Source organism: Lissotriton helveticus, chromosome 2_2 (assembly GCF_964261635.1).
Source record: "Lissotriton helveticus chromosome 2_2, aLisHel1.1, whole genome shotgun sequence".
Classification (NCBI taxonomy): Eukaryota; Metazoa; Chordata; class Amphibia; order Caudata; family Salamandridae; genus Lissotriton; species Lissotriton helveticus.
In genome coordinates this window covers 497,894,165-497,966,253 of record NC_136060.1, presented here as the reverse complement: position 1 = coordinate 497,966,253, position 72,089 = coordinate 497,894,165, and the positions used below count along the sequence as shown (strand labels likewise).

Genomic DNA, 72,089 nt, shown 5'->3' with positions numbered 1-72,089 from the left:
ATTCAAACCTCAGGTTTACAGGTGAAGCCAGTAATAATAATAATAATAATATTAATACTGATGCGTGTAGAGCGCGACTGCTACCTCAAGCAGAGGTGTCCCGGCGCAAAACAGAAACAGACATTACGTGGAGAGCATGGGCGTTCGCAGGGGGGGGCAAGGGGGTGCGCTTACCCCCTCCCGGATCGCCGTCCGTCCGGCGCTTGCCCCCCCCTGGATCGCCGGTCCATCCGGTGCTGGCCCCGTGGCAATGTGGTATTATCACTCAGGCAGCGCACATGGAGGCCGTCAACATCCCTTTTAAGGACACCTTTGGTCCCCTTAATTTTCACAATTACAGCAGGCTGTGCTGTTCCCCTGCGAGAAGCCCCGGGAGTTTAAATGTGCTCTCACTTGGGGCCTCTCACACTTCTCTTTAAACTATAAAGGCTGCAGCAGCCCCTCCCCGACCTCGAGCAGACTGTGGACAGGCCCATTGTCATTCTGTCTGCTGCTGATCATCACATAAAAAATAACAATGGGCCGTCTGCCTTTAACGTGCCTTGCAGACATCCTACCTGTGTTTTTTTTTTTTTATTAAAGAGTGTCAGCAAACACCGCCGCAGCAGCCCGGCCAGAAACTCTGCTCTATGGGGGCCGGGTGATTCACAATAAAGCCTCATTAAAGTCATTTAAAGACCTGTGAAGTACTGGGGTGCAGCTGCGTGTGTGCCTGGGAAGCTGGGGTGAGGTGACAGAGGGTGACAGACAGAGGGTGACAGAGGGGAGACAGAGGGAGGGAGACAGAGGGAGGGAAACCGAGGGAAGGAGACAGGGAGAGAGACATGGAGGGAGACAGAGGGAGGGAGACCAAGGGAGGGAGATAACGACAGACAGAGGGAGACAGAGAGAGAGGGAGACCGATAGGGTTGGAGACAGAGGGAGACAGAGAGAGAGGGAGACAGAGGGAAAGAGAGAAAGGGAGGGAGACTGAGGGCCTCAGACAGAGGGAGGGAGACAGATAGAGGGAGACAGAGGGAGGGAGACAGACAGAGACAGACAGAGGGAGGGAGACAGAGAGAGAGAGAGAGAGGGAGGGAAACCGAGGGAGGGAGACAGGGAGAGAGAGAGAGGGAGACAGAGGGAGACAGAGAGAAAGGGAGATAGAGGGACGGAGACAGAGGTAGAGAGAGGGAGACAGACAGAGAGGGAGACGGACAGAGTGAGTGAGACAGAAGGCGACCGAGGGAGAGAGGGAGGGAGGGAGACAGAGACAGACAGAGATAGACACAGACAGATGGAGACAGAGATAGGGAGAGGGGCAGACAGGCAGAGACGGACAGAGAGACGGAGCGGGAGACAGAGGGAGGGAAACAGGGACAGATAGAGACAGGGACAGACAGACAGATAGAGGCAGAGACAGGGACAGACAGATAGAGGCAGAGACTAAACAGGCAGAGAGACCGAGAGGGAGACAGAGGGAGGGAAACAGGGACAGACAGGGACGGACAGATAGAGGCAGAGACTAAGACAGACAGACAGAGAGGGAGACAGAGAGGGAGACAAAGGGAGGGAGAGAGAGGGAGGGAGACAGAGGGTGACAGAGGGAAGGAGAAGGAGGGAGACACAGAGAGAGGGAGACAGAGAATGGGAGACAGATAGAGAGGGAGGCAGACAGAGGGCGTCAGACAGGGGGAAACGGAAAGAGGGAGACAGACAGAGGGAGAGAGAGAGAGAGAGAGGGAGGGAGGGAGACAGAGATAGAGAGCGGGAGGAAGACTGAGAGACAGACAGAGAGAGAGAAAGGGGCATGTGTTCAACTTCATGGTCATAGTTTTTTTTGTTACTATAGCCCCACCCCCTCCCCCACTGACCCCGCCCCCACCGCTGCGGCCCTCGGCCACAAACCATACTGTAAATTTGGCCCCCGAGAGAAAGTTTGTGAGTACCCATGCTCTAGAACCACATCAACCTGATTTAGAATTTTTTTGTTTTTTTCCGGCCATTTTTATTTTTTCCCATTGTTTTATTGTAGTTGCCAGGTCGTCTGCTGTGGCGCCTCACAAGATTTTTTCAATTCCCCCTATTGGTTTCTTTGTTTATTTAAGCTCTTCGTCTTATTAGATTTTTTTAATGTATTTAATACTTGTGCTCAATCATGTCAGGGGATGGTGATGAATTTAAAATGTTGCCCTGTCATGTAGATTGGCCTTGCCTTCACGCTGTGTTATGTTAGCATGAGCTTGTTAGAGGTTTCAACGCCATTTTCCTTTCCAGCAGCCTCTGCACACGGCACACTTTGTTATTAAAGCTTTTAGTCTAGTAGGATACTTTGCTTCACACGAGAATAATGTGTTTGCCTATAATATCAGCTTTGCTTGTTAAGCTATGTCTGAACAGTGAGTGCCGAGGCCTTCAAGGTTATTTCAACACAGCGCTTGTTGTTCAGTTTGATCAGTGCACGGTCTAGACATAATACATGTGCAGCTGTGGGCAACTCTGGGGCTAGGCGCGTTTAATAATGCACTGCGCAGAGCATGCAAACACACTTTGATGAATATTCGCATGCAGAGAGTTGGTGCAGAAGAGATGTGATCCATTTCTACTAAGACCAGAGGTATGGGCCCGCCCTTCTAAACCCAAAGAGACCATCTGTAGATATAATATAACATACTAGCAAGGGAGGGTAAACTGAGATGCTATTTAGATCTTTTCCCTTTAGCATTTAAACATGCTTTCACCCTTTGTATTTTATGGAATAGTAACTATGCTGATAACCTTGTTTCTTATAATATGTTTGCTTGTAACAGCTAAGATACTGCGCTTGAGAACACTGCATTAGAAATTAACATTTCAAACCTGCACGTGTCTTCATTCACTCCTCGTTTTGGACTGGTATGATAGTATAACGAAAGAGTGTTCATGTGTTCCACGTTACCTGAGGTGTTCTAAGTCCATGTTCTGGGTTGTATAAATCATTAAGAGTTTGTAAGAACCAATGAGACACTGATTGCTAGTTTGGTAGGGGATTGGTACGGGATTTTGGATACTAAGGTGAGTTTTGGCACACACTAATTCACTGAGTTTCCAAGTTTCTATGCACAGTTCTGTGTGAGAGCAGGATCCCTGCGACATGGCGCCCAACCGTTGGTGGTATTATTACATGACACTCAGGACACGAGTCGGGGTACCACGCGGGTGGACGGCATCCCCCCACTTATTTTCGAGGGTTTTCCAGGGTGGACGCCGTCCACCCTGCTCAATCAAAAAGCCGTCCACCATTTACAATCAAAACCGCGTCCACCCTTACAAAATAGGTGCGCGCAGGTGGATGACTGAAATCGGAAGTTTCTCGGACTGCTGCAGGACACCACGCCGGTCACCACGCCCCTTCACCTACCAGGTTCGCCGTTGCAACCAATGGATGGATGCCGTCCCCCCTGCGCAAAAGTGCTACAACACATACCTATTTTAACAGGTTTTTGCCTTTCGTGACGTCACTTCTGGTCGTGACGTCATTTCCTGTCTGTGAGCGTCCCCCCACTTCTAGGTTTTTGCCTTTCGTGACGTCACTTCCGGTCGTGACATCACTTCCTGTCTGTGAGCGTCCCCCCACTTCTTTATTTAGGACTTGTGCCCTCATGACGCTTGAGTAGTACTTCATTCAGTCCTTAACCCCTTCGCTATTGTTTCCGGTTAACTGTGGTGTCGGACAAACCTACCTATAGTTATATAGGTCTATTCAAGCTTGATTCTTTCTAAACGGTTTTCTTGAATTACTACCCAGTTGTGCTACATAGATTTTCTTGTACCACTTTCTTACTGTGTCACTATGGCTAATGCCGTTGATATTCCGCAGCATAGTCGGATTGCGGTTCACAATCATTTTCAGACTTATAATGTCCCCGGGGCCGGCATGGCTGTGATCATGATGGTGAGTGCGGAAGTAGCTTACCCATACGAAATTATTTACTCGTGGGTGACCTTCCCGGCTGTGAATGCAAATACTAATGTGTTCGACACGTACACTCCTACTGCCATGCCACAGAAATATGTTCCCTATAGGACACAGGAAGTTCCTATTAATGCTTGGCATCACCTAGTTTGGTTTAATGGCGCCCTACCCCACTCTTTGTTAACTCCGAGGTTAGGTCCTTTGTCCATTCCAGGCGCAACTTGGCCTGTTTTAGCTAGATTTACACCGCATCCTCAACAAGGGGCGTGTCCCCTTGCAGATTTAAGACCACTACATCTAGTCGCAATTAGCGTGATTAGGTTGTTAGTGCAGTGCATTACCCGCAATCTCCCGGGCGGGGCCCCAGGTGTTGCGGCACTTCCAGCCGGACAGGGCGGAATGAAGCTCAGTCCTGTGATGGTGAGCGCAGTAATGGGCAAGCGCCCCCAGAATAAGGATAATTTTCCTTTCTGGCTTGCCGAGAAGTTGGACCAGCTGGAAGCAGTATTTCCTAACATGACTCCTGGTGAAAAACACAGGATTCTGACAATTAGCATGCCAAAAGACTTGATCCCGGAAGCTAGTGACTGTGAGTCTTGGGGTAAGACCTTTGCGGCAGTGTATACGAGGTGCTTCGGCACACGGTCAATGACTCTCCTTCCAACGGTCATTAAGCATGTTCAAGATGAGCACGGACCTGAGGCAGCGGTTGAATTGGGTATGCGCCTATGCGGCACTTTTGACGTAGTTTTCGATCTCGTACTTGCGAATATCAAGGGAGATGCAGTGAGCTCTCAGGTGTCTAATGCTTTGCTGGCTGTACCCGATGCAGACAAACCCCGACAGTTACCAAGAATTATTGTGGCGGCTTATAAAACCGTAGGCCGTAATAGTTTGTGAGTCAAGCCTTTCTCAACAAAAGAGAAAACACAACCCCAAGGGCAGAAGTCAGAGACTGACGAACAGCCCAACGCTAAGAAGCAAAATTGGCCGAAAAAACAACAAAAACAGGGTAAGCAACAACAGCAGAAACAGGAGTCTCGTCCTGCATCTCCAGTGCCTGCACCTACAGAACGTATTTATGACTTGCGCGATCTCGCAACTTTAAAATCACCTGATAGTTGTCAGGTTTCTGAACAACTCTCTCCTCGCTCTTTTCAGGAATCATCGGCCTCATCGACCGGTGGTGGTGGAGGTGGCAGAGGTCGGGGTGGCCAACAGGGACGCGACCAGCCCCGCTCGAAAGACAGTAAAGGCAAGCAGGACGATTCAACACCGAAAAGACCCCAGTTTCAGAAAAAGAAAGTTGCCGCTTTAGCAGCGAGATATGCCACAGATAGTGAGAACGCAGCTTTGGAATCAGACATGGGCTCTGACCTTGCTGGACAGCGCGGCGGAGATTACCATATTACGAGAGGCCCTGCGTCCACTACTGAAGGTGAGAGCGACTGACTGATATGTTGTTGTGGAAACAGTTGACACTAGAGTAGCTCCCCCTGATAGACTTTATGAAATAGTCATTTTTATACAACGTACCATAAAAGGGGTATTTTGGGAGAATCTTACGACTACCTATGATATTTTGTTAGCGGAGGCTGACTGGCCCCCACCTTTTGTTCTCGCAGCTCTGAGAGGGGAGGAGGTGATCTTCCCTAGTTTCGTGCACACGGTCTCGAAGGAGCATGCGCTGAATTTTGCAGAAGAGTGGACCAAGGCCCTTGCGCCGGCTCTCTACCGTACACACTGTGGTTGGGATAAATTTTCCCCACACCACGAGATTCCCTTACGGTCTATGCCACAGCCTCAACCTCAATATCCCATCCGACATGAAGCTAAGGCTTCCGTTGCGGAAATCCTTGAACAATTGGAATATCAAGGTGTAATTGAAACTTATGTGTCACCGATGAATAACCCTCTTTTTACTGTGTCCAAGCCAGACGGCTCGTTCCGTTTGGTATTGGATTACCGGCATCTTAACTCCCATTGTCGTACCTGTGCAGTACAGAATACCCACGGCTCTGCTTTAGTGGATGGTGTTGTGCGTAAATGGTTTAAAACCACACTTGACATATCCAACAGTTTTTTTGCCCACAATTTGGATGTACTGAGTTCTCAGTGGACCAGTTTTACCTGTGGCGGCAAACAACGTCAATACAAATGTTTACCAATGGGCTATAAGAATAGTCCAAGCGTGTTTGCTGCCCGCATTGTCTCTCTCCTAGAGAGAGTGGACACGGATGCCTGTTCGTATGTGGATGACATATATCTCACAGACGACGAGCTATGGGCGCATCTGTTTCGCGTTGACCGCATCATTTGTAACTTTGTGGACTTCGGTTACAAATTCAACTTTGCAAAGTCTCACATTGCAGAGTACACAGTGTTGTTCCTGGGCTACGAGCTCAACAATGAAGGTCGAGGATTTGCCCCTCACTTCTTGGGGAGAGCGCACAACTGCGCGCTCCTACAACTCTGAAAAAACTTACAGTCCTTGCTGGGATTTTGAAATTTCGGGCGTACTTACATTCCCGAATATGCCCAGCGTATCAAGCCTTTGTATGCTTTCATACAACCAACTTTTTTCTAAATCGTGCTGGCTGCCAGAACATTCAGCCATTTTGCGATCTTTGCAGGCTGATCTTTTAGAATCTAAATTCTTGCTGACTTGTGATAACAACATCAACCTGGTGATAAGAATCATCCCTGGGGCGGTGGGTTTCACTTACCTTACTTTTAACAAAGGAGACACAGTACCTATTGCTTATAAGTCACACTTGTACACCTCGGCTGAAATGCGATTTTCCTCTGTGAAAAAGTTTTGACAGCAGTGCGATTCTTAAGGAACGTGCACTGTCGCAGGGAAAACACATGTTGGCTGTTACCCCGTATCCTGCACTAGAGGCAGTGACAAAAGTCAGTTTACCAAATTCTAAAGCTTTGCACACTCGGTGGATACAATGGGCAGCATCATTGACATCTCCGGATGTCACGTTTTTTTTTATGCCTCCTTAAAGTCGCAGGAGTTTTTGCAATATGAATTCCTTCATCCTGCACCTTTGGCTATGCGGCCTTTGGAGGATTTCCATTGCATCATATACACTGATGGTTCAGCGCAAGTTGCGCATGGGTCTAAACACGCATACGTTTCAGCTTGCGCCATTGTGGTAGGTGCCATGGTGAATGATGAGTTCGAGTCCAGAGTCGTGAACACGCAGACTCTAGGGGACTGCACCGCACAATTGGCAGAGCTTCGTGCTCTGATGCTTGCATTGGAGTACGCTGATCGAGTGTGACGACTCTTATTGTGAGTGATTCTTACTACTGTGTCCAGTCTTACAATGGGAACCTCTTCTTTTGGATTCAGAATGATTTTCGTGATTCCAAGGGTAGCACAATAAAACATAAAATGATCTGGGTCCGAGTGTCTGAGCTTAAAGAGCAGTTGCCACTCGTGTTTGTAATTCTTCTCTTTAGGTCATCAGCGCATAGGAGTCCACGCTGTTGGCAATTCGTTGGCAGATGAGGCCGCAAAATCAGCAGTATCGTCATATTTGGTCGCAGTAGTTATAAGTTCCAAAAATAAGATTGATGATGATATCTTGGCAGCTGCTGCTGCGACTGAGAAGGGAAGTAAATATCCAAAGGGTTTCCCTTCAAAGTATTCATACCACTTAAGTCCTGATAAAGTTCCTTATGTGAAAATACCTGACGTTGGTGACAGGTTGATTCCCAACGTGGCTCGCAGGCATACATTGCTCACAGTGGCCCATGAAGGAGTTGCGTCTGCGCATGCGGGCGTTTCGACTACTGTGGCTCAGTTACAACAGCGTTTCTGGTGGTGGGGACTGTACAAACTGACGTGTGATTATGTCCTTCAATGTGACATTTGACAGCAGATTAAGCCTTAAACTGCTGCGCGTCAGCCCCAGACACAGTTGTACATTTCTAATAAACCACTTGCTTGTGTTTATTTAGATCACTGCGGTCCTTTTTCTTCTGATACTGTGTATAAGTACATCTTAGTACCAGTTGATTCATGCACACGCTTTGTGTGGGTGTGGCCACACCGCAGCCCTGATTCACGGACTGTCACAAGAGATTTGCGTGTCTTTGTAGGGATTTTTGCCTGTGGTACTTTCCATTCGGATCAGGGTCCAGCTTTCGCCTCTAAGGCGTAAAAGGATGCCATGACTTCGTTGGGGGTCCAAGTCAAGTTTTCGTCTCCATACAGGCCTGAGGGTAATAGTGTTGTGGAATGGATGAACCGTGATTTAAAGCAGTCTTTGACAGCTCGAGTTATAGGCACTGGCAGGAACTGGCTGGCCCACCTCAATAGCGTGCAGAGTGCTCTTCATTATCTCCCTAGAAGGTCTCTGGGTGGGCGGACCCCATACGAGATGCTCTTTGGTATAAAGATGTTCGTACCGGACCTTGACGGTCTAGACTCGGCGGCTTTTGCTTCCTCCTTTGACGTAGATGAAAATTGCAATGTTTTACAGGATCTACAAAAGACAAAAGACAGTCTTGCAAAGAAACATTTGCCCTCCACCTCGGATGATGCGCTGCAGATCCCGGTAGTTGGCTGGCTACCCCAAGTTGGAGAAGTGGTTTGCGAGAAGATCGAGAACAAGAAAGAATTTGGTCCTTCCTATCGAGCTCCGGTTCCAGTCCTTGGAGTGAAGGGCACAAGAACAGTCATTTTACCACCACTTCCAGGTCGTAAGGAAAACAGGTTTATCTCTATTGACAATGTCAAGATACACAGAGTGGCCGATTCTTCTTAGTATGACACCGGCGGTCTCATGTCCTTCGATTTTGAGAAATTCTGTTTTGGCCCCGGCTTCTAATCCAGTGCCTGATGTTGCCCTCGAGATGCCTGCAATTTCTAGTCCTTTATTGAGTACACTGCCTGGTGCTCAACTTGATGAAACTGACTATACTTACCCAACTGACTTATCAATGTCTGATTTACAAACTCGCTTGGCAACAGAATCCAGATTTTCATTTGACACTGTTTCACACACATCAAGAAAGCCTTCAAGGATTACTGTTTATGTAAGACTGTTTAAAAAACATTTTTTAATTCCCCCTTGGACCTATATTTTGCTGGTGCTTTTTTCGATTTACCTTTTTATGTCAATTGGTTTTGTGTTTTATTTTTTACGTCTCGTCAATGGACACTATGTCGAGGAGAGAACATGCATTCAACATATCAATGGAACATTGGCACCCCATTCCTCATCACACAGATTGAAGAGATACTTGGCTTTTGTTAACATCACTGCTTGGCCTGTCTTAGATGGGATAGTGTGGGGTGCTGTTAAATTTCAAATCCATGGCCCCACTGAGGTTATAAATGTCCCTAATGTGCTTAGAGTTAACATGAGGGATGTAGCCCCCATGTATAACAAAACCGGCCCCAAGCGCCCCAAAACCAGCCCCCACCCTGTCAACCCACCGGGGAAACGCCTGGTGCCTAATAGAGCCAGTCTAGCCCTGACCCTTACCCTCTACTGGACCTCCAGTACCGTCCCTACTCTGCATTGTTTGTTCAGCACCCTCTGCATCCTACCCCAACCCTGCAGTCTTTCTCCAATACCCTCTGCACCCCATCCCTAGTCAATACCTGTACTCCAGTACCCATTGATACTATGTGTTGTTCAGCCAGTACCTTCTGCACCCCATCCCAAAACAAACAGGTTGGTTTCAGAGCATTGCGCGGAGACGGTATCAGCAACAGTGATGGGCGATATAAGACTCCTTTTCGACAAGGGTCCGAGTGCAGCACCGGTACTATTAGATCTCAGGGCTGCATTTGGCACTGTTTCCCACCCAATTCAGATCTTGAGATTAAAAACATTGAGAGTGCATGAAAAAGCAGTGGTTTGGCACACATTGTTTCTAATTAATCTCACCCAAACAGTCAGGATATTTTCCTTCTCCTAAAAAACATGAGTCCTGCCGTGTGGAGTACCTCAGTGTTCGATTTTTGAGCCCCACTCTATTCAACATGTATATCTCACTGTTGGCAAAACAAATACAGAGATTTGGGTTCTCTCACGTCTTCTGCAGATGACACCCAGATGGGACTGTCAGTGGCAGATGAGATGAAGAAGGCCGCTTTTTTCCATGACTGTGCCGGCCGAAACCCAATGGATGTTCACCAATGCACTAGAATAGGGACAAAATGGATTTTAATGCTTTGGCCACCTATCTATTACAAGTTCAATTTGTTGATGGGCCATATTTTTGGGAAATCCCTCTTTCCTGCTGCCAACCACAAAACACCTGGGCTTCACTATTGACATTAAGCTCAACATGAACAAACAAGTGAACCTGGTATCGACCTCCTGCTTTCTGTATCGAAGGCTGCTGAATAAAGGGCTCTCCATGCTTCCTAGGCCAACACATAGATCTATAGGCCAAGTTATGATTTCATCACACTTGGACTATTGCAATGCTTTTTATTTAGGACTCCTGGTCAAAACTATGAGAAGATGACAAAGAGTTCAGAATTGGGCGGCAAGATTACTAACTTGAAGAAAGAAGTATGACTCTGGGCCTGATGACGATCTTGGCGGACAGGGTTGCTCAATCACAAAGGAGATGGATATCACGTCACACAAATTACAATTCTATTATATCCTATAGAACTTGTAATATGTTGGACGGTATATCCGTCACATTTGTGATGGAGAATTCCATCCACCCAGATCGTAATCAGGCCCTCTGTCACTCCAGCACTGAAGGAGCTTCACTGGTTACCTTTAAGTCAAAGAGTGCCTTTTAAATCAGGATGCCTGGACCACAGGGCCATCTAGAAATGTGCACCAGACATTATCTCAGAATAACTAAGAGATACAAACCAAGCAGAGCTTCAGCAGAGCCGAAAACAATCTTTGGAGGTTTTGCAGGAGTTTGAGAACCTGGCTGTTTCAATAATATAAACGGTTCCCAGTTATTGAGTACCAGGACACCCTCATAGGGTGACAGACGTGCTTTATAAATACGTCTCAACATCATCACCTTGTACTGGTCCACCTGTACCATCCCATCCCTGCACTGTTCATCCAGCACCCTCATAATACACGTATAGGCTGATAGAAAGGTTGCTTGCAAAATGTCTAACCACCAGCAATCACTCGGGTAGCAGTCCAACCCTTCGTTTTTCACCCACTTTGCTACTCTAGATAAAGTCCCGCCTTATGCAAATCAGTAGTGTCCTTACTTATAATGGGAACAGTCCGGTATACAACCTTTACCACGCAACTTTTACAACGACCTACCATTACCACGCAACTTTTACAACGCAGGATCCATTACAACGCATACCATTACAACGCATGTATTTACAACGCAGGTACCTTTACAACGCATACCATTACAACGTAAGTATTGGTAAGTATATCATTTAATAAAAATATTATAAGTTTGGGTTTTTGGGTAAAGGGGTATTTTTAGGGTTCAGGGTCAGCTTTGGGTTTTTGGGTAAAGGGGTATTTTTAGGGTTCAGGGTCAGTTTTGGGTTTTTGGGTAAAGGGGTATTTTTAGGGTTCAGGGTCAGTTTTCAGTTTTTGGGTAAAGGGGTATTTTTAGGGTTCAGGGTCAGTTTTCAGTTTTTGGGTAAAGGGGTATTTTTAGGGTTCAGGGTCAGTTTTCAGTTTTTGGGTAAAGGGGTATTTTTAGGGTTCAGGGTCAGTTTTCAGTTTTTGGGTAAAGGGGTATTTTTAGGGTTCAGGGTCAGTTTTGGGTTTTTGGGGTACAGAGATATTTTTAGGGTTCAGGGTTAGTTTTGGGTTTTTGGGTAAAGGGGTATTTTTAGGGTTTAGGGTCAGTTTTGGGTTTTTGGGTAAAGGGGTACAGGGTAAAAATTAAATATAATTAAATTTAAATTACATTAAATTAAATTTATTAAATTAAATTAAATTAAATTACATTAATTAAATTAAATTAAATTAATTAAATTAAATTAAATTACATTATATTAATTTTAATTAAATTACATTAAAAAAAATATTATATACTTACCAATACTTACGTTGTAATGGTATGCGTTGTAAAGGTACCTGCGTTGTAAATACATGCGTTGTAATGGTATGCGTTGTAATGGATCCTGCGTTGTAAAAAATGCGTGGTAATGGTAGGCGTGGTAAAAGTATGCGTTGTAACGTCATATATCCAACAGTCCATATGGAACTGCCAGGGGGGGCACTGTCCAGATGAGGCCACAAACAACCCTAGACCGGTTTGGGCGTTCTTAGGCTTAATCTGCGAGGTATGGCGTCGATCCTACAGCATGCTGACCCAGAAGTGTGTTCCTACGGTATACTGACCCAGAAGTGTGTTCCTATGGTATACTGACCCAGAAGTGTGTACCTACGGTAAACTGACCAAGAAGTGTGTTCCTACGGTATACTGATCCAGAAGTGGGTTCCAACGGTATACTGACCCAGAAGTGTGTTCCTACGGTATACTGACCCAGAAGTATATTCCTACGGTATACTGACCCAGAAGTGTGTTCCTATGGTATACTGACCCAGAAGTGTGTACCTACGGTAAACTGACCCAGAAGTGTGTTCCTATGGTATACTGACCCAGAAGTATATTCCTACGGTATACTGACCCAGAAGTGTGTTCCTACGGTAAACTGACGCAGAAGTATATTCCTACGGTATACTGACCCAGAAGTGTGTTCCTACGGTATACTGACCCAGAAGTGTGTTCCTACGGTATACTGACCCAGAAGTGTGTTCCTACGGTATACTGACCCAGAAGTATATTCCTACGGTATACTGACCCAGAAGTATATTCCTACGGTATACTGACCCAGAAGTGTGTTCCTACGGTATACTGACCCAGAAGTGTGTTCCTACGGTATACTGACCCAGAAGTATATTCCTACGGTATACTGACCCAGAAGTGTGTTCCTACGGTATACTGACCCAGAAGTGTGTTCCTACGGTATACTGACCCAGAAGTGTGTTCCTACGGTATACTGACCCAGAAGTGTGTTGCTACGGTAAACTGACCCAGAAGTATATTCCTACGGTATACTGACCCAGAAGTGTGTTCCTACGGTATACTGACCCAGAAGTGTGTTCCTACGGTATACTGACCCAGAAGTGTGTTGCTACGGTAAACTGACCCAGAAGTATATTCCTACGGTATACTGACCCAGAAGTGTGTTCCTACGGTATACTGACCCAGAAGTGTGTTCCTATGGTATACTGACCCAGAAGTGTGTACCTACGATAAACTGACCCAGAAGTGTGTTCCTATGGTATACTGACCCAGAAGTATATTCCTACGGTATACTGACCCAGAAGTGTGTTCCTACGGTAAACTGACCCAGAAGTGTGTTCCTACGGTATACTGACCCAGAGGGGTGTTCCTATGGTATACTGACCCAGAAGTGTGTTCCTACGGTATACTGACCCAGAAGTGTGTTCCTACGGTATACTGACCCAGAAGTGTGTTCCTACGGTATACTGACCTAGAAGTATATTCCTACGGTATACTGACCCAGAAGTGTGTTCCTACGGTATACTGACCCAGAAGTGTGTTCCTACGGTATACTGACCCAGAAGTGTGTACCTACGGTAAACTGACCCAGAAGTGTGTACCTACGGTATACTGACCCAGAAGTATATTCCTACGGTATACTGACCCAGAAGTGTGTTCCTACGGTATACTGACCCAGAAGTATATTCCTACGGTATACTGACCCAGAAGTGTGTTCCTACGGTATACTGACCCAGAAGTGTGTTCCTACGGTATACTGACCCAGAAGTGTGTTGCTACGGTAAACTGACCCAGAAGTATATTCCTACGGTATACTGACCCAGAAGTGTGTTCCTACGGTATACTGACCCAGAAGTGTGTTCCTACGGTATACTGACCCAGAAGTGTGTTGCTACGGTAAACTGACCCAGAAGTATATTCCTACGGTATACTGACCCAGAAGTGTGTTCCTACGGTATACTGACCCAGAAGTGTGTTCCTATGGTATACTGACCCAGAAGTGTGTACCTACGGTAAACTGACCCAGAAGTGTGTTCCTACGGTATACTGACCCAGAAGTATATTCCTACGGTATACTGACCCAGAAGTGTGTTCCTACGGTAAACTGACCCAGAAGTATATTCCTACGGTATACTGACCCAGAAGTGTGTTCCTACGGTATACTGACCCAGAAGTGTGTTCCTACGGTATACTGACCCAGAAGTGTGTTCCTACGATATACTGACCCAGAAGTGTGTTCCTACGGTATACTGACCCAGAAGTGTGTTCCTACGGTATACTGACCCAGAAGTATATTCCTACGGTATACTGACCCAGAAGTGTGTTCCTACGGTATACTGACCCAGAAGTGTGTTCCTACGGTATACTGACCCAGAAGTGTGTACCTACGGTAAACTGACCCAGAAGTGTGTACCTACGGTATACTGACCCAGAAGTATATTCCTACGGTATACTGACCCAGAAGTGTGTTCCTACGGTATACTGACCCAGAAGTATATTCCTACGGTATACTGACCCAGAAGTGTGTTCCTATGGTATACTGACCCAGAAGTGTGTTCCTACGGTATACTGACCCAGAAGTGTGTTGCTACGGTAAACTGACCCAGAAGTGTGTTCCTATGGTATACTGACCCAGAAGTGTGTACCTACGGTAATCTGACCCAGAAGTGTGTCCCTATGGTATACTGACCCAGAAGTGTGTACCTATGGTAAACTGACCCAGAAGTGTGTTCCTAGGGTATACTGACCCAGAAGTGTGTTCCTACGGTATACTGACCCAGAAGTATATTCCTACGGAATACTGACCCAGAAGTGTGTTCCTACGGTATACTGACCCAGAAGTGTGTTCCTACGGTATACTGACCCAGAAGTGTGTTCCTACGGTATACTGACCCAGAAGTGTGTTGCTACGGTAAACTGACCCAGAAGTGTGTTGCTATGGTATACTGACCCAGAAGTGTGTACCTACGGTATACTGACCCAGAAGTATATTCCTACGGTATACTGACCCAGAAGTGTGTTCCTACGGTATACTGACCCAGAAGTATATTCCTACAGTATACTGACCCAGAAGTGTGTTCCTACGGTATACTGACCCAGAAGTGTGTTGCTACGGTAAACTGACCCAGAAGTGTGTTCCTATGGTATACTGACCCAGAAGTGTGTACCTACGGTAAACTGACCCAGAAGTGTGTTCCTATGGTATACTGACCCAGAAGTGTGTACCTACGGTAAACTGACCCAAAAGTGTGTTCCTACGGTATACTGACCCAGAAGTGTGTTCCTATGGTATACTGACCCAGAAGTGTGTTCCTACGGTATACTGACCCAGAAGTGTGTTGCTACGGTAAACTGACCCAGAAGTGTGTTCCTATGGTATACTGACCCAGAAGTGTGTACCTACGGTAAACTGACCCAGAAGTGAGTTCCTATGGTATACTGACCCAGAAGTGTGTACCTACGGTAAACTGACCCAGAAGTGTGTTCCTACGGTATACTGACCCAGAAGTGTGTTCCTACGGTATACTGACCCAGAAGTGTGTTCCTACGGTATACTGACCCAGAAGTATATTCCTACGGTATACTGACCCAGAAGTGTGTTCCTACGGTATACTGACCCAGAAGTGTGTTCCTACGGTATACTGACCCAGAAGTATATTCCTACGGTATACTGACCCAGAAGTGTGTTCCTACGGTATACTGACCCAGAAGTGTGTTCCTACGGTATACTGACCCAGAAGTGTGTTCCTACGGTATACTGACCCAGAAGTGTGTTGCTACGGTAAACTGACCCAGAAGTCTATTCCTACGGTATACTGACCCAGAAGTGTGTTCCTACGGTATACTGACCCAGAAGTGTGTTCCTACGGTATACTGACCCAGAAGTGTGTTGCTACGGTAAACTGACGCAGAAGTATATTCCTACGGTATACTGACATAGAAGTGTGTTCCTACGGTATACTGACCCAGAAGTGTGTACCTACGGTAAACTGACCCAGAAGTGTGTTCCTATGGTATACTGACCCAGAAGTATATTCCTACGGTATACTGACCCAGAAGTGTGTTCCTACGGTAAACTGACCCAGAAGTATATTCCTACGGGATATACTGACCCAGAAGTGTGTTCCTACGGTATACTGACCCAGAAGTGTGTTCCTACGGTATACTGACCCAGAAGTGTGTTCCTACGGTATACTGACCCAGAAGTGTGTTCCTAGGGTATACTGACCTAGAAGTATATTCCTACGGTATACTGACCCAGAAGTGTGTTCCTACGGTATACTGACCCAGAAGTATATTCCTACGGTATACTGACCCAGAAGTGTGTTCCTACGGTATACTGACCCAGAAGTGTGTTCCTACGGTATACTGACCCAGAAGTATATTCCTACGGTATACTGACCCAGAAGTGTGTTCCTACGGTATACTGACCCAGAAGTGTGTTCCTACGGTATACTGACCCAGAAGTGTGTTCCTACGGTATACTGACCCAGAAGTGTGTTGCTACGGTAAACTGACCCAGAAGTCTATTCCTACGGTATACTGACCCAGAAGTGTGTTCCTACGGTATACTGACCCAGAAGTGTGTTCCTATGGTATACTGACCCAGAAGTGTGTACCTACGGTAAACTGACCCAGAAGTGTGTTCCTACGGTATACTGACCCAGAAGTATATTCCTACAGTATACTGACCCAGAAGTGTGTTCCTACGGTATACTGACCCAGAAGTGTGTTGCTACGGTAAACTGACCCAGAAGTGTGTTCCTATGGTATACTGACCCAGAAGTGTGTACCTACGGTAAACTGACCCAGAAGTGTGTTCCTATGGTATACTGACCCAGAAGTGTGTACCTACGGTAAACTGACCCAAAAGTGTGTTCCTACGGTATACTGACCCAGAAGTGTGTTCCTATGGTATACTGACCCAGAAGTGTGTTCCTACGGTATACTGACCCAGAAGTGTGTTGCTACGGTAAACTGACCCAGAAGTGTGTTCCTATGGTATACTGACCCAGAAGTGTGTACCTACGGTAAACTGACCCAGAAGTGAGTTCCTATGGTATACTGACCCAGAAGTGTGTACCTACGGTAAACTGACCCAGAAGTGTGTTCCTACGGTATACTGACCCAGAAGTGTGTTCCTACGGTATACTGACCCAGAAGTGTGTTCCTACGGTATACTGACCCAGAAGTATATTCCTACGGTATACTGACCCAGAAGTGTGTTCCTACGGTATACTGACCCAGAAGTGTGTTCCTACGGTATACTGACCCAGAAGTATATTCCTACGGTATACTGACCCAGAAGTGTGTTCCTACGGTATACTGACCCAGAAGTGTGTTCCTACGGTATACTGACCCAGAAGTGTGTTCCTACGGTATACTGACCCAGAAGTGTGTTGCTACGGTAAACTGACCCAGAAGTCTATTCCTACGGTATACTGACCCAGAAGTGTGTTCCTACGGTATACTGACCCAGAAGTGTGTTCCTACGGTATACTGACCCAGAAGTGTGTTGCTACGGTAAACTGACGCAGAAGTATATTCCTACGGTATACTGACATAGAAGTGTGTTCCTACGGTATACTGACCCAGAAGTGTGTACCTACGGTAAACTGACCCAGAAGTGTGTTCCTATGGTATACTGACCCAGAAGTATATTCCTACGGTATACTGACCCAGAAGTGTGTTCCTACGGTAAACTGACCCAGAAGTATATTCCTACGGGATATACTGACCCAGAAGTGTGTTCCTACGGTATACTGACCCAGAAGTGTGTTCCTACGGTATACTGACCCAGAAGTGTGTTCCTACGGTATACTGACCCAGAAGTGTGTTCCTAGGGTATACTGACCTAGAAGTATATTCCTACGGTATACTGACCCAGAAGTGTGTTCCTACGGTATACTGACCCAGAAGTGTGTTCCTACGGTATACTGACCCAGAAGTGTGTACCTACGGTAAACTGACCCAGAAGTGTGTACCTACGGTATACTGACCCAGAAGTATATTCCTACGGTATACTGACCCAGAAGTGTGTTCCTACGGTATACTGACCCAGAAGTATATTCCTACGGTATACTGACCCAGAAGTGTGTTCCTACGGTATACTGACCCAGAAGTGTGTTCCTACGGTATACTGACCCAGAAGTGTGTTGCTACGGTAAACTGACCCAGAAGTATATTCCTACGGTATACTGACCCAGAAGTGTGTTCCTACGGTATACTGACCCAGAAGTGTGTTCCTACGGTATACTGACCCAGAAGTGTGTTGCTACGGTAAACTGACCCAGAAGTATATTCCTACGGTATACTGACCCAGAAGTGTGTTCCTACGGTATACTGACCCAGAAGTGTGTTCCTATGGTATACTGACCCAGAAGTGTGTACCTACGGTAAACTGACCCAGAAGTGTGTTCCTACGGTATACTGACCCAGAAGTATATTCCTACGGTATACTGACCCAGAAGTGTGTTCCTACGGTAAACTGACCCAGAAGTATATTCCTACGGTATACTGACCCAGAAGTGTGTTCCTACGGTATACTGACCCAGAAGTGTGTTCCTACGGTATACTGACCCAGAAGTGTGTTCCTACGATATACTGACCCAGAAGTGTGTTCCTACGGTATACTGACCCAGAAGTGTGTTCCTACGGTATACTGACCCAGAAGTATATTCCTACGGTATACTGACCCAGAAGTGTGTTCCTACGGTATACTGACCCAGAAGTGTGTTCCTACGGTATACTGACCCAGAAGTGTGTACCTACGGTAAACTGACCCAGAAGTGTGTACCTAAGGTATACTGACCCAGAAGTATATTCCTACGGTATACTGACCCAGAAGTGTGTTCCTACGGTATACTGACCCAGAAGTATATTCCTACGGTATACTGACCCAGAAGTGTGTTCCTATGGTATACTGACCCAGAAGTGTGTTCCTACAGTATACTGACCCAGAAGTGTGTTGCTACGGTAAACTGACCCAGAAGTGTGTTCCTATGGTATACTGACCCAGAAGTGTGTACCTACGGTAAACTGACCCAGAAGTGTGTTCCTATGGTATACTGACCCAGAAGTGTGTACCTATGGTAAACTGACCCAGAAGTGTGTTCCTAGGGTATACTGACCCAGAAGTGTGTTCCTACGGTATACTGACCCAGAAGTATATTCCTACGGAATACTGACCCAGAAGTGTGTTCCTACGGTATACTGACCCAGAAGTGTGTTCCTACGGTATACTGACCCAGAAGTGTGTTCCTACGGTATACTGACCCAGAAGTGTGTTGCTACGGTAAACTGACCCAGAAGTGTGTTGCTATGGTATACTGACCCAGAAGTGTGTACCTACGGTATACTGACCCAGAAGTATATTCCTATGGTATACTGACCCAGAAGTGTGTTCCTACGGTATACTGACCCAGAAGTGTGTTGCTACGGTAAACTGACCCAGAAGTGTGTTCCTATGGTATACTGACGCAGAAGTGTGTACCTACGGTAAACTGACCCAGAAGTGTGTTCCTATGGTATACTGACCCAGAAGTGTGTACCTACGGTAAACTGACCCAGAAGTGTGTTCCTACGGTATACTGACCCAGAAGTGTGTTCCTATGGTATACTGACCCAGAAGTGTGTTCCTACGGTATACTGACCCAGAAGTGTGTTGCTACGGTAAACTGACCCAGAAGTGTGTTCCTATGGTATACTGACCCAGAAGTGTGTACCTACGGTAAACTGACCCAGAAGTGAGTTCCTATGGTATACTGACCCAGAAGTGTGTACCTACGGTAAACTGACCCAGAAGTGTGTTCCTACGGTATACTGACCCAGAAGTGTGTTCCTACGGTATACTGCCACTGGAACCAAGCTACACCTGGCTGAGGAGGCTGAAGCGAGCTGAAACCAGCCCTGCGCTGCTTGTGTTCCTGTTGAGAGAATACCTGGCTTGGCAATTTGGACTGAACTGTTGCTATTGGAGCAAACACAAAAGGTGATGAGAGGAATACTTGCACTAATTCTAACCACTTGCAATCGCTCGAGGAGCATTTTACCCCATCCTTCAGTTGCCCGCTGTGCCACCTCAAGTTGTAAATCATTCTTGAGTCTGCTCCAATAGAAACAGTCCAGCCTGAACTGCCCGACCAGATCCTCTTGGAATCGGAACACAGGCAACCCAAGACCAGTTTCACCCTGATTGAGGGTTTTCTGTTGGGTGGAGCTTGGTCCAGTGGTGAAGTGAGCATGACACACGTCTGGGCATACGTTGGCCAGTTGGGAGGGTCCTGTGCTTGCTGTGCCACTGGAACCAAGCTACACCCGACTGACGAGCCCCAATCAGAGTGAAAACAGTCATGGGTTGCTTGTGTTCTGGTTTGGGGAGGCCCTATATGGCAGATCGGGCTCGAGCGATCCTATTGGAACAGGGTTGAGAGTGATTTGCCTGTGGCATCAGAACAATGGGTTGGACTCTAGTGTTTGTCAGTGGTTATAACCATAGCGCGGATTCCTTTTGTCACTGTTTGTGTTTGATATCCAGTACCCTCTGCACCCCATCCGCACCCTGCAGTGAAACTTCTGCACCCATCCCCACCCTGTACTGGTCCTCCAGGAACCCTCTCTATTCAACACTGTTCCTCCAGAACCTTCTGTATCCATCCCCACCGGGTACAGGTATTATAGGACTCCTCTCTATCTCTATCCAGCACTGTTCCTCCAGTACTTTCTGTACCCATTCCTACCCTGTAGTGGTCCTCTGGTACAAATCCCCACCCTGTACTGTTATTCTGGAGAAGCGTGGCTCAATGGTTAGAGCGGCAGACCTTGATGCAGAGGTCTGGCCTGGGACCAGGGTTCAATTCCTGCCTCGGCGGCTCTTGGACTCAATCTCCCCGGACCTGATAATTCTCGCCTCGGTGCCTAGTCTAATCATGGGTCCCACTCTGTAACTCTGGGCAATAGCTTGCTTAATCTCCACAATGGCCCCAACAGCGCTGGGATGCTTGGCTTCACCTTGGGGGTGCCCAGGAGTGGACATTTCACATGGAAAAGACAGGAAGGGTTCCACAGCGGTATGAGTGCAGCGCCGGGACGCCCCGTCACGTGGGCAGCCGCGCGCTTTACAAATACAACACATTTACATTTACATTCTCAGACCCCTCTCTAGCCAGTACTGCTCCTCCAGTACCCTCTGCACCCTATCCAACCCTGTATTTGGACCCACCCATAACGATCGCCCCCATACTGGTGCCCCAGTTCACCTCTTTATCTAGCACTCTTTCTCCAGTCCCTCCTGCACTCCATCCTGACATGACTCTCTACCTTCATTACCCTCTGCACCCCATCCAACCCTGTACTGGACCCACCCATACCCATTGCCCCCATACTGGCCCCCATGGTCCCCTCTCTATCCAGAACTGTTCCTCCAGTGCCTTCTGCACCCCATCCTGACCCTTCTCTCTTCCTTTCCCGACCCTCTGCGTCTCATCCCTTCCCTGTACCTGTCCTCTGGTACCTTCTGTACCTCATCCCGGCCGAGTACGGGTCTCCTCCCTATCGTGTACTTACCTCTAGGCCTGGGTGCAGTTCGCAGAGTCATGCTACATTAGGGTGACCAGGCGTCCCGGATTTGCCCGGACGGTCCCGGTTTTTCACCAGCTGTCCCGGCAGATTTCAGGAAATTTAGCTCCTGTCCCGGTTTTTAGACAGGGTTGACAGAAAATGCCGGGAGGTGCTTTTTTGTGTTTTACAAAGCAGGGGTTGTTAGCAGTTGTTTCTCAAGAAAGCAATTTAATTAACAGGCAAGCTTCTGGGTTAAAAATGTGCATTTTATGTATGTTCTAACTGCCTGTTCTGTAATTCTCTGCTGCAGAGTGATGTCAATCTGGGCGCTCGCTTGAAGTACAACTGTACTCCTTCTATTTTCATGAAATGTCCAGGTTTTGGCTTTACAATTCTGGTCACCCCTACACTACGTGGAACTCAGCAAAGTGCCAAAAAATCTCTGCCGCGCTCCGCAGAGTTACGCAAGCGGCAGAGTCCGATACATCACACTATTCATGCTGATTTGTAGCCCCAAGAGGTTCTCTGGCATTGTAAGATCAGCTCAAACTGCATCACACAGAGTACAAGAGGGCGTGGCTCTTTCTGTTGCTGAAACTGATTTTCTGCTTGAGCAGCAGTTTTCTCAACGCGAGCGGCAGTTTCTTCAACTCGAGCGGCAGCTTCCGCAACGCGAGCAGCAGCTTTCTCAAAGCAAGCAATGGAGACCTGCAGCCACAACCCGCTTTCAGAAATCTGGCCGAATGGTGTTGTAGCACGCGATTTCTCTCGCTCGTGAGCCGCACAAGACAAAAAAGTCCACTCCGTGTCACAGAGTTTTTTGCAACTCCACACTCCATAGGGAGTAAGCAAAACTCCACCAGTGGAGCGGAATTCTTCACTTACCCCTACTTACCTGCATGACCCTTTCTCCACAATGCAACATTCTGTAGTGTAGTTCCTATTATCCCAATAGGCTCTGCACATTGGAATAATACCTTCAATAGTATAGGCCTAGACCAGACGTTAACTAGGTCTTCTATTGTCGATATTAGACTTAAAGTTTTGGGTTTGCCAGCTAGCTCAGAGTTCACTAGAAACGTTCTCGAATAGGCAAGGAGGAGTTGAACCTCCCTGGATAGACAAGAAGGGATTTAGTTTCTGACAACCATAGAACATGACAACTTTGCTCTCCCCTACTCAAGAGTATATCTCTAGAGTCGTGTAAAAACAAAAGACAACTTATTTTACTCAGTCAGTACGTGCATTCTTAGTCTCACCAGATTGTAGAGAAAAGGAAGAGACAGGCGTGTTCAATAAAAAGATGGTATTTATTGATCAGTCTCTTTTCTCATACAAGAGAAATGAATCGATATTATCGCAATACTTATGGTTAAGTAAAGTGCATACAATAAAAGCAGAAGTATAAAATAATACTGTAAAAACATTTATATGGTTTCTAAGCCATAAGGTGGTTTAAAATGGATAAAATAGATACATACACATATACATTTGACTAATCGTACTCAACTGGTGTTTCTAACTACGCCTACCCCAGTGTACCTGACCTAAGCCTAATACATGGGCGGGAATAGAAAGTAGCAGTTTAAGTTAAGTTTGTTTTGCCAAGTGACTGACTCAAGAATTCTCTGCAAGGGGTTATTCAGTTCTGTACCTGGAATTTAGGATGAATGAGGGATGGTATCTCTCGTCTCTGGTCTCGATATTCCAAGCTGCCTGCGAGGGCTGCTCGGAAGCGCCGGAGCTGGATTTCTCGGCAGGAGAAAGCAGCGTCTCGTTCTCAGCGCGTCAGGAAGGCGGGGCTGCGCCAGCGGGGTCTGCTCTGCTCTGGGCTTCGGCAAGTCTGGCTGCTCCGATCTCGTCACCACCGCGTGTGTTTGCTTAAGGCAATACCGGTAATATTTATACCTGTAAGGTGCCGAGATTGACGTAAGGATGGACATAGATACGTCAATAAGGATGTCATACGAGCTGGTCGTTAGCACATTCTTTTGCTGAAGTTCTCGGTGAAATCAAAACAATGGCCGCAGGGTTTTTCCCAGGTTGTCATAGGTTTGATTTGTTTTGAGAACTCCGTATGCCTTATCAGGGGCTGGAGGAATATTGCTTGTCTAATTAGATGGCAAGCGTTATGACCTAATCAGATAACACGTTCCTGTGCCGTGGTGTGGCTTAATCAGATAACGGTTTCTGCATCATGGGATGGCTGCTAGTTAACTTGTTAACCAGAACAGGGTCAGGAATAGGGGGATCGATACAGAACCTATAGGAATACATCACAATTCCTTTAGTGTCCCCTCCCTATCCTGTTCTTCCAGTACCCTTTGCTCCCCATCCGCACTGTGAGAAGTTGGCCTGGTATATGCTGACCACTAGTTCTAGTGGGCACCTTGCACCAGTCCAAACAACTCTTATTGTTGATTAGGTTAAAGGCAACCTTTTATGAAAGCTATCCTAGTGGTAGCTGTGGAGAGCAGCCTTCAGTCTAAGTCTCGAAGGAATGCAAAGCAGCTTGTTTTACCAGTCTATAACCTCCTGAATGACCAAATGAAAGGAGAACCCCCCAGTGGTATTATAAAAATACGTATTTATTACTAAACACTCTCTACTAATCTCTTACGAGATTAGAGCACAAAGCACACAATATTAAATCACTAGAACAACAGTAAATAGCACAATACACAGTGAGCTCCAGGGGAGACCAAACCATATACTAAGAAAGTGGTGTAACAACCACGACTTGACTAGACAGAGTGCATAGAGCACGTAGAATCGCTGGAACCCCAAGGAACCACCCAAGGTAGTGACACAGGGGACCCACGGGAGACGCCTGCAGTGTGAGAACACAGCCGCGAGCTCCGTACAACTCTATGGGAAAGTCACAGTTGGAATTTAAGGACACTTAGGAGAGTACTTTGAGCGAGCCCTTTCAAACTTAGAAGTTTCTAAGGCCATGACCCATGTGAGCACCCGAGTACTCATGTTACCTAACCCAGGGAAGTCGAGTGGATAGGTGTTAAGTGGTGTTGGGAATCTTCGTTATTTTCAATGGCGTGATGCTGAAAAGTGCTGCTGCCATGAAGATGAAAAGTGTCTGGTGTGATCCAAGCCTGGATCTAAGCTGAGAAGAACCTGAAAGCAGAGGGGACAGAGTCTGGGTCCCTTGCCAGTGACCAGGGGCTCGGTAGACAAATGCCCACCAATGTCGGGTGCTTCAGGTGAGAAGAGGCGATGCTTGACTCTGCAGCCATGGGGACCAGGAGACATTGAGGACAACCAAAGTCCACAGGTGAGCTGTCCCACAAAGGATGTCAAGTGCTGGGGGGGCAGTGTCTGGATTGAACACCAACAAGCCTTGGCACGTGGTCAGCGAAAAGATGCTTCGGGGAGGATCAGCAAGGTCCTGGTGACTCCCCAAGTGATAGAGAGTCAGGGCATATATGGAGCAACCAGGAAAGCCCACGGAAAGTTAAAGTTGCCTTCACAGGGACCCGTCGGGCCTATGGACCAGGGATCGCGAAGGGACCTCAAGAGGAATCACAAAATACTACCCCACGTAACACTCGTGGAGTGTAGGCTGGTAATCTTCAGTGGAATCGCTGCCTGGGGTCTAGACTACAAGTAGCCCAAAGCACAGCATCAGGGGTTGCCGGAAAGCAGATGCTTCTGCAAATGGTCATGGTGCCCAGGGGTTCAGGTTGCCCAGTCCCCACGAGGGATATGGGTCTCAGGTTTGCTGAGCACTCTAGTCAACCTCAGGGGCACTTGCAAACCCACCTCCTGTGTTGTAAAAGTCTTCGGAGTTCTCAGGAGCTTCGGAGATGCAAACCGGTAAGATGCGTCTTTGGTGCCTGCTTAGCAGGGGAGTAACTCCTTCACTCCAAGGGAGATTCTTCAGTCATCTAGCGCAGTGTAGCTCATTGAAGTACTTGGTTTCTGTACCAGAGTTTTGTCCAGGTAAATCTAAAGTCCTGTAGCCAGGGGTTCCTACTTTATACCCAAGGAAGGGGTGGGACAAACTCTGGGGACCCACCTATGGGAGGGTCAGGACAGAGGGGTGGCTACACCCATGTCCTTTGTTCAGTTTGTGCCAGATCAGGAGAAAATGGCTCCTGCAACCGGTTTGAGCTGGACCATGCACAGGGACACCAAATGTGCCCCGACTGCAGACATCAAAGCACTCTCAGAGTGCACCCACCCAGCCCCAAGACACTAGAGCCTATCTGGGAGGTGGTCACACCTCCCTGTGACAGGAAGCCTATTGTCCAGCTTCCCCTGTGGAGTTGTGTCCAGCAGCAGGAGGGCAGACTCGTGTCTGTGGCTGGCAGCATCCATCTTGTGATGCCAGGGTCGAAAAAGCTGGTACCGGGTGTACCGGTGTTGTCATATTTCTCCCTCTAGGAGGGTGGAATCATATCTCTGCCGCCAGTTACTGGTGTGGAGGTATGATTCCAAGGTGTTTGACACCAAACACGACATGTTTCCATGCCGCTGTTTTAAAGTTAGCATTTACCGCGAGGTTATAATGTACGTAAGTATATATGGTATGGCTGCATCACAAACAACCCTGGAATACAGGTTCCGAAGGCTGCAGAGGGGCTCTGCTCATGCATGAGCACCTTCTCACATAAAAGCCAGCACCCTGCCTTTGGGATTGATAATGTCTGCAATAGGGGTGACTGATAGGTTTATATATGTAGTGATAAGGTAGATATAGTGAACCTATTTCTAAGTAAGGGGTGCATGCACCACCTTACACAGGCTGCTGTAAGACCTGTGGTGTCAGTTTGAGTGGTCTCACAGGGGTGGCACAATACACGCGGCAGCCCCTGAGAGGCCTCTGGGGTACCTATGCTCTGGGTACATAGTTTACGGAGTTTACGGAGTTATAAGGGTACCCCGGAATCCAATCTGTGGTGTACCTAAAGTACATGCAATCAATTTAGAGGAGAAAGCAGCCAGGCTGGGGTCCTGAATAGCAGGATCCCAGTCAAAGTAAGTCAAAAACAGTGAAACATCAGCAAAAAGTGGAGGTAACTATAAGAAGCAGATCCTACTCTCCTGCACTCACTCTCTACTGTGCCTCCAGTACCCAGTGCACCCCATCTTTACCCTGGAGTGTTCCTCCAGTATCCCATCCTCACCATGTACTATTCCACCGCTAGTACTGTTCCTTCAGTACCCTCTCCTAGTCCTGTACTCTTCCTCCAGTACTCAGTGCTCCCTGTCCTTACCCTGTGGTGTTCCTCCGGTATCCCATCCTCACCAGGTACTATTCCACCGCTAGTACTGCTCCAGTACCTTGTTCCTATCCTGTACTGCTCCTTCAGCAGCCTGTGCGCCCCATCCTTTCCCTGGGGCATTCCTTCAGTGCGTCATCCTCACCTCCTGTGCTTCAATTACCCCATCCTGGCTCCCCATCGAGGCGAGAGCTATCTACAAGACCGCTTGTATCACCCACAAAGCCTTGCACTCCTCCTCTCCGCGCTACCTGGCGAATAAACTGAAACTCTCGGGAGGCTCTAGACCTTCACGTAATGCGGAAAATCTTCTGCTTGAACCTCCCACTTTCAAGAAGGAAAGATCGATGGCCCAATCCTTTTCAGGCAACGCAGTGAGAATCTGGAACTCCCTTCTGCCTCAGCTCCGGACCACTGCCTCCTCCCAGGCCTTCAAAAGGGACCTCAAAGTTCTCCTCCTCCAAAGGCACTTCCAAAGTTAATTCATGCCCTCTCCATTATCTGAAGGAAGACCTTTTAGTATAGAAAATTTCTATTCTCCATGACTTTGGAAGTGCCTTCCCAGTGTGTTCTTGTGGTTTGAGAGTCTGACATTTATTGCAGTATTATCGTTGTATCTGTGTTTGGTTCTCTTTTGTAACATGCACACATCACTGTTCTCTTGTAACACACTGTTTGCTACCTCTCACATTTTGTTTGCTTTTGATACTTGCACAAGTGCCACCACTGCCTAGCAACTTCTGTTCTTGTGCCTCAGTGTCTAGCATATATTGCAGTATTATACCTCTAATTGTACTTTGTTTTCTCTTGTGACCTGCACACGTCACTTTTTCCTCCTGTAAGGCACTGTTTGCTCCTCTTGTATTTTGTTTGCTCACAATTGTCACTTTTTCCTCCTGTAAGGCACCGTTTGCTCCTCTTGTATTTTGTTTGCTCACAATTGTCACTTTTTCCTCCTGTAAGGCACCGTTTGCTCCTCTTGTATTTTGTTGGCACACGATTGTCATTTTTGCTTAATTTAAATGTAACGTTTGCCTTTTTATTTGGTTCACTTGTAATGATCTCATGTATCAGTTCTGTTCCTATTGTGAAGCTCTCTGACACCTCCGGGTAAAGTCCGCGCTATATAAAAACGCATAAAATAAAATAAATAAAAAAATAAAAAACACTGCCCGCCCTCTACTGCTCCGCCTGACAGCCTTTCCGTCCTGTGCTATGTTGCCAGTAGCCCTCTCCTCCCTGCATTGTTTCTCCAGACCCCCCTCCCGTCCTGTACTGTGTTCTCAGTACCCCCCCCCCTTCCTGCATTGTTCCTCCAGTGCCACCTCCCGTCTTGTACTGTTGCTCCAGTTCATTACCCCCTCCTTGTACTCTATTGTTTCTCCAGTACGCTGTGCCCCCCACCCTCACTCTGTGCCCCCCCCCCGTGCCCCCACCCTCCTGCGCCCCTTGTGCGCGCTGCCTCCTCTGGACAGGCGGTGCCCTCGCGCCTCCTCCGGGTCCCCCCTGGACAGGCCGCGCTGGCCGGACCCGTCTATCTTGTGAACCCGGTGCCTCGGAGCCCGGGGCCCCCCAGGGACAGGACAGAGGTGCCCCGTGGGGTTTACACCTCCAAGCAGATGTCATTTTTTTTTAATCTTCAATACCCAGCAGAGGGTGAGTCAGACCCCGCCCCCCGGGGGTTCACCAGCCACAGCTCGCGGCTTCCTCGCCACTCAGCTTGGCTACAAGAGTTTAATTTGAAAGTCATGTTTGTCTTTGTTGGGGTGGAGGTGGGGGCCGCAGCTCCTCCCCCTCCCCTCTGAGCCCCTTCCCCCAGGAGGCCTCGGGTATATCTGCGCCCGCTCCCCCTTTACTTGAGGTAGGGCTTGGCTCCCCCCTGATCCAAGATCTCCGCTCCTGCTGCTGTGGGGGTCCCCTCAGCCTTGTGACCCGCTCCAAGGCCCCCTGCCACCGGTGGCCCCTCTACGACTCCAGCCGCAGGGTCCCCTCAGCCTTGTGACCCGCTCCACGGGCCCCCTGTGGCCCCTCTACGACTCCAGCCGCAGGGTCCCCTCAGCCTTGTGACCCGCTCCAAGGGCCCTCTGCCACCTGTGGCCCCTCTACGACTCCAGCTGCAGGGTCCCCTCAGCCTTGTGACCCGCTCCACGGCCCCCTGTGGCCCCTCGATAACTCAAGTTGCAGGGCCCCCTCCGTGCGCCCAGCTGCAGGGCCCCTCCCCCCCTGGTGCCCCCTTGAAGGGGCCTGTCCCATCTTTGTGCCCGGCTGCAGGGCACTCAGCCTGGTGCCCTGTCCAAGTGCCCAGTTGCGCGCGCTTGCCCCCAACGTTGACTCGTGTTGCCCCATTCTGACCCCGTCTTGGCGCAGGCCCGGGCAGAGAGGCCCTTTGGTTGGCAGCGGCCCTCTGCACAGCCCTGGCACACTGAGGCGAGGCCCTCCACACCATCACAGCTCCATTGCACCTTCACACCTGGCGGAGAGATCGGAGCCAGTTTGGGTGATTTCGTGCCCAGCAGAGACCCCCGGATCCTTGGCGGCAGGGCTCCATGGCTGCCATGCTGTGCCTCGCCCTCCTGCTCCTGGCTGGCCTGGCGGCCTCTTTCCCCCGGCAGTGGCCCTTCCAGGGATGGCAGAACCAGATCCAGATGCCAGAGGAGTGCCCGGCGTGCCAGGAGGCGCTCTGCCCGGCCCTGCCCCCGTCGTGCCCGGCTGGCAGGGTGCGGGACCGCTGCGGCTGCTGCTGGGAGTGCGCCAAGGCCGAAGGCTGGCTCTGCGATGCCAACCCCAGGGCTGACCGGGTCTACGGCCTGTGCGGCGAGGGCCTGGTGTGCCGGGCACCGGAGCCGCAGAGCCCCGGTGCCAGGTCCCCGGAGTCCCGCTGCGTCTGCGCCAAGAAGGAGGTGCTGTGTGGCACGGACCGGAAGACCTACCGGAACAGCTGCCACCTGCGGGAGGCGCGCAACAGCCAGGGGGAGCCGGGGCTGGCGCAGGCCCACCGCGGCCCCTGCAAGGCAGGTGAGTGACCCCGAGCGCGTGCCAGGTGTATGTTGTAATGCCAGCGTGTACGGAAAGGGCATCAGAATGACAACGTGCTGCGCAAACCGCGTGTTTCATATTACAAAACGCTCAAATACAGGGCAATCCTCTGTTCCAAACGCTAACAGAGGTACCATGGGGCAAATTTACAAGGCCAATGCGCCACTTTTGACATGGGAAAAGTGACGCAAAAGTGGCGCAAGGTGCTTGTAAATCTGCCCCCATGCTTGAATATGTAGTGTCTGTGCAGGTTTGGATGATGTGTTTGTAATTGTAGAGCAAGGAGATGTGTCACAACCCGTGGGCGGGGGTCGCAAGGGACAGGAGGAGGGTGTTTCGGGCGTGTGGCCCCTCTGACTGCACAACACGTCCTGGCGGGGTGCCAAGGTCTGTGGATTCCCTCGTCCGTGGCTGAGGTGGTGCCCCTGGAACCAAGAGGCCTGCATTGCAATCCCGGCGTCTGCACTTCACCAAAACGTTTGATCCTGAGCAAACAGCGCCTCCTGTGCCACGAATCCCATAACAGCCAAATTCGGGGTGCGTAAAAAGGCCAATTACTAAGAATACACAGACATGTGATCACAGAAATGTAGCCTGGTGTGAATGGACGAGGCAGTGACGTCAGCTCGCATCTTTCTCTTTCCTGAAACTTTGTCCAATAGTTAATTAGCGAAATAAACAATAGAGGGGTGTGAGGTGGGTGACCCGCATTCTGTGTACATATGTGTGTGTGTCCTGTGACAGCCCCCCCCCCCCCCCCAACAGGACCACTCCACAACCCTCCATGGTTTTAACTCGTCCAGGCCGCACGCGGCACAATTCAGGCTTCTTTCAAATCCCTTTAATATTTTTAATATTTTCAAGCCAGAGCGCCCCGCGCAGCCGGACAGAGCCCGCGCGTTTCGTGTGTACAGAGCGTGTGTACAGAGCGTGTGTACAGAGCGTCGATTCAAAGGGGGAAACCCCTCAATGCCACCGCCACCTTCAAAATCAAATTTACATTCATCAGGAAAGTATCTCATCTATGCAGACGCAACGCTGCGGTATTTTTATCTTTGTTATTTTTACGGGATAATTGTTTGGGCGCGACGGCTGTTCAATGAGCCATTTTATCGATATGACCTTGATTTTTTCGTTATTTTCCAAAGCTGTCGGTTTTGGGAGATGTTATCTGTGAATGCATTGCGTCATTCGTAATATTTCACGCTGAGAGCACTCATTATTACATCACACATATTATCGACGAATCACTTTGTTGCAATCAGGGCAAATGTTGTTGAACAAATCGAACATATGTTATTTACATTGGGGAAGTGCCTCGGAATACCATCAGGGTTTGGAGGCGGATGACCCGCACTTTCAGCATATATACGATTGGACAACAGTCCAAGAGAACGGTGCGAGCTGACGTCACTTCCGCTTCCAGTCACACCCGTTTCCATGCTCCTTTTATGAGAAGTGTCAGGGTGATTCGGCAGCATAAGGACCTTTCATTGCTGACTGATAGACGGGCCTGCCCGGTGCCCCAGAGGGGTCCCTGGACATGTCCAGGGCCTGCCCGGTGCCCCAGAGGGGCCCTTAGACATGTCCAGAGCCTGCCCGGAGCCCCAGAGGGGCCCCTTGGACATGTCCAGGGCCTGCCCGGTGCTACATTGGGCCCTTGGACATGTCCAGGGCCTGCCCGGTGCTCACAGTGGGCCCCTTGGACATGTCCAGGGCCTGCCCGGTGCTCACAGTGGGCCCCTTGGACATGTCCAGGGCCTGCCCGGTGCTCACAGTGGGCCCCTTGGACATGTCCAGGGCCTGCTCGGCTGCCCAGAGGGGGCCCTTGGACATGTCGAGTGCCTGCTCGGCGCACCAGAGGGGCCCCTGGACTTGTCGAGGGCCTGTCTGGTGCTCACAGTGGGCCCCTTGGACATGTCCATGGCCTGCCCGGTGCCCTAGAGGGGCCCATGGACATGTCCAGGGCCTGCCGGTGCTACAGTGGGCCCTTGGACATGTCCAGGGCCTGCCCGGTGCCCCAGAGGGGCCCCTTGGACATGTCCATGGCCTGCCTGGTGCCCATGAGGGCCCCTTGGACATGTCGAGGGCCTGCTCGGCTGCCCAGAGGGGCCCCTTGGACATGTCCATGGCCTGCCTGGTGCCCCAGAGGGGCCCCTTGGACATGTCGAGGGCCTGCTCGGCTGCCCAGAGGGGCCCCTTGGACATGTCCATGGCCTGCCTGGTGCCCATGAGGGCCCCTTGGACATGTCCATGGCCTGCCTGGTGCCCCAGAGGGGCCCCTGGACATGTCGAGGGCCTGCCCGGTGCTCACAGTGGGCCCCTTGGACATGTCCATGGCCTGCCCGGTGCCCATGAGGGCCCCTTGGACATGTCCAGGGCCTGCCCGGTGCTCACAGTGGGCCCTTGGACATGTCCAGGGCCTGCTCGGCTGCCCAGAGGGGCCCCTTGGACATGTCCAGGGCCTGCTCGGCTGCCCAGAGGGGCCCCTTGGACATGTCCAGGGCCTGCTCGGCTGCCCAGAGGGGCCCCTGGACTTGTCGAGGGCCTGCTCGGCTGCCCAGAGGGGCCCCTTGGACATGTCCAGGGCCTGCTCGGCTGCCCAGAGGGGCCCCTTGGACATGTCCAGGGCCTGCTCGGCGCACCAGAGGGGCCCCTGGACTTGTCGAGGGCCTGCTCAGTGCCCTTAGAAGAGCCCCTGGACAGGTCGAGGACCTGCCCAGTGCTCGCAAAGGGGCCCCCTGGAAATGCCTAGCGCCTGCCCCCAGAGGGGCCCTTGGACATGTCCAGGGCATAGCCCATAGGACTGGCCTTTGGGACCTTATAAGTGTTTACTTATCCAGCACAGTATCCTTGGTGCAACAACATCAACGGTTGCATGGCTAAACACTTAGGTCCCAAAGGCGAGACCTATTGGCTATGTCAATGCTTGTTTATTCTTATTAAGCTGCGTGCTTTGCTACTAAAATTATTACGAACCACTCCGGGTTGATTTTACTGTAAATATTTCAGTGGTAAATCTTTAATTGTGCTTCTTCTGTTGGTACGCAGCAACCTGACCCAATCGGAACCATTTGGAACTGGTCGACTAGAATTTCACCCAAAATAAATGAATTCAGTTCACTGTCGGTATCGCCGATAGGGGACGAGTGGGGGGGGGGGGGGCGGGGGGGGGGAAGGGGAGGGGCAGATTTACATTATACCAAAACGACAAGCCGTGGTATCAAGCGCTATATAAATAACCCCTGGGTGTGAAATCGCAGGAATAGATGTACTTGTGGTGAAAAGTTGGGTCAGGCCGTTCACAATGCTTGTGAATACGCACCACCATAGGAATCTCTGCGTGGTCTGTACATCTTTTATGGGCACCTTCAGTCCGCCCCCCACCCCTCACTTGCCCCCACCCTCCTGCAGGCAGATCCAGGGCATGTGCGCTGCGCACGGACTCTTGGCGCACCCCACCCTACTTCTGGCCGGGGCTGTAATGACTGACAGACACTTACCACACGGACTCCCGGCGGTGGAAGTCTCCTGCAGCACTTTACCTGCACTTAAATGAATCGCACCGTACTACAGTGTCCAAAGATAAACTTGGGGCAGATTTACAAGCCCCTTGCGCCACTTTTGCGTCATTTTGAACATGGAAAAAGTGACGCAAAAGTGGCGCAAGAGGCTTGTAATCTGCCCCCTTGTTTTTTATTGCACAGACAGGTTGCGATCGGAGGGGCTTTGAAATCAGCCCTCTCTGAGGTCTCCACTTTTCATTACATTGAAGCGCCTAAAAGCCCATGAAGCGCTTTATGGGCGAAATATGCACAAGAGCAGTGACTTCATATAGCGCATAGTGCACACTCTGCTGTTTTAGGTGCTATAAATACTCAGTTCGATAGTGCCCCTATCATTGTATTTGTTAAGATGAAAGCATGAGTCTGGCCTCCAGGATTGAAAGGAGTGGCCTGTATGCTCCAAACTTGGCGTGCAACCGACAGCGCTGACGTCAATAATTGTACCAGGACTTTAAAACACACCTTCAAAAAGTACTTTTAATATTACTTCAAAGTTAACCTATTTCTTTAAACGGCCTGGTTAATACCCCCTGAGGTCCGTCGGAGCTTTTTGCGCGCGTTATAAACGAATACATACACTCTTCTGTCACAGTCTAGCGCCCCGAGGCCCGATCCCTATTGATTTAAGCGCTGCAGAGAGAAGAGCGGACTCCGATAGGGACACTGGGGCTGGTGGGATTCGCGCCTCTTCTTGCCCCTCATTTCACCCTCACTTTCTGAGCGCCCCCGCCCCAGCTGTAGGTTCAGTTAACTGACTGTTTGTCCCCGCCCCCCACTCCCCAGGGCCAAACATGGCTTTCATGCCCCCCTCCCCCTTCAGTGCCCCCCCCTAACCTGTTTATCTCGTTTCTCACCTCCTGTTTTGCTAGGGAGGGGTCGCCCCCCTCATGCCCGTCCGTGGGTACATGATTATCACCCGGGGCGTTTTACATTCACACCCTGCACCCCCTCGGCCCCTGCCTGCCCCGGGGCCCCCATATACCCCCCCCCCCCCCATGGAGGCCTCTCTGGTGAGTTGTTCTCACAGCCGCGCTCTGATGTCCCCCTGAGGTGTAAATAAACAAACCATTAAAAACAGGTCAGGGGGGCGGGTCTGTTTAATTGACTTCACTCTGTTGTTTTATTGTCACCCAAACACCTCAGCAGGACACCTGCAGATGCAATCAGCCCTGAGCGGGGAGGGCACTATTAATCACTTTAACACACTCCACTCCCAGCCAATCAGGGGGCGTGGCGGGGGTCACGGCCTCATTAGCCCCCTCTGGGGCACTTCACCCCATCCATGGAGGGCACACACCAGTGCTTGTTGTGTCAGAGCTGTGAGACCTGCAGCGCGCTCCGAGCCCTGCAGGGGGCGGCAGAGGGCCGAGCCGGGCCATAGCACGATGAGATGCGGCGCCATGCGTGACCTCTGACCCGAGTCATTCCTTCTTTGGGGGTATGACACTGAGCCTAAGGCAGCGCACCCCACAGACGTCATTGTTCCCACTCGATGCTGGTTCGCTCTGGTATCTAAGTCAGCGGTACTCATGTTATCAAAATGATGAAAGGATGAGCGGCCTTGCTGGTATGTGATGGTCACACCGCCTCCTAATTTAATTATCCGCCGAAAGTCTCTTCCTGTGTTAGTTGCCACGGCTAACCTCGCACAGATCTGTCCACAAAGAGGTGAAGATTTATCCACCTGCCGCCAGAGGAACAGTCTCTGCTCCTGCATCCAAGGGGGTGGGGGGTGGACTGCTCCCTGGCCCGGGTGAAAAGTTGCCACCCTGACCCCAGGAGCACATTTGTCCACTGCCCCCAGGTGAATTGGTGACACCCAGACCCCAGGAGTACATTTGTCCACTGCCCCCAGGTGAATTGGTGACACCCTGACTCCAGGAGTACATTTGTCCCCTGCCCCCAGGTGAAAAGGTGCCACCCTGACTCCAGGAGTACATTTGTTCCCTGCCCCCAGGTGAAAAGGTGACACCCTGACTCCAGGAGTACATTTGTCCCCTGCCCCCAGGTGAAAAGGTGCCACCCTGACTCCAGGAGTACATTTGTTCCCTGCCCCCAGGTGAAAAGGTGACACCCTGACTCCAGGAGTACATTTGTCCCCTGCCCCCAGGTGAAAAGGTGACACCCAGACTCCAGGAGTACATTTGTACACTGTCTCCAGGTGAATAGGTGCCACTCTGACTCCAGGAGTATATTTGTCCCCTGCCCCCAGGTGAAAAGGTGACACCCTGACTCCAGGAGTACATTTGTACACTGTCTCCAGATGAATAGGTGCCACCCCGACTCCAGGAGTACTTTTGTTCCTGTCTCCTGGTGAATAGGTGCCACCCTGACTCCAGGAGTACATTTGTCCCCTGCTTTCCGGTGAATAGGTGCCACCCTGACTCCAGGAGTACATGTGTCCCCTGCTTTCAGGTGAATAGGTGCCACCCTGACTCCAGGAGTACATTTGTCCCCTGTCTCCTGGTGAATATGTGTCACCCTGACTCCAGAAGTACATTTGTCCCCTGCTTTCAGGTGAATAGGTGCCACCCTGACTCCAGGAGTACATTTGTCCCCTGCCTCCTGGTGAATAGGTGCCACCCTGACTCCAGGAGTACATTTGTCCCCTGCCTCCTGGTGAATAGGTGCCACCCTGACTCCAGGAGTACATTTGTCCCCTGCCTCCAGGTGAATAGGTGCCACCCTGACTCCAGAAGTACATTTGTACCCTGCCTCCTGGTGAATAGGTGCCACCCTGACTCCAAGAGTACATTTGTCCCCTGCCTCCTGGTGAATAGGTGCCACCCTGACTCCAAGAGTACATTGGTAGCCCTGTCTCCAGGTAAATAGGTGCCACCCTGACTCCAGGAGTACATTTGTCCCCTGCCTCCTGGTGAATAGGTGCCACCCTGACTCCAGGAGTTCATTTGTACCCTGTCTCCAGGTGAATAGGTGCCACTCTGACTCCAGGAGTATATTTGTCCCCTGCCCCCAGGTGAAAAGGTGACACCCTGACTCCAGGAGTACATTTGTACACTGTCTCCAGATTAATAGGTGCCACCCTGACTCCAGGAGTACATTTGTCCCCTGCCTCCTGGTGAATAGGTGCCACCCTGACTCCAAGAGTACATTGGTATCCCTGTCTCCAGGTAAATAGGTGCCACCCTGACTCCAGGAGTACATGTGTCCCCTGTCTCCTGGTGAATAGGTGCCACCCTGACTCCAGGAGTACATTTGTCCCCTGTCTCCTGGTGAAAAGGTGCCACCCTGACTCCAGGAGTACATTTTTTCCCCTGCCTCCTGGTGAATAGGTGCCACCCTGACTCCAAGAGTACATTGGTATCCCTGTCTCTAGGTGAATAGGTGCCACCCTGACTCCAGGAGTACATTTGTCCCCTGTCTCCTGGTGAATAGGTGCCACCCTGACTCCAAGAGTACATTGGTATCCCTGTCTCTAGGTGGATAGGTGCCACCCTGACTCCAGAAGTACATTTGTCCCCTGTCTCTAGGTGAATAGGTGCCACCCTGACTCCAAGAGTACATTTGTCCCCTGTCTCTAGGTGAATAGGTGCCACCCTGACTCCAGGAGTACATTTGTCCCCTGTCTCTAGGTGAATAGGTGCCACCCTGACTCCAGGAGTACATTTGTCCCCTGTCTCCTGGTGAAAAGGTGCCACCCTGACTCCAGGAGTACATTTGTCCCCTGCCTCCTGGTGAATAGGTGCCACCCTGACTCCAGGAGTACATTTGTCCCCTGTCTCTAGGTGAATAGGTGCCACCCTGACTCCAGGAGTACATTTGTCCCCTGCCTCCTGGTGAATAGGTGCCACCCTGACTCCAGGAGTACATGTGTCCCCTGTCTCCTGGTGAATAGGTGCCACCCTGACTCCAGGAGTACATTTGTCCCCTGTCTCCTGGTGAAAAGGTGCCACCCTGACTCCAGGAGTACATTTTTTCCCCTGCCTCCTGGTGAATAGGTGCCACCCTGACTCCAAGAGTACATTTGTCCCCTGTCTCTAGGTGAATAGGTGCCACCCTGACTCCAGGAGTACATTTGTCCCCTGTCTCCTGGTGAAAAGGTGCCACCCTGACTCCAGGAGTACATTTTTTCCCCTGCCTCCTGGTGAATAGGTGCCACCCAGACTCCAGGAGTACATTTGTCCCCTGCCTCCTGGTGAATAGGTGCCACCCTGACTCCAGGAGTACATGTGTCTCCTGTCTCCTGGTGAATAGGTGCCACCCTGACTCCAGGAGTACATTTGTCCCCTGTCTCCTGGTGAAAAGGTGCCACCCTGACTCCAGGAGTACATTTGTCCCCTGCCTCCTGGTGAATAGGTGCCACCCTGACTCCAGGAGTACATTTGTCCCCTGTCTCTAGGTGAATAGGTGCCACCCTGACTCCAGGAGTACATTTGTCCCCTGCCTCCTGGTGAATAGGTGCCACCCTGACTCCAGGAGTACATGTGTCCCCTGTCTCCTGGTGAATAGGTGCCACCCTGACTCCAGGAGTACATTTGTCCCCTGTCTCCTGGTGAAAAGGTGCCACCCTGACTCCAGGAGTACATTTTTTCCCCTGCCTCCTGGTGAATAGGTGCCACCCTGACTCCAAGAGTACATTGGTATCCCTGTCTCTAGCTGAATAGGTGCCACCCTGACTCCAAGAGTACATTTGTCCCCTGTCTCTAGGTGAATAGGTGCCACCCTGACTCCAGGAGTACATTTGTCCCCTGTCTCCTGGTGAAAAGGTGCCACCCTGACTCCAGGAGTACATTTGTCCCCTGCCTCTAGGTGAATAGGTGCCACCCTGACTCCAGGAGTACATTTGTCCCCTGTCTCCTGGTGAAAAGGTGCCACCCTGACTCCAGGAGTACATTTGTCCCCTGCCTCTAGGTGAATAGGTGCCACCCCGACTCCAGGAGTACATGCCGCCACTGCTTCATCCCCTCTGTGTCGCAACAGGAAGCTCCCAGCCTCCCAGAAGTCTCTGTCCAATCACAATGCTGCCTCAAGCAGCGTTGTGATTCGTCTGAGCTCTGTGGATTGGCGCTGAGACAGGGGCTCGGAGGCTTTGCATGTTCCCCACCAGGCTCTGTAATGCATCCCAGTGAGGAAGATACATAGTGCGCATGACGGTTTGACCGGCCCTCTTGGGTCAGTCAAACCATCATTCAAGCTTTAGAGTGCGCTTTACATTTGCCCCCTGCACTGGCCAGCCCGGCCCACCTGCCCCGCCCGCACCCGAGCAGGAAGGAAAACAAAAACAATAATAAAGTTAGTTAATATTGTTTTCATTTTCCTTTTTACACTGCTGGCAGAGCAGTGGGGGCGATGCTCCCCCACCACTGAGGACCAGAGGGGACCCCAGAGACTGCTGCTGGGGGTGTTCTGCCGCCAGTTGTCACAGGCTCAGCTTTTGTTGAATTTACCATAGTGCACCTGTTATAGGATGAGATTATCTTTTGGGTTTACCAGTTCGAAAATATATCCTTAAACCTGGAGAGAAAAGTTCCTTCCGATTCATGATATGAGGCAGCTGGTCCTGCACACAAACTCTGTCCAAGTAATTCCACCATTTAAAATAAAACTCTCAATGGGGCACTTTCACGCTTTTTGAAACTTTAAGCAAGGAGCCATTGGAGTGTTAACATTTACTGTATAAAAATCTCGTACTTTGCAGAGATTTTGATTCTTAAATAGCTTATTGGTATCCATTTATAGGTTTGCAAAGTATGAGGAAGGGATTGTATATCGGTATTAAAGAGTAACATTTCAGGTTTGCTGGTGTTTACTGTATAATTTGCTAGGGGAGTGAAAGACGCTATTAAATCAAAAAGTTAATCCATTACTCTAATATCAGATTGAAGAGACAGCACTGTTCCATCCGAGGACAAGCACAACTGTGGGGTACCAAGAATTGCCACTTTAATTGCCCCATTCTTTCCCAGATCACACGCTGAAGGTTCAATGAAAAGTTGGGGTGAGAGGGGACAGCCCTGCCTGGCGCACCTGGGGCCCAATTCACAGAACTAGCTGAAGACAAAATCCTAAACTAACTACCATTTTGGTATTCACAAAAGGCACTTACTCATTTCGGTATTCACAAAAGGCACTTACTCATTTCGGTATTCACAAAAGGCATTTACTCATTTCGGTATTCACAGAAGTTAGGAGTCCTAACTTTAGGACTCCTAAATGCCTTCTGTGAATACCAAAAGTCTTAAAGTTAGGATTTTTCTCAATTTAGTAGTCGTAAAGTTAGGACTCCTAACTTCTGTGAATACCGAAATGAGTAGGTGCCTTCTGTGAATACCAAAATGAGTAAGTGCCTCTGTGAATACCAAAATGGTAGTAAGTTTAGGACTCTGTCTTCAGTTAGTTCTGTGACTCGGCCCCTGGTTCTTGTTACTGACGCAGGGACTCTCCCATTCAACACTCGTGAGTGGTTATGTAGGAAAGAGACAATTCTTAAGTAAACTTCTGACAATAAAATAGTTATGTTAGTTCTTTTGTAAGATTCCTAATCAAGTAATGGGAATTCTGTGAATCTTCACCATGAGAAATAGTCAAAGAAAGCATTGGACCCCAAGGTCTACATATTTTTGTGCCTAGACCCTAAAATAATACCCTTCCCTACAAATGAGGTCACATTTTTAATGAACCCACATAGTTGCTCAGCGAGTTGAATGCTTGCTGCTGATTTCTGCTGTGATCTGCCGGCCAGGAGTTCAAGCTCGGACAAGCCCAACCAAGCTTTCCTCCCTTTCAAGGTTGATGAATCAAGTGCCGCTGAGTTTTTTTATAGTGCTTAGAAACGGCGGAGGTGCAGGATGATTTGATAGATTGTTTTTTCTAGTGCAGACTCTGCTATATTTTATGTTTGGGTGCATTTTACAGTTTCAATTTGAGTCAAAACATTTCAAAACCCCTTTCCTTTGAAATGAGGAGATTATGATATATTCAGTCTTTTGAAGATTCCCGCAGGTCGGTAGCCCCAGTCGTAAACACCCAAGTACAAATTATACTGCAATATGTGATGGGTACAGAACAAAGTGGTATTGTACATTAATCAGTTCCTAGACCGGGCACATCACTGCCCCCTCCACTCCCCATGCCCCGGCCCCCAAAAACCACCCTTATCGGGGGCTCGTGTGTGCTGGTGTGTTTTTATGGGAAACAACCTTTACAACGCAGCCATTGCATTGCAACATCCTTTACATCGCATGCCATTACAACGCACATCACTACAACGCATGTCACTACAATGCATTTCATTACAATGCATGTCACTACAACGGATGCCATTACAACGCATTAGAAGGTAAGTAATGAGAATAGTAATTTTTACCCCTCCACTATCCAACACTTACCCTATTGTTGCCCTAAAAGTAATATGCGTTGTAATGGTATGCGTTGTAGTGACATGCGTTGTAAATGTAGTTTCTAAAAATGTGTTGTGATGGCATGTGTAGTAAAATCATGCGTTGTAATGGATGTTGCGATGTAAAGACTGCGTTGTAAAGGCATGCGTTGTAAATGTTTGCGTTGTAACATCATACATTCGTTTTTTATTGTTTTGTGGTGGCCTAAAAATGAATGTTCGGGGTGCTCCCACACTACTTCTGTAAGAGTTATTTCTTTCTTGCTTCTGCCCTCTAAAGCTCCAGTGATCGTCAAGGCCCCTCGTGACATCCTGAGCCTGGAAGGAAATGACGTCATGTTTGGCTGTGAGGTGTCTTCCTTCCCTGTGGTGTTCATAGAGTGGAGGAAAGGGGGGGAGCGCGGCGCTCTGCCCGGCGACAGTACTCATATCACGGTGCAGGTAAGGATGCATGCATGTACAGGTACTTATAGAGTCTGAACCACCTTATGGGCTGGGATCTAACAATGCGTGGGCAATGGGTGAATTAAGGCCTATGATTTTTAGGGCACCACACTCAAGCCAAACATTATAGATTTATAATTAGAGCTCCTGGTTTTATGGTATTTACTTTTTTTAACATTTCCGCCTGTGTGCATCCCTATTTACTTTTAGCCATTTTTTTGGTATTTAGCCACATTTGTTTCATTTTTTGAGGATAAATGGAGTTGTAAAATGGTATATTTTAACATCTAATTTACTGATAAACATGCCCTCATACTTTGATGCCTGTCACATTTAAGCAAATTAAGCAGCCAAATATAACAAAAACCTTCACCCACAGTTAACTATTAGCATTATATACAAATATATGTTAACATATGCTGTATTTAAGGGAATCTGATCCTGTTTTTAAATCTCCATGGTATGTATCCGCTCAGTAGTTGGTCTGGAATTCATGAAGGACAACTAGGAGAGTCACTCACAATTTTCTGCATTTTTCCACTTTTAAAAATAAATACAGACAGGAAATATATTGTTTCTGTCGGTATTTATCTGTAAAAAACAGTAAAAATGGAAAACTGGAAGCCTTATTTATCATTTAAAGCAAGCTTGCTACCTTTCATTAATAATGAGGCGTTTTGCATGGCCACACCACTACACTAGATGGTGTAGCTCCCGTTATTCCTCTTTACAAGAGGTGTGGCACAAGGGCCAGGGTGCCTGACTCTGGACCACAGGGTTCATGGTTCGATCCACGGCTCCGGCGGTAGGTTAGCCCAGCACTATGTGACTCTGGGCAATAGCTTGTTAATTCTTCCCGATGGCACCCAGCCCCGCAGCAGGGGTTCTTAACCTGTTGTCTGGGGGTCCACAACACTTACTCAGGGTGTCTGTGACTGTAAAGAAAATTAAGCAATAATAATAGATTAATAAAGTAGAAACACATGAAAAACAAAATGCAAAAGTACAATTTTTGAAAACATTCTGTCAATCTGCATGAATCTGAAATTGGAGGCTAAAAATGAAGGGCCCGATTCACAATGGGATGTATCTGTAGTAAAGTTATGAGTGCGGAGTCTGTGCATTCGGGCAGACTCTGTGCTCCCGGGCGGAGTCTCTGCACTCAGGCGGAGTCTGTGCACTCGGGGGTAATCTGTGCACTCGGGCGGAGTCTCTGCACACGGGCGGAGTCTGCACTTGGGCGGAGTCTCTGCACTCGGGCAGAGTCTGTGCACTCGGGCGGAATCTGTGCACTCGGGCAGAGTCTCTGCACTCGGGCGGAGTCTGCACTTGGGCAGAGTCTGTGCACTCGGCGGAATCTGTGCACTCGGGCGGAGTCTCTACATTTGGGCTGAGTCTGTGCACTCGGCGGAATCTCTATGCTCGGACGGAGTCTGTACATTCGAGCGGAGTCTCTGCACTTGGGTGGAGTATGTGCACTCGGGCGGAATCTGTGTACTCGAGCGGAGTTTGTGCACTTGAGCGGAGTCTCTGCATTCGGGCGGAGTCTGTGCACTCATAGCTGAGTCTGTGCACTCGTGTGGCGTACTCACCTCATGAGTGGGTTGTAGTAAATGACGTCTCTTTGGAAACTTAGGGCCAGATGTAGGAAGCCTAATACCGGTCGGTAACGGCCGAAATTACCGAATTTCAGCCGTTACCGACTGGTATTAGGCATTTGAGATGTAGGGGCCTAATTTCAGGATTCGGTAATTTACCGAATCGGTAATTTAAGGAATCAGTAAATTACAGAATTCTTAAATACCGATTCGGTAAATTACCGAATCCTTCATGTAGGAAGCACTCAAGTGAGTGCTTTTAACTTGTAAGGATTTGCTATTTACCACCAACTACAAGTTGGTGGTAAATAACGAAAAACTTAAAAAAAGCAATTTTGTGCTTTTTTCAACTGTGCCATGTGGCAGACATACATGCATATGTGCGCCACATGTGCACCCATTCACTATACAGGGGTGAAACAGGGTGACAATGTGACACCCTGCCACGCTTGTAGGTCTACCCCCTATTACCGATTCGGTATTTACCGAATCGGTAATTCTCATTTATTCCTCATTCATTCCTATGGGCCTACAGGCCCATAGGAATGAATGGGGAATACCGAATCGGTATTTCCCGAATTATATCGATTCGGTAAAATTTACCGAATCATTAGCTACATATCATTTACCGATTCTAAAATACCGAATCGGTAAAATTTGGTATTTTAGAAGCGGTAAATGATATTTACCTACTTCTGGGCCTTAATTTCCAAAACAGCCCTATTAGGAAATATGTGGCGTGCCGCGGCCAAGAACCACGAGGCTGCACCTTAGGTGAATCCAGGGTCTGGGTGGGTATCTTGTGCAGGGGGTTAGACTGGGGTGCAGCATTGGTGATCATTCTCTGTTGTCGCTCTCTGTAAACATCAATACTCACAGCTGCGCAGGCTGGCCTCACACAATACACTGCACACTAGTGATACACAACACCTGTTATTTTATCAGCATTTGTAAAACACACTGCTTCCATTCACATGTTCTCCACTCTTCGAACCTTCCAGAATATATGAGGTAACTTGGTGGAAACATCCTCGCCCGCCCAGTCTATTATGCAGCAGCCTCTAAACTCTGGCTGAGAGCTGCAGTTAGCGCCGTCCCCACTGGAGGGCGCCCCGTGCACACGTTTCTCTCAGGATTAAACGTTGTTCGAGCACTTCTACCTTTAATTTAATCTTTTCTTCAGATTGAATCTGTTATTGTCTGTGAAGGTAACTGACTATATAGTGCTGCGTGAACAGCGCTGCACGAAGCGCTAGCGGTGCGTCGTGTGCTTCATTATATCACTCCAGAGAGAGACGTTTATTAAAAGTGAACCTTGAAACACACTTGCTGGTGAGTCCAGCTGTGTGTACCCTGCACGTGGCCTGGTTCTTATTGTAGACGGAGCAGCTGCAAACAGTCTATCCAATCAGATGTAAGAGGTTTATGTACAGGTCACTTCCTGTACTCGATCTATATGAACGTAGTCTGTGTGATAATTAGAAAAAGGCGGCTGAGTGAAATGAAATATTTGCCTAGGGTCGCACAAGTTGGTTAGAAGGGAAAGCCGGGATTGCTCCCAGGTTTCCTGGTTTCAGTTTGTCTGATCCTGCCACTAGATCCCTCTTTCTGTCACAAAGGTCACTGCTTGTCTTTGATTGTTGGTGCCTGAGGTCAGAGGTGGGTGGCAGGTTGAACTCACTTGAAACTCTGCTGCTTTTGGGGGGCCTAGAGGAATTTCAGCTGAGCCAGGCGTGTTAGAATAGGCCTGTGTGGAAAGTCCAAAGTTGTGTGAAGATGGATGACGAAGCCAGGCCCTGCCACACCAAAGTCTCCAGCTATTTTATTTATTTACCAAAGCGCTTGTATACGTGCCTCCTGGCTTCAACCCGCTAGCCAGAGGAGCTAGCAGTTACACTTAAATTGAAAGATTTACTAAAAGCACGCTTATCACATGCAACAATGGAAGGATTTACAGTGTTCCAGGCAAAATACAAATTTGCCTTTTGGAACTCCCAGATACTGAAAAGGTTATTTTAAGGTCTTTTGTACTAAGCTGGTCTTACAACTAGGAGGCTGGACCCCAGTCATGTTAAGTAGCAAAGCTCCTCTCCCACCCGCCTCTCTGAGTGGCCGAGCCAGGGCTGGCTTAGGCTCGAAGCCTGTGGACGAGCCGAGCTTTGAAAATATTTGGCATGTAAATCATGCAGCAAAGATCGTGTTACAATATGATAAAGTGTCTTAGAAATGAAAAAAAGTGTATCTCTTTAACAGGAGGAAGCGTTTAATCTTTGTAGTAATGTTTGAGTAGTATTCATTAAAAATAAGAGTTTTTAAATGTGAACTGAGAAACATTCCTGTCCCTGGCCGGATGATAGTGCTATTAGTGAACTAAGAGGCAAGTCAAAGGTCACGTGCGCCCTATACACAGGCTGTATTATTATACATGGAGCAGCTTCATAGTCTATTACAGCAGAATAAAGAGGTTTTTGTGCAGCACACATCAATCATTTAATCAAACACATTTATAGAGCGCGCTACTTACCCGCTAGGGTCTCAAGGCGCTGGGGTGAGGGGGGGGGGTGCTGCTAATGCTCGAAGAGCCAGTTCTTGAGTTGCTTCCTGAAGGAGAGATGGTCCTGAGTCAGTCGTAGGTGTGCGGGGAGGGAGTTCCACGTCTTGGCCGCCAGGTAGGAGAAAGATCTTCCTCCGGTGGTGGTTCTGCGAATCCGTGGGACGGTTGCGGGGGCGAGGTTGGTGGATCGGAACTGGCGGGTGGGCGTGTAGAACGTGAGGCGGTTGTTGAGGTATTTGGGGCCCATGTCGTGGAGAGCCTTGTGTGCGTGTACGAGGAGCCTGAACGTGATCCTCTCGCTGACGGGGAGCCAGTGCAGGTCTCTCAGGTGGGCAGAGATGGGGGATGTCCAGGATGAGTCGTGCAGAAGCGTTCTGTATGCGTTGGAGTCTTTTCTGGAGTTTGGCTGTAGTTCCAGCGTAGAGGGCGTTCCCATAGTCCAGTTGGCTGGTGACGAGGGCCTGGATGACTGTCTTTCTGGTTTCGGTGGGGATCCATCGAAAGATCTTTCGGAGCATGCGCAGGGTGTTGAAACATGATGACGAGACGGCGTTGACTTGGTTAGTCATCGTGAGGGAGGAGTCCAGGATGAAACCCAGGTTGCGTGCGTGGTCTGTGGGAATGGGGGCGGTGCCCAGTGCAGGGGCCCACCAGGAGTCGTCCCAGGTGGAGGGGGATGGTCCGAGGATGAGGACTTCTGTCTTGTCCGAGTTCAGCTTCAGACGGCTGAGCTTCATCCATTCCGCGACGTCTTTCATCCCTTCGTGTAGGCCGGTTCTGGCGGTGGCGGGGTCGTTGGTGAGGGAGAGGATCAGCTGGGTTCTGTCAGCGTAGAAGATGATGTTTAGGTTGTGTTGGCGTGCGATGGCTGCGAGGGAGCTCATGTAGATGTTGAAGAGGGTGGGGCTGAGCAAGGAGCCTTGAGGAACGCCGCAGATGATCTTGGTGGCTGCTGAGCGGAAGGGAAGGAGGCGGACTCTCTGAGTTCTGTCTGGGAGGAAGGAGGTGATCCATTCCAGAGCTTTTCCTTGGATCCCGGCATGGTGGAGGCGGGTTGTTAGGGTGCGGTGGCAGACTGTGTCGAATGCGGCCGATAGGTCGAGGAGGATGAGGGCTGCTGTTTCCCAGTTGTCGAGCAGGGACCTGATGTCATCGGTGGCTGCGATGAGGGTGGTCTCGGTGCTGTGGTTGGCTCGGAAGCTGGACTGCGATGGGTCGAGGGAGTCGTTTGTCTTGAGGAAGGGGGTCAGCTGTTTGTTGACGGTCTTCTCGATGACTTTAGCAGGGAAAGGGAGGAGCGAGATGGGGCAGAAGTTCTTGAGGTCCGTGGGGTCCACGGTGGGTTTCTTCAGGAGGGCGCTGATCTCTGCACGCTTCCAGCTCTCCGGGAAGGTAGCGGACGCGAGGGAGTTGTTAATGATGTTCTAGAGTTGGGGTGCGATGATGGAGTCGGCTTTGTTAAAGATGTGGTGTAGAACTATCATATTTTTTAAGGTATTCTCATATGTGGTAATGAACAAAAAAGAGTCTTGGAGAAAAAAGTATTTGCCCAGGATCACACAATTTGTTCAAGGAGGGAAGCTGGGTTTAGTCTCAGATTTTCTAGTTTCACAGTGTGCAATTTAGCTACTGGATGGGTATCTCTTTCTGACATAAAGAGTTAGGGCCCGATGTATGTCGGTCGGTAACGGCCGAAAATCGGTATTTTCGGCCGTTACCGACCGGTATTACAGAAATGGGATGTAGGGGCATGTGTAACTGATTCGGTAAAATTACCGATCGGTAAATTTACCGATCGGTATTTCTACCAAATCGGTAAATTTGAGATGTAGGTGGGACTCTTCTGAGTCCCACAAGCCTTACAGAATCGGTATTTTACCATCAAATCAATTTGATCGTAAAAAACCGATTCCGGTGTGCATGCACATGTGTGCATGCACACCTATGCCATATGACAGGCAGACCTGCCCTTAGGGCAGGTATGCCTGCCACATGGCACCCGAGCCTCTTTTGGGGGTGCCAGAGGGTGTCAAAGTGACACCCCCTGCACCCTTGTGTAAATCGGTATTTACCGATTCGGTAAATACCGAATCGGTAATGCCCATTCATTCCTATGGGCTTCAAAGCCCATAGGAATGAATGGGCATTACCGGTCGGTATTTACCGAATCGGTAAATACAGATTTTTACCGATTCTGTAAATGAAACATCTGGATGCTCCTACATGTCCCCCCTTCTTATTTACCGATTCTTAATTACCGAATCGGTAAAAATCGGTAATTAAGAATCGGTAAATAAGTCCTACCTACATCTGGCCCTTAATGTGTTGTCTTTATTTCTTGGAATATGAGATTAGTGCATGGGTGACAGGCAGAGTCCACTGTTTCTGGCACCTTTGCACAGCGTGAACCTCGATCAAGGTACTTCACTACAGACACTATGTTGCGTTTTTTGTTGTTGAGAGCGAATTGACATGATTCGAACTCAGTTCACCATTTTACATGGACAGCAGTTTTTTTTTTTATATATAGCGCAAACTAGAACCGAACCAAATCAGTTATCAGCGCGCTTTACATAGCACCAGTTACGTTACATGAGGACACACTTTCATTTTAGGCACGGGGAGATTAAGTGATTTGCCCAGAATCACAGGGGTTTTTTGGCGTCGTTACCGAGACTCGAACCCAGATGCCCAGGTCCGAGGTCGAGCGCCTTAGCCGTTTGACCAACCCCTCTCTCAGTTGTAGCCACTAAACCACATCCCCTCCCATGAGAGCTCGGCTCGTTTTCAGCTTGAGGTTCCAAGAGGACCTTGAGCTGAGCCAGAGCCAGGCATCTGGCTCAAGCTTTCAGAGGCCGCCCACCGCAAGTAAAATGACACACGGCCATGTTCTTGATGTCTTGTGAGACTTCATAGCAGATGTTCTTGGTTTTGAAAGAGGTCAGGTATCAATTTGGGCCCCGGATTGGCTGAGTGGCATTCCATGCACTATGACATCTGAATGTGAGGTGTTGTGATTGGATGTCCGTGCTGTTTAGCATCTAAATGCCAGGCTCTTTGATTGGTTGAGTGGCAGTCCATTTTGTTAGGCTCTCTGATTGGTTGAGTGGCAGTCTATTCTGTTAGGATCTCTGATTGGTTGAGGGCAGTCTATTCTGTTAGGCTCTCTGGTTGGGTGAGTGGCAGTCCATTCTGTTAGGCTCTCTGATTGGTTGAGTGGCAGTCCATTCTGTTAGGCTCTCCGATTGGCCGCTCCTCCCCATGGAGACTGATCTTTTGTTTTTTCCCCGCCAGTCCCGAGGAGGCCCTCAACGCTATGAGATCACCAGCTGGCTTCAGATCCGGACACTCCAGAAAGAAGACGAGGGGCTGTACACGTGCTACACCCGCAACCAGTTTGGGGAGACGTCGTCCTCTGCCCGCCTACGCGTGGTGCCCCTGGGTAAGGAGGCGGGGCCAGATAGAGGGGGGCGCAGGCGGCTTTTCTGCCAAGAGAGTGAATCCTGTTCTTCAGGCTCGACATTCTTATGGGACTTGTTTTACTCCAGTGATCCAGCGCCTTGAGGCTCTGACAGATGATTTATAAATCCTGGTTGATTGATTGATTGATTTAACTGCAAATGTGGTGCATTCCTTTCATGGGAGTAAATATTCAGGAGGATAGAGCTCCGTCCACCCCGATATATGTTCCTCTTCGCAGCCCCCAGCTAGTAGCACAGGGATGGTACCCCCCCACCCGAAGCATCTTTCATCTCATCTCCCCATCAAGGTGTCTCCCTTTGTAACATGTCCATTAGTGTGTGATTTTAATTCAGATCATATTTACTGAATATATGAGTAGTACAATCCACTACAATGACATGTTTATGCAAAAATAAGAAATAAAAGTAGCTGGCACACGAGTGAGACACATTTACACAACCACAGAGGTTGGACAGTCATTGCTAGGTTTCAAATTCATTTTATAGCATTATATTGGGTATTTAACAAAAGCATCATATAAGATCTTAAAAAGAGGCATTATGTGAAAACATAACGTGAATGCGCATAATGGCTCCACCCACCCACTCCGTTAGAAATTGATATTCCCATAGCAACCTCTGCGCTGATTCCTAATGACTCGTCAGCGCTGCTGTCACAGGTTTAGTAACTCCAAAATGGAGAAGAAGGATGGTGACAAGCAAAAGGAGAAAATACAGCTTTTAAATTTACTCTGGATGTTTAAGGTGAAAGAGGCATATTGAAAATTCAATTATGCGCTTCAGCTCTAAGGTCACTTATTACAATATGACCTACACGTCCTGCTCAAGTCCCACCCACCCTTCCTTCAAGCACACATTACGGCTCACACTCAGTCGAGGCAGGGAAGAACGGTCCGAGTGGAGACGCTGTGCCCTTGGAGTAAGTGTGACTACGGGCAAGCGTCCACCCCCTCAGACCTGACGAGACCTGTTTAAAAAGCTTTCTTAAGTTTATGCATATACAGGTAGGAGAGCCTTACACCTTCTTACATTCACTACTCCCTTACAATTAGTTGAGGGTAGGCAGGAAGGTCTAGGTGACCTGAAGAAGGACGAGTGACCATTTCGGTATGGTTGAATTGGCTGAAACATGTCGGCATATTAGAGATGCCAGAACCATTGGGTTCCTGATAAGCATCTGAATTTTTGTTTTTTAATTATGGTATGAGTTCCCACTTAATAAAGTTATTTGGGTAAATCCACAACCTTATTTAGTTGAACTGGACCTCCAGAAATGTCCAGAATAAATGATTAGCCAAGAGCTGAGTTTTGACACATTTTCAACACTCTTCTTTCTTTTCTCCTAGATTCTCCACTAGCCGCTGAAGTGCACGCCTATCGGGTTGGCGTATACGATATCTCAGACGATGAAGACAGTGAAGAGGTGGAAGGCTCAACAAGCTTTTCTTTTGAACAGGGGACTCTAGAAAGAGACTGAGGACAAAACACAACACACACGTGGCAGCATTGCCACTGAGTATGAGACTCATTCTTGATCTGTTGGCATTGAAGGACAATTTATGACTGGCAAATGGTGTAGATCTGTCACATTCTTGGTTCCTGAAAACCCCTCTGCATCCGTGTTGATCGCTCTGCTACATTCCAGTAGTTATTATCTTTTTGCATTTGTGATATTTAGCATTTTGTGACATTAAATACTGTTTTCAAAAAGATCAATGACCCATCTTCCAACCATCCGATCACATGTTTTTCATGTTATAGCCTAAACTAGCAGATGGCCAGAGAACCATTAACACGATCTACTTTACAACTAGCCGAAACGTGTCGCTGGTCTGTCTAGTAATCAGCCATCGCATCATTTGTTCAACTGCCTGGGCTCTTCGAATATCGTTGTTTCCCATTGACCAGTCTTTTCTCCAAGTTACACACCAGATTCCCTCATTTTTAAAGAGTACTCCTTGGTAGCCTCCTTCACCTAAGCATGTGCTACACAGTGACCTTTTGAGATGTACAGGTGGGTGGAGGCTTCTGCAGGAACGGTGTTGGCTGGTGCTGGTCAAGAGCTTTAGTTTCCATCTCATAGACGGCAGGCGCCAGCAGAGAGGGAGGGTTGAACAGCTTAGAGGTCTGGAGGTCCTTGGATGACCACTTAGAGACAGTGCAGAAGATGTGAGAAAATGTAAACATGTCTCTTTGTGCCTGAGGTGAACATAGGTAGATGGAAATCAGCACTGTGCGTGCCGGCTCATGTCTGCTCATGTCAGGGTGAGCAGAGGTCCATTTGTTGGATTACAACAAATGCAGAAAGACCAGGTTGGTCAGTGACAGGTCAAGAGTGGACTTAGTGAGTTCCAGCAGCTCCAGGGCAGTCACTAGAGCCCCTAAGGTCTCTTTGTAGACTTAAGTGAGCAAAGATGGATAAGGACAATCAGATTGGTATCCGCTAACTCATACCCAGGAAGGTCTGACAAATTGTAAGAAATATCTCACCGCAAGGCCACACAAAATTCAAAGTGCACTTCTCTGGTAAAAACTCTATTGCATTCTTTCAAAAGCCTACAGAAGTGCATTGTGTTTTGAAGTTTGCATTAGTCTCTCAGAGCCTGATTCACAAAGGTAAACTTACACTTTTGAGTAAATGTAGCATTGTTGGCAATTCACAAGGGTGTTTTACTAGTGCTATTGTTACAACTGAGGAGTTCCCACAAATAAAAATATAGGGGAGTCCTATCTTTTTATATGTGGAGACTCCGCAGTCTTTAAGATACTACTTGTAAAATACCTTTTGACCTGATTCACAAAGGTGAACTTATCCTTTTTTGGAAGTTTACCATGTTTTGGTATTCAGAAACTGCAAGTTTAATTTTACTAATAGTAGTTTTATGACCCCAGAGACTCGGCAGTCACAGCTGACAAATCCACTCATAAAAAGATTGGCCTATTTTATCTTTTTATGTGCGGGGTTCTCCTCCACAAGTGTAGATCCTCAGCAGTCGTTAAATTACTATTAGTAAAATTAAACTAGCAGTTTGTACCAAAAAATAGTAAACTTGCACAAAAGTGTAACTTTACCTTTGTGGATCAGGTCCATCGTGAATAGAAAACAATCGTAAACTTACACAAAAGTGTAACTTTACAAAAGTGCAACTTTATCTTTGTGGATCAGGTCCATAGTGAATAGTAAACAATTGTAAACTTACACAAAAGTGTAACTTTACAAAAGTGCAACTTTACCTTTGTGGATCAGGTCCATCGTGAATAGAAAACAATCGTAAACTTGCACAAAAGTGTAAGTTAACCTTTGTGACTCAGACCCTCAGTTATCACAGGATGTCTTAGAACAGAGCATTCATGTTGGCCGTGCTCAAGCTAACGAGGAGAGCAGCCGAAGCGCTGAAAGAATGCGTCCGAGGTAGGGTTTGGAGAGTTAGATGAGGGTTTGAGGAAATAGATGCCCTGGCCTGTTGTTCCCTGGCTGCTGTCCCTAAGCACCAACCACATCAGCTTCGCACCGGCTCTTTGTGTGGGCCAACACCACATAGACTGTGTCGTAGTGTGCAAGGTTCCATTCTCTGGCAGGCTTTGGCACTATGGAGCACGCCGACACGAGGCGCTAGATTGCGTCTCATTTGGAAGCCCGCTAATCCCACACTGTCCAGTTCATTTTGGGACACAACTGTAGACCACAACATCTCCCACGGCGTTCAACGGAAAATCAATCAACCACCAAAGATATAGAGAGAGAGGACCATTGCGCGCCCCGCCTCATGGGACTGGTTTAGTTTGCTGGATTTTGCGACCTGGACCCTACTGATTCACCCTGCTTTTTAGGTCCGGCCTTTGAAAGAACTTTACTTATTTAGCAAAACTCATTAAAAAAAAAAATCCTAAATGAAAATATATCCACATTCTTAGAGAGACTTTGGGGGAGAGGTGTTTATCCAACGGTCTGTGATATTGTAATTCATGTTTCTTTCATGAAGGGGTCAGCCCCCTCCAGCCATGGGTCCCCTCTCTGTGACTGAAGGCATTTCGCTTGCACACTATGTGGTCATCCGACTTAGAAATAGCCTCTTCAGTGCCAGAGCGGATGGCCCAATTTGTTTTTTATTTTTTATTTTAAATAAAGATTACTTTTTCTTTTATAGAAACTTGTTTTTCTTATTTTCAATGGCTCGACTTCTCCTCACATATTGCTTTTTGGCCACTCGCTGATGTTTACTGTGTGTTTTCTGAATCCCACTCAGGCACCGCTACGGCGTCCATCTTGGAATGGGTTTCACTTCATTTGTTTTTAATAAAGTATTCCAAAAAGTGCCACTGCGGCCAGCTTTGAATGATGTTTGAATACTTCATCACTCCGTATCATTCTAAGGTGGCCAATATGCTTTCAATTTGGCAGCCAATTATAAAGTATTAATAACACATTCAAAGGTGTTTACATACGTGATCAATAATAAAGCAGGGGAACCCCATTGTAATATGGCCCCTGTGTGTACACAAGTTTTGGAAGCTGGTAGCTCTGTTAGTACTGCTGATGGCCATTATGGGCCAGAACTCCTGGTTTTGCAATGCTTGTTATTTTTGCCTGAGCCGTTTCTGATGCCTGTGAGCTCTCCTCCTTTATTTGCACCTGTGTGCTGGCCCCTTCTGATGGTTATATCCCCCCTCCGAGATTTTGTCCATGCTAGCCACTGCATGGCTTATTTACAAGCCCTGTGCACCCCGGAATGTCACTTTTTTTGAGTTTCCGGAAGCGCACAGTGCAGAGCCACGTCTACGAGGCCACAAAATGCCACCCTGGGTGGCTTTTTATGGCCTAGCAGATATGGTGTGAGGAAACGCATTGCAAGTCACTCAGGGAGGCGTGCCATAGGCATTGCAGTGGGTGTTCCCATGTAACACCCATATCATTTGAGACATTATCAGATTTACTACATAATGTAACTCTGGGTGTTGGTCAAACCTGTGTGCCTTTCCCAGAGGTGGCGTAATGAGGAGAAATAACATTATCTCTCCTCGTTTTTTCCTCTGCAGCACACATTGAAAGAGGAAAATGCCTCCATTGATTGTTTTTGCGCAGGAAGGAGTCCCATCCTGCACAGAAACAATAGTTTCTACAATGTTAACATCCTTGCACCACGGTGCAAGGGGGCCAGTGTTGGCCTAGGCTCAGTGAAAGAGGGCAGGAACACGTTGCATCTCATAAATATGGCACATTTGTGCCCTTTTCTTTTGACACAGAGCAGCACTGCAAGAAACCTTGCGGTGCTGCCCTGCGCCAACATTTTGTCAATGAGGCCTGGATTTCTACCTCCTGATGTCTGAACCTCCCCTGATGTCTGGGCAACTCCTGCCTGTGGTTGCGTCTGAGTGCTTCTAACATCTTAATATTGCTGGGCACTAATTCAGCCTCGTCCGACACTCCTCATGGTTCCAAGGTTATTCCAGTGTGCTGCCTTGCAGGGTGTAGCCGAGTCAGTAAAGCTTGGAGGAGTGAGCCTGAGATTTCCCAGCACTCCCCATGAGATACTCAGCTAAGTTCCGCCTTTATTATTGTTGAGCATCGGAGCTCGTGTGGATCAAAATATACTTTGCACCAGAAACCTGACGCAAGCACAGCACAAAATGGCTTTTCAGCACAGAGTACCAACCCCCTATTATCTATGCAAAGGGGATGTAAGTGGGTGGAACCATTGTAAAACATTTATAAAATTTCGCATAAAGCCGGATTTCCTAAAGTAGAATGATCTGACTGTGTGAAATCCTAACGCGATGTGAAACCAGGAGCTAAGAAGGGGTAAGCGGAATATTAGATATTTCCCATGCTTAATGTGCAATTTGCTCAAACGTTTACACATTTTGTGCGACATATCCTTGGACGTCATCATTGCATAGAAATTTGGATTGGGGATAATTTTTCAAGTTCAAAATTCACACAAGAAACCAATAGCTTGACTTGAAACTCAGGGGCTTCTTTATGAGAGGTGTGCGCTGCTGCAGTGTCACTTTTTCTGATGCTGCGGCGGCATAAACCTCTCAGCAATATCTATGAAGCTACGCAAAGCCACTTTGCGTGGCTTGACTGGCCTCGTAGATGTGGAGTAAGACAAACAAGTGCAAGTCGCTGCTTTGTCCTACTCCGTGCCGGGGAGGCGTTCCATGGCCCTTGCTGTGGGTTTCTCCCCGCAACACAGGTTTTGACGCTGCCCTAGATTTACTTAATCATGTAAATCTCAGGAAGTGCCAACACTTTACACCTCCCCAGAGCAGGTATAGCAAGGAATAATATGTTTATTTCTCCTTGTTTATTCCTCTTTCCGCAGAATGAGGAAAGCTCCTCTGGAGTTATTTTTGTACAAGAAGGGGCCCCTTCCTGTGTCATTTGTAAACAATCGGTCAGTGGAGTACGACTTGTGTTTGCTAATATGTAACAACATTGTCGGTTGAATAAGTCCTTTGTTCTACTGCTTAAGTTATGTACATTAAAGTTTACCGAAGCAATCAGTGTATTCCAGGATTCTTCAACCAGAACTTTGACTGTAGAGCGGGGTCGGTCTATTTTGTTCGACTTTGCATCTCCATGCCGCATGTGACGGGCTCGATGACAGACACCGTCTGAGTCTGGCCACACTTTTTGCACATCTTGCCAGAGCCCAGGGGGCAGGATTTGAAAAGCTGATGCTAGAAGCTTCCTGACATGTTCGAGCCCCGCAGCCTGGCATACCCGTTTAATTAATTGTCGTCTCTGATGCTCCAGGGAGGGGCAACAACATAGCAGGTGTAACCATGATTGGTTTTTAAAGGGACAAAGCTTACAAGCTGTCTTGCCTTTGAAGCTGTCCCGGGAAGGACTGAGGGGCATTTTAACAACAGACGGGGATAAATAACGCAAAGCGCGCTTAGCGCTTTGTTATTTATCGCCGTCTATCTCTGGCATGTATCGCCCTGGTAGCGCGTTATTAACAACGCGTTTCTCCAGGGCGATAAAAATTCCAGAGATAGTAGGGAAATCGCCATTTTGCAGGGAACATCGCTGGAAAGTCTGCACTGCACAGCCAGCACTGCGAGTGGACAACTGGCTAAGGGCACTGTGACGAGGAGACGTGTGTGACCACGCATTTCAGGATTATGGCCAGATGTTCAAGCCGACATAATGGACATGGCCCTTGCAGTAAACCATCTCTTCGGGCCAGAGGTAGATACCAGCCCACAGGGCGTCAAATAGGCAAACCAGACGGTAAAGGCCAAGAAGGCATCGCTGATTTTTAGGGTCTTTTCTTACATGAGGAGCCATCACAGATAAAAGAGAGCATGGAAGAGACACTTTCACCCCTAAATCACAAACAATCCTGCAGATGCCCACTTTGGCAAGACGCAACAGTGGCAGCAACAGCAAAGCAAGAGCTTTCTCACTCCACAGGCACGTCCAGAGAAGCTATCTCCCGAGGGAGAACATTTGATCCCCCCAAGTGACTTGTGGTACACCCCCCAAATACATACACACACTCAACACCAGCAGGGGGAAGATAAAAGGAACCATAACACACAGAGGTCAATTGCAGCTGACAAACAGGAGCTACATTTAAGAAAACAGGTGTATTGCATTGATCCATACAGACACCATCTACAACAACCCACCATAAAAACATACAAGAAAGAGCAAGAGGAGGTGTAACAAAGAGAGGGGCGGGAGCAAGTGGAAAAAGAATCACTACAAATGGAACTCTAAGAGGCAAACTCGGTGCTTTGTTGTTCTAAAGCAAGAATTAACCCATGGCCAATACTGGACCAAAGGTTTGTCCACAGATACATAAAAACACAAAGGTTCCAGATGACAACGTTGTTGGATGTGATGCTCTGTTTAACTATCTGGCAACTATGGACCAAAGAGATAACCAGCTCTTTGTACCCGTTCACCCCGACACCAAAATAACCCCAGGGTTGGATTCTATTCATGTGTATATTTTAGACCTGTCAGCCTTAGGGGCTATTTCCCCCAACTTTTTGCCTCACTTTTTGCCGATCAGTTTTTGTTGGTCTTATGACTGTGCACTTTAACACTGCTAACATGTATGTACTCACTCCCTTAAACAAGGTAGCATTGGTGTATCCACAACTTGCATATTTAATGTACTTTTAAGTCCCTAGTAAAGTGCCCAGTATGTGCCCAGGGCCCGTATATAAATGCTACTGGTGCCCTGCAGCTCTGAGTATTCCATCCACTTAAAAAGCTCTTTAAATATGTCTCTGGCCTGCCACTGCAGAGCCTGTATTTGCAGTTTTACTGTTGTGTCGACTCGACACCTAAAATCCCTTGCCAAGCCTTAAACTTCCCACACATGTCACCCCTAAGGTAGGTCCAAGGTAGTCCATCGGGCAAGGTGTTGTGTAAGTAAAAGGCAGGACAAATACTTTTGAGTTTTAAATGTACTGGCAGTGAAAAACTCCCAAATGTGTTTTTCACTACTGTGAGGCATACCACTCTCATAGGTTAACTTTGGTGAGTTCTTGTTACATTTAATAAGTGTAATTGCAGATTGAGAAGGATTAAAACTATCATGTTCGGTACCTGTGGACTTGTAATAATAAACCCTTGTTAATAGTAAATTTAGATTTATTGTTACAACTTTAAAAATTGCACTTTTAGAAAGTGCAAAAACAACAATTGGTGGACAAAATGCTGCACAATGTCATACATTCACCCCAGTACAGAGATCTGGGCCTAAATCCATTGTTGTCTTTTGCTCACCACGCCACCCCAGTTTGAACCTAGCCATATGCAAATCAGTCTTGATCCTGTGCCCCATGGGAACAGTCCAGCCCGGACTGCCAATCCAGGTGCTCCCTGGACTGGAAACAAGCATCCTAGGACCGGTTTTGGGCTTTCAGCCCTCACCAATCAGGATAGCTTGATTCCAGTGGCATGAAAGTTGGCATTTTTCTGCTCTTAAGTCCTGGATGCCTGCTGCCTGTCTCAGATACATGAGGTGAGGGACACCTGGACCTTGTGCATTCCCTTTAGACAGTCACGCACAAAGGGAGCTTACGTGTTCCAAAAGGGCCATTCATATCCTGATGGGTCATCCTGGGCAGGATGGGAAGGGAGAGCTGACACTTACACCTGAATGGGCTGTGTCATGCTCAGACACCAAGGACTGCTTACCCCCCTGGAGGGTGTCTGGAGCCAGGGAAGGAATGGAGAACTTCTGTGCACGTCAAAGCCTATATTTGAAGTCTCCACACTTCAAAGGCACCATTGTGTATATGAAATGGACTTCTCCAACTCAGTACACTTCTGGACCTGGGGATACTCAGTCAAGAAGAAGGGGTGCTGTGCTGCTGAAGGACTGCCACTCTGCTGGACTGCTGCTCAGGTAGAACTGCTTTTCTGCTTTGCTGACCTGCCTATTGCCCTCTCTGCCTAGGTGAGAAGGACTGGGCCTACAGCACTTGTACCCGGAGTGACTCCAAGGGCTTGCTTCCTGTTCTGAAGTCTCAGACATCGAAGACTTTCAGCAACCCTGCAACAGCACCTGGATTCTGGCATCTGGGAATCCTACCCTGCCAAGTGGTGACAATGCAGTTCTGGGCCCTTAGAAGTGAGTTCTCTGTGCTGAACCAACAAAATCCACACATCGCCGGCATTGCACCGGTTGGAAACGATGCATCTCATTCTATGCCAGCGCATCGCTGCTTGAGGACATTGCATCACCGACTGCGTGGCTTTACAATGATGCATCACCTTCATCGTAAAGGTTTTTGCCAATGATGGATCGGAACCAACGCATATCCTACCTCTGAAGGGATAAAATGTTGACTCAGAGTCTCTCTGCTCCCCGCATCGGGACTTCAACATTTATACATCCTCCATCCAAGGTACTTTTTCAGTGGAACAACTTTGGTTCCTGTATTCGCCCAGCATTTCATCTGAACTGGGGGCCGAACTTTCAGATTTGACCCTGTCAAGAGCAACCAGATAGCCCTGTTTGGCACTTTAAGCTTTTAAACACTAGTTTTACCTATATTCTTTAATCATTCATAACTCCAGTTCTACTTATTTGATTTTGGTCATTTTGGTCTTGTTGTGTTCAATAAGTGATGCTTTATTTTTCTAACCAGGTGTGGATCCTTTTTGTGTGGTGTTTTCACTGTTTTAAGTGTTACAAAAATACTTTACACATTGCTTGCTAAGTTAAGCCTGCCTGCTCTGTGCCAAGCTACTAGAAAGTGAGCACAGGCTAATGTATGGGGAGTAACTGACTTACATTGACCCGGGTTGTGGTCCCTACTTGGACATGGTGCATAGAATACCTCTGCCAAGTAGAGACCCAATCCTAACATTGGTGATCAGCGGGGAGGACAGGACATTTGTTTGTTCATGAAAAACATCTTTTTTAGCAAACACACGCCAAAAAGTGGGAAATAAAAAGTTATTGAAAGATGAATGTCCATGCCTGTCTTGTATTAAAGTCTATGGTAGCCCCTAAATGTGGAATTCTGTGGAGAAGGGGAGAGCTGGAAGAGGGTGGCGTCCAGAGAGAAAGGGCCCACCAAGTGCGGTGGGCAGCGGATGGAGGTCGGTCGGACTTGAGCACTCTTTTTGAACCCCCCCCCCCCCCCCCCCCCCCCCACCTGCTCGACATAGTGATAGAATTCCATGGCATATTCAAGATGGAGCAGGTGCTCCCTCCTGCACAAAATACATCTCCCCACTACGCAGGCATCCTTGCACTGTGGTGCTGCGGCAGTGCAGGGAAAAGCACAGAGATTCAACTTATTCTTGTAAATATGTCGCATCCCAGTGCTTCGAAACTAACAAAGTGCTTTGCAGCAAAATGACTTGCGGCACCACAATACGTTAGTTTGTCGTAAATAGGGCCTTGTGTGTTTCGTGGCAAGAGAAGGCAGGTTATGCGGCATAATGTGGCACCATCTGTGGCAGTATTATTTTGATATATTATCACTTCAGCTGCTAGTAATACTGGCCTGGGCGAAGTTTCATGCCTTTAGTACCAGCTTAATGCCAAAATACAATAGTCCGCAACTGAAACTTCATCAGCTGAGATTTGTAAAATGTCTCTCACTTTTCTGCAAAATGTGTGGTAATGTTTTCATCAGTTTGAGTTGCATACAATTTGTGTGGTGAATTTTGCGAAATATGGAAATAATGGTGGATTATGTGGCAAGTATTGTGAATCCATAATTATATGGCAAATGTCACAACTGCACAATTGCATAATTCTAAGGGTCCCAAGGAAGAACTGCTTGCATATTAGGGTTCCACCATCTCTCCTTATGCCTCGTTCCTCTGTATTTTCATCTCCAGCCTGGACAAAAAACTCCAGCATTGAGGGTTACTTTGAAGAGCCAATCTTCCACCTTCTTTTACTGGCTCATGATGTATTTTCTGTGCCACCAGAGACACTAGCTGACAACCTTTGGTTAAAAACCAGAGGGTCTGGATCCCAGTGAGACAGTTAATGTCTCACTAGTTGCTTGTGGTAGAGCCACACTTAGGGTACCTCGAGCCGCTTCTCACCCTGGAACCCCAGTCTGTCCAAAGCCCCCCCCCGGCTCAGCAGCAGCATGGGCAGATGGTTCTGGAACGCCTCATCCTGGCTTCCTGTAGGAAGATTGACCGCTTTGTTCCACAATTGTAGCTCACTAGTGTCCAGTGTCTGTGAGGGTACAAGGTTAGATCTTTATCTCATGTCTTTGATGGTAGAAGATCAGACCTTTATTCAGTATCTGTGATGGTTCAAGGTTAGGTCTTTATCCTGTGTCTGTGATGGTACAAGGCTGGATCTTTATCTCATCTCTGTGATGGTACAAGGCTGGATCTTTATCTCATCTCTGTGATGGTACAAGGCTGGATCTTTATCCAGTGTCTGTGATGGTACAAGGCTGGATCTTTATCTCATCTCTGTGATGGTACAAGGCTGGATCTTTATCCAGTGTCTGTGATGGTACAATGCTGGATCTTTATCTCATCTCTGTGATGGTACAAGGCTGGATCTTTATCTCATCTCTGTGATGGTACAAAGCTGGATCTTTATCTCATCTCTGTGATGGTACAAGGCTGGATCTTTATCCAGTGTCTGTGATGGTACAAGGCTGGATCTTTATCTCATCTCTGTGATGGTACAAGGCTGGATCTTTATCCAGTGTCTGTGATGGTACAAAGCTGGATCTTTATCTCATCTCTGTGATGGTTCAAGGCTGGATCTTTATCTCATCTCTGTGATGGTACAAGGCTGGATCTTTATCCAGTGTCTGTGATGGTACAAAGCTGGATCTTTATCTCATCTCTGTGATGGTACAAGGCTGGATCTTTATCTCATCTCTGTGATGGTACAAGGCTGGATCTTTATCCAGTGTCTGTGAAGGTACAAGGCTGGATCTTTATCTCATCTCTGTGATGGTACAAGGCTGTGGTATATAAATAAATAATACCGGATCTAGGTTTGACTAGGCATAGCAATAACAGATAGCTCAATAAAATAAGAGTCAAGATTCGAGGTAGTAGGAGTTTGCAGGTTTATTACAGCATAAAGGACAGGAACAGGACAACCTGCATAGGAATAGGATGGCAGGGCCCGGCAGCTGCCGGGGCTGGATCTGGGATGAGCGCGCTCTGGGGAAAGGACTGGCGTAACATTTAATAACAATACACAAGCATATATAGTAAAACAGTTGCATTACAGTACATATGATAGGCGGAGCAGTGGGTGGAGCAGTAGGCGTGACGTGTAGTAGTCGCGAAAGATAAGGGTGAAAGTAGGTGTAACAGGGCGTATACATAGACATGTGATGCAAACGTAACAGAATATGTCATGAATGGGGCGGAAACATGGAGGGGGCTACCTAAGGAGCCGGGACCTCTAACCTGATGGTGCGCGCAAACTGGCAATGACGTGTTACTAGGAGAAGCTGGGGGCTACGAACTCTGTGCTAGGAGCAGAGACTGAAGTCTGGAGAGTCAGGGCGACATGTACCTAAACAGTATCTAGTATCTGATGTTTAGAGAACATGTTGATAGAATCCAAAAGTTATCGGGGTAAAGGCTAACAGACTCTAAGACTGGAGCATGCATTATTCTACATGTAGTGCGTGATGAAGAATATTAAATGACCATTAATACAGTATTTCTCTTACATGGAGACGTAAAGGCTAGACAATGACGGAAACTATTGATGCAATTCAGTAGCTTAGGAATGCAGAGAAGGAGGGCTGGACTGATAACTGAAATCATAACATACTCTTGGCAGACTCAGAGGCAGAGCCAGGCTGAACCGGGCACTGTGAGGCAGGAAGTAAGTGAAGGGTCAGGGATACAGGTGGGGGCTGTATCGCTCCTCAGCGAGGCTCAGGAGACAGAAGCTGAATCTGGTGTCCGGGCCCTTTTGAGGCCTAGAAACGGGGACTTTACAATGGAATAACGTGCACACTGAGAAACGTGGCAACGTAACTTTACATAGGCCTGATATTCGTAGTATTCACGAGAACTGGAAACTGGCATACTAGAGATGGACACAACTGTAATTGCGTCTTTAATCGAACATGGGGAATACATATGCATATTAATCATGCACAGATAACATATGATGGAGGACGCGTAGGGACACAGAACATGGCAAAATTTACTTTTCCACATTCCCTCCTTGTCACTACGTTTCCATCAGGAAACATCAATATTCATGATACCATCTATCATTTCATACAGTATCATTTGCTCATCTCGAATTTTCTTGGAACGGGATTTAGAACGGGACTTGGGACTAGGAATACAAGAGGTAGCACAAATGCCGCAAATCGCAGGGCCACATTGTATACAGAGGCAGCAGCTGAATATGATCGCTACTGCAATACCTAGAAAGGACAAGACTTTCCATCCCCAGGCGGAAATTATATTCCAGAACCAACCGGACCATGTCCAGGTGCCTGGGTCTTGGTGTAACAGATGGGCAATTTTATGGAGTCTGGTTATAGCTGAATAAACAGACGGCGCGTTATTTGGAATGAAAATGCAGCAACTAGATCCGATGACTCTACATGCCCCGCCCCTATCGGCCAGTATGACGTCAAGGACGAGACGATTCTGTAAAACGACAAATCTCATAGCAGATTGCTCTTCAGTTAAGTTACCTAGGGCAGAGGCAGTCTCATTTACTACAGCTTCAAGGGTTCTGGTTAATCTACGGATTAGCTTACTATTCTGGATAGGTCCTATAAAGAAGAAGAAACCTCTATTGAAATCTGTATACTGTTCTAGAGCAGTTTCAGTATAATCGACAATTGGTGACTCGATCTCCCTTCTATGTCTAATGTGTACTAGATGTGTGTTTCTATGATAATCAGATGGGGCTAGGAAAACTGGTGGCAGTAGGAAGGCAATATAACAGGTTCCCTCCCAATCGAGGGGCAGACGAACATATGCGGTTTGGCCACAAATAAAATAAGAATGACGTGAAGCTTTGAAAATAGATTTCCCACTGTCACTATACTTGACAATAGTAGTACAATCACTATGTCCTACATGTACGGAACCATTATTTCGGACACATAATTCGCCTTTGACTGGTAATACGGAAATAGCAGGTAAGTCTGGAGTGGAATCAGACTGAACATTCAGGACCATGAAATTCGAAGAATAATTTCCTAAATTGTAAACTTCGTTTTCTAGATCTAACCCTGTTCTGTGGGGAAGACCTTGCTTGTCTGGGAAACATGTACTGTTAAGAAAAGACATATCTGTTGAGGATGACGTTAACGTGGACCATGCTCCACACGAACCATTATGTGAAAATGGATAAGGAAAGAGTGGCAGAACTCCCTTCGGTGTCTGGAAAGGGGGGAGTCGACCACACACCCAACAATTAGTGGCATTGCTGGTCTGGTGTGAATAATGTAACATGCGGATAAAAGAATTGTTACGCATAGCGAGGCGGTAAGAGAGTTCATGAGGAGGCAGATCACTAAACGTGTGCTCTACTGTAACATTAGAAGACTTATTTACATGAGAAACTGGAAAATACAAGTAAAATGCATAACTGGTGCAGGAAATCATAATGCTGAGAAATAATATGAAACTTAGAAAAACGATACATCGGATTGAGTTTTGACTAACTCTCTCACTATGGGGGTCTATTTTATACATGTCAGAAACCGGTCTAACCGTTTCACCTAGGGGAGGACTTAGACAATCAAACTGGCTGACTTATTTTACTAGACCTTAACTTTAATTTATACTCCTGTTGCGGAGTTGTCTCTAACAGGGAGGGTGCAGTAACAGTGTCTTTTGCGGGACAGTCCTTAAGAATAGTACTTTGGCAGTCCTTTAAATCCTCGGAAATGTTCTTTGAAACAGGTTTCAGTCCATAAAACTTTTTGATATGCGAAAGATGCACCCAGCCTTTGCGTCCCTCCAACTTCACGGCTGTACGGGTGGCGAGGAGGACCTGTCGGGGCTCCTTCCAGCGAGGCTCCAGCGGACTTGAACGATCGAAATTTCGCACTAGGACCATGGATCCGGGAACGATTTCATGCGGTGCCACCTCGGTATTGTCTGGAAATGCGGCGGCAACCTGTGTACGACAAGAGTTGAGGGCAGACATCAAGGAAGCTAGGTAATCTGTCAGCATATTACTTGAAACATCGGTAATACTTCGGGGTCTAGGAGTACCCCACATGTTAGGGGGGCGGTCGAATACGATCTCGTACGGGGACAGGCCTGATCTGGAATGTGCGACCATGCGCATATAGAACAGAGCAACTGGCAGAGCTACTAGCCAGTCCACACCTTTCTCTTGACAAACTTTTGCAATGCGGATTTTCAAAGTCTGATTATGTCTCTCTACGAGACCGGCTGCTTCAGGATGGCGTACACAATGGAACTTCCACTGGTACCCTAACAAAAGGGACACGTGTTTCATGAGTTCAGATGAGAATGGCTGGCCGTTATCAGAATATACGACTCTAGGGAGTCCATAACGGGGGAAGAACTCACGAACCAACTGCTTAGCAGTGGTCGCGGCTGTGTAATCTGGGACTGGATATGCTTCTGTCCACCTGGACAAAGCGCATACAACTACGAGGACATACTTGAAACCTCGACATCGCTCCATCTGAATGTAATCCATCTGGAGGACTTCAAAAGGGTGGTCAGGAGGCTGGAATCCACCTTGTTCCACCGGGACACTTTTACCTGGATTAAACTGACAACATATCATACAGGTACGGACTTTCTGCTTGGCTGCAGCTCGTAAATGCTTGTTGAACCAAATATTCTGGATACTGTCTAACATAGCTTTTTCTCCTAAATGTGCTGGACTATGTGCGGTATTAATAATGACTTGAACCATAGAGTCGGGGAGAAACCATGTGGCTCTACCCTTCGTTAACCATCCCTGATCTGTCTGGACCCCTCCTTGTTCGGACCATTTCTTGATTTCATCGGGGGTAGCATGTAACTGTATATTTATGACATCTTGAGTAGGGTCCTTAACTGTCATACAGGTAGTCGGATCTGGAGTATGTGTCTGTGTCGGATTAACTGACAGGTCTGGTGTCTGAGCTGTAAGGTTGGCTGTGCGATCTGCTAGATCGTTACCCTGGGAAATAATGTCAGTAGCCTTCGTATGTGCTTTGCATTTCATGATAGCAATGGATGTCGGTAAATGTATTGCATCTAACAGAGCTTGAATAAGGAGACCATGCTGAATCTTGGTTCCATGAGAAGTCATGAAACCTCTCTCCTGCCAGAGCACTCCAAAGTCGTGTACGACTCCAAATGCGTAACGTGAATCTGTGTAAACATTAACCTTCAGGTTCTTGGCGTGTATGCAGGCTTGAGTCAGAGCAACTAGCTCTGCTGCTTGAGCAGACAGGGTGTCAATACGGTGTGTTTCAATAACTTCAGTGTCAGTAGTTACTGCATACGCGGCTACTAGTTCTCCTGTACTGGTTCTCATGCATGAACCATCCACATAAAGTGTCAGGTCGGGATCTGGTAATGGAATATCTGTCAGATCTTGTCTTGGCTTTGTCATGATGTTAACTACTTCCACACAGTCGTGTGTGGCAGGATTCAAAGTAACTGACGGTAACAGTGTAGCAGGATTTAGAACGTTGCAGCGTCTGATTTCTATGTGTGGCTGGAACAGTGTCAATTCATAACCTGTTAAACGTGCAATTGTCAAGTGCTGAGTTTGTGTTCGGTTTAAAAGAACTTCCACAGAGTGTGGAACTTGTACTGTCAGGGAGTGTCCTAATACTATGGAATCACTTTGTCTGATAGCTAGAGCTGTGGCTGCAACTGACTTGAGACACGCAGGCAGAGCCTGGGCTACAGGATCTAATGTGCTCGAAAAATAAGCACAAGGCTTGTATTGTCCTGCTTGATCTTGTGTGAGAACAGATAATGCTGTACCTTCACGTTCAGTGACGAAAAGTGTAAAAGGCTTACTGTAGTTCGGTGTAGCTAGAACTGGAGCTTGGCATAGGGCTTTCTTTAACTCATTGAAACTAAGTGTATGTTCAGATGTCCAAGGGAGGACAGTCGATACGGCTGCCTCCTGTGTCGTTAACTGTATCAGTGGCTTGGCTAGAAATGCATACTGAGGAATCCATTGTCTGCAATAAGAAGTAAGGCCGATAAAAGCACGTACCTCCTTCTGGGTCTTGGGCTGAGGAAGACTCGCTATTAACTGAATACGGTCAGGTGTCAACTGCCTACCCCTCTTGGACAGTAAGTGTCCTAAGTAGATCACTTGCTGGACACAAAATTGAAGCTTCGAAGGGGACACCTTGTGCCCCATCTCGGCTAGGAAATACAAGACTGTAAGTGATGCTTGCTCGCAAGCACGTTCAGAACGGGCTGTGATCAGTAGATCATCGACATACTGGAGCAGGGCAGTGTCAGGTGGCATGTGAATGTTGTCTAGTTGTCTCTTGAGTGCTTGACTGTAAATACTAGGACTTTCTGTGAAACCTTGAGGAGCTCGTGTGAACATATAGCTCCTTCCATTTAAACAAAATCCGAAAAGAAACTGGCTGTCTGGATGAATGGGGACACTGAAAAACGCGTTCTTGAGATCTATGACTGTAAAAAATGAAGCTTCGGAATCAATGGCCGTCAATAGGGAAGAGATATCTGGGACAACTGGGTACTGGGGAATTATACATTTATTAAGTTCTCGAAGGTCAATCACTAAACGATATACTGGAGGTGCATTTGGATCAGTACGTTTCATGACAGGAATGATCGGAGAATTGCATACATTGGAGTCAGTTTCTACAATTACTCCTTGAGCCATGAGCTCGTCAATAATTTTGGATAAGGCTGCTACAGCCTCAGGTGGCAATCTGTACTGTCTGATTCGTGGTAACACTACACCTGGCTTGAGAGTCACACGATGGGGTGTGATTTGCATAAAACCAACATCAGTTGGACCTCGCGCCCATAGATGCTGCGGAACATTAGACAATCTGGGATCAAAATCTCGTAATACATAGTGACCCTTGAAGTCACGTAGGAACAATCGTATTCCCTCTGGGGAACAGCATATAACTGCACCTAACTCTTTCAGTGTTTTAATGCCTAACAAATTTTCTGGACATGACTTAGTAAGTAACAGATCAGTAGTGCGGGACAATGGACCTACTTCTAGAGTAACTGGCTTTGATATTTCATTTACAATAGGCTTTCCTGAAAATCCAAGGGAAACATTTCTAGAGCCTGAGAGCGGAGCCCCTGGAACTTCGGCGTGACTGATGGTGGTCCTACTTGCCCCTGTATCAATCAGAAACTTTCTGTCTTTCCCTAGTACTTGACTGTGAACATAGGGACCTTCTTGATCTACAGGTATCTCGATGAGAGGCAAGCCTACCTCCCTCTCTAGGCTGTTTCATGAATACGGTTGATACTCTGGATACTCTGACTGAGCATACTGGTACATCTGCTGTGTAACATGCTGTGTTGCAGCGATGGGCTGCGGTACAGTAACTGTCTGTTGTGCATTCTGTGGCTGAGGAGTCTGTGAAACTTGCTCTTGTCTGGGCGGACGTGGTCTTTCTTTAGTCTTACCGGTAGCTATGTTGTGTTTCAGAACTGCACACTCGTTTATAAAATGACCTGGCTGTTTACAATAATTGCAGTTTCCTTTAACGGGAGCTGCAGGATGACTGACTTGATTCGGACCCCTCTTCTGACTGTCTTGAGGAACAGATTGTGCAACTAGTACTTTCATTTTCGTGTCTTTCATACATTTTCTCTCGTGTTCTTGCTCTTCTCTGATTCTATTCTGGTGGTATTGAAGCATCTGTAACATCTGGGACGGGGTATTAGCTTGCCAGGTACTTTCGACTTTCAAAACTCGGTTCTTAATTGGTGGACTTGAATTCTCGACTAATTTAGTAACAAAAAGATGAGGGTATGACTCGCTACTCGTCTTGAGGCCACTGTTTATAATAAAACATTTTTCAAATCTAGAATAAAAATCACTAATATCTTCATCTTGTTTCTGTTTACAGGCTGAGATTGCATCCCAGTCTTCCTTTTTAGTGGTTAATAATCTGGGCAAAACTTGTATTAACAGTTCAGGTAATTCTTTACATTTATCTCCAAGACCGGTACCTGGTACTCGTGCCTTATCTTCAGCTTCTAGAACTGCCCAATCGATCTTTTTCTCTCCCACCTCCCATTCTTTTTCTTTGAGTTTCTCATATACCCCTGCGGGCAACAGGACCTTTAACATTTTAATTATGTCTGGATACGTGTATTCTCCCATACGGAGCATGTCTTTTAATTCTCGGTGGAACCCTGCTGGATCTTTATCATGACAGGGAATTAATTTTTTCATCTCTAAGAGTTCCATCTTTGTGATCGGGGTGTAAACAAACACTCGTTGCATCTCACCACCCTCTGTCTTAACTGGATGCACTTCTCGTAACGGATTTTGTCGGTCTATGTAAAAGGGTTTACTTTCTGGGGGTGAGACATGAACAAAATGCGGGTTCAGAAACATACTATATTTGTGGCGCTGTTCTAGAATGACACTAATTAAATCGGTACCTAAACCTTTCCATTTATACTGGAGTAACTCGTTCAGGACATCGTGTAACGGACCTGGATCAGAATGTTGACCCTCATACAAAGTAATGAGGTGTTGAATCATATACATACCCGCCAGTCGTTGCTCGGCTGGGGGCAATTTCAGAAACATTTGTGCCACTATTTCGTCTGGAAAAGTGGTAGAATCAGTAATCCATCGGACTGCTGATCGGACTAGTTCTTGTTCATGCATAGTACTTAACTCGCTATAACCGATTCGTGATTTCAGAATGTGGTCGGTAGCTTGAAATACTTGTTCTAGAGAACCTTGTTCTGGTGTTGGACGATGGAAAGTTGACTTGTGTTCTAGGCGTAAATGGCGGTCTGGAAATCTAGATTTTCCTACATACGCTATTCTGGCGGGATTCTCGTCCTCTACCTCTTCCGCAGAGTCATTTTCTTTCTCGCTTACTTGTGCTGCCTTACGTTGATCATGTAACCTTATTATTTCCTTACGAATTTTCTTGTACATACTCTCTATACTACTGATAGTCTTGTGCTTACCCTCGGCTATATTCTCACTCCACCTTGTCAGGGTTCTCATTTCGACTTGATCTTTGGTCGGATAATCTTGTTCCCTTATTAGACAATTAATCAGAAACTTTAATATCATGAGCTGGATCTCAACTTTCCTTTGAGACATGACGTCACTAATACTTTCTGGATCATCCCCTGTACGGATGAAACGATATATTCTGTCTAGATCTTCCTTCATATTCGGTAAAGTGACTAGATACTCGGACACCTGTCTTATACGCACGGAATATATAACCATACTATCCTCGCCTGGAACTGGATCATAACAGCATTCAGTAAGAGCTCACCTGATTTCTGCAATGGACTGATATTTAGGCGTACGCTGTAACGCACGTTCATGTAACTCGACTGCTCCTGGACGTCTATTTGGCGGCGGGGTCTGAGGAGGACCTCCTCCTGCGGCCCCTAAACTGGAACCATCGACTGATGCTCTTCGTACTAGCGCGGCGGGAAATTGAAATGCGGGCTGAACTTGTATGGCGGGCTGAACCTGGGGGACCGTAGCAGGTACTGCAAGGGGTGCCCCGGTGTCTGGAGGAGCAGGAAGTGCCTGATTTACAGGGGCTGGCGGAGCGGGATTTGCATATTCCGGGACTGTGTCGTCCAAATAGGACGAAATGAAAATATCAGCTGCGGTTGGTTTGTGACGTAGCTTGGTCGGAACTAGTGGTGGCAGGAAATTACTGGATGCCTCCGGGGTCGCTTTTGGCAAGCCCTCGGCAAGAAGAGGATACATACCCTTAATGAGGGCGTTCCTCTGTCTGTCTGACTGTTCGGTTTTAACTCGTTCACCTATCTCGATTAATTCCTTTTCCTGGGCTCGTTCTAAGGATTCTCGACTTATTTCTGACTCTGATTTCTTTTTCGGTTCTTTTATGAGATTCTTTGCGCCATAACTCGATGGCGTCTTTCTGTGACTGTCTGGCTTTCTTTTTCCATAATGCTTCTTCTACTCTCATGATGCACTCGGCATCCCACGTACCTGATACGGGCCATCTATACTTTTCTTCTAACTCCTTGGTATACTCTACCCATAAATCTAGATATAATATGGCGCTTATGCCATGCTTCTGATACATAAAATGACCTGGACTGTCCCTAGGCGGGACAGGAACTGCTTCTTCTAGCAGACCCTTTCTAGTTTTTAACTGACGTAATCTCGAAAAGAGGGACATTGCAAACTTGAATCTGAACACAATACAATACACGAGGAACAATAACAATTGAGAAAACAATTCAGGCATACCACGACATTGAAAATACATTGAATAACATTATGAAGCAACAGTTCGGACAGAATACTACCTGGAACACTGAGAACAGAAACACATGAATTTCTCGAGAACGGAACAGGCTAGAATTACTGGATGCGCTGCTGAAACAGCACGGAACATACCGGTCCCATAAAGGGACGCATCAAGACCCGTATCCACCTAGGTGAACACTTCGTTTCAGATCTGCGTACCCAGACCCATCGGACCAGAGACAATTTAGATTGACCCTGTCTAGATACTACCCCAGCAACGGTACTCACCGGGCAGCAAGAACGGAAGGCCTCGGACTGGACTGGACTGCTTCGACGCCGGACGGACGAACTTCGGACTTCTGTTACGGGTGGGCCTCCGGATACCTCGGACCTTGGACTCTCGGCTTGGGCTCTGGTCGGGACTCGCCGCGTTCCTCCACCGTCTCGTCTGGATGCTGGACCGCCTCCTCCGTCTCCTCCGTGGGCCTGAGGGATACTTGAAGCAGAAATATCTGCCGGTGCGCAGAAGAGTTCCATCACGACTGCAGAGGGTCAGGGGGCCGGCGTGGCTTCACCGACGCGTGGGGAAAGGGCAAGTCCCTATTCGGGCGCCATTATGTGGTATATAAATAAATAATACCGGATCTAGGTTTGACTAGGCATAGCAATAACAGATAGCTCAATAAAATAAGAGTCAAGATTCGAGGTAGTAGGAGTTTGCAGGTTTATTACAGCATAAAGGACAGGAACAGGACAACCTGCATAGGAATAGGATGGCAGGGCCCGGCAGCTGCCGGGGCTGGATCTGGGATGAGCGCGCTCTGGGGAAAGGACTGGCGTAACATTTAATAACAATACACAAGCATATATAGTAAAACAGTTGCATTACAGTACATATGATAGGCGGAGCAGTGGGTGGAGCAGTAGGCGTGACGTGTAGTAGTTGCGAAAGATAAGGGTGAAAGTAGGTGTAACAGGGCGTATACATAGACATGTGATGCAAACGTAACAGAATATGTCATGAATGGGGCGGAAACATGGAGGGGGCTACCTAAGGAGCCGGGACCTCTAACCTGATGGTGCGCGCAAACTGGCAATGACGTGTTACTAGGAGAAGCTGGGGGCTACGAACTCTGTGCTAGGAGCAGAGACTGAAGTCTGGAGAGTCAGGGCGACATGTACCTAAACAGTATCTAGTATCTGATGTTTAGAGAACATGTTGATAGAATCCAAAAGTTATCGGGGTAAAGGCTAACAGACTCTAAGACTGGAGCATGCATTATTCTACATGTAGTGCGTGATGAAGAATATTAAATGACCATTAATACAGTATTTCTCTTACATGGAGACGTAAAGGCTAGACAATGACGGAAACTATTGATGCAATTCAGTAGCTTAG

The 72,089-nt window shown here is 47.8% G+C and overlaps 1 protein-coding gene across 1 annotated transcript; it reads left to right on the top strand.

The window, feature by feature from the left end:
- Positions 1 to 29,308: 29,308 nt before the first annotated feature.
- Positions 29,309 to 51,226, top strand: LOC144821912 (kazal-type serine protease inhibitor domain-containing protein 1-like). The gene is made up of 4 exons (XM_078679060.1): positions 29,309 to 29,769; positions 40,997 to 41,157; positions 48,607 to 48,754; positions 50,141 to 51,226. The coding sequence occupies exons 1-4, from the start codon at positions 29,310 to 29,312 to the stop codon at positions 50,269 to 50,271; spliced, it is 900 nt and encodes a 299-aa protein (XP_078535186.1). The 5' UTR covers position 29,309; the 3' UTR covers positions 50,272 to 51,226.
- The last annotated feature ends 20,863 nt before the right edge of the window (positions 51,227 to 72,089 follow it).

Coding starts and splice junctions, on each gene's coding strand:
- LOC144821912 (XM_078679060.1), top strand. CDS start 29,310: ATGCTGTGCCTCGCCCTCCTGCTCCTGGCTGGCCTGGCGGCCTCTTTC. Junction 29,770..40,996: donor CCGCGGCCCCTGCAAGGCAG/GTGAGTGACCCC, acceptor TGCCCTCTAAAG/CTCCAGTGATCGTCAAGGCC. Junction 41,158..48,606: donor GTACTCATATCACGGTGCAG/GTAAGGATGCAT, acceptor TTTCCCCGCCAG/TCCCGAGGAGGCCCTCAACG.